The 72,089-nt window shown below is 37.7% G+C and overlaps 2 protein-coding genes across 5 annotated transcripts in view; one reads left to right on the top strand and one right to left on the bottom strand.

Moving 5' to 3' along the window:
- Positions 1-1,153: 1,153 nt before the first annotated feature.
- On the bottom strand, positions 1,154-60,649 carry LOC121321716 (gamma-adducin-like). 4 transcript variants are annotated; one of them, XM_041260794.1, is made up of 15 exons: positions 60,596-60,649; positions 41,983-42,031; positions 19,886-20,113; positions 15,708-15,846; positions 13,894-14,045; positions 13,204-13,284; positions 10,567-10,716; positions 10,157-10,300; positions 9,886-9,984; positions 8,215-8,388; positions 7,125-7,385; positions 6,045-6,164; positions 5,641-5,727; positions 4,904-5,027; positions 1,154-3,818 (listed from the first exon to the last, which is right to left on the bottom strand). In XM_041260794.1, the coding sequence occupies exons 3-15, from the start codon at positions 20,078-20,080 to the stop codon at positions 3,535-3,537; spliced, it is 2,010 nt and encodes a 669-aa protein (XP_041116728.1). In that variant the 5' UTR covers positions 20,081-20,113; positions 41,983-42,031; positions 60,596-60,649; the 3' UTR covers positions 1,154-3,534. The 4 variants fall into 4 exon arrangements, with proteins under 4 accessions (XP_041116728.1, XP_041116730.1, XP_041116727.1 ...); XM_041260796.1 differs by lacking the exons at positions 41,983-42,031; positions 60,596-60,649 and adding exons at positions 4,274-4,372; positions 35,149-35,384; XM_041260793.1 differs by lacking the exons at positions 41,983-42,031; positions 60,596-60,649 and adding an exon at positions 35,149-35,383.
- A 7,752-nt stretch (positions 60,650-68,401) lies between these two features.
- Positions 68,402-72,089, top strand: part of cusr (Copper-only SOD repeat protein) — a 19,690-nt gene continuing 16,002 nt past the window's right edge. Inside the window, exons 1-2 of the mRNA XM_041260557.1 lie at positions 68,402-68,497; positions 70,397-72,089. The exon at positions 70,397-72,089 is cut by the window's right edge and continues 396 nt beyond it. Coding sequence (XP_041116491.1) covers positions 68,458-68,497; positions 70,397-72,089 — 1,733 coding nt within the window. The 5' untranslated portion in view covers positions 68,402-68,457. The remainder of the gene's footprint in view (positions 68,498-70,396) is intronic.

Below are 72,089 nucleotides of genomic sequence, written 5' to 3' on the forward strand. Positions count from 1 at the left end.
TTTATACAAATACAGGACAGGTTGAAAAACAAAGAACTCAACTAATTGTGCTTTGTATTTCAATGAAGGCTACTGAAAAGCTCTTTTTTCATCCACGTCCCATGTCTTACCCGAGGTAAGTAGCATGTATGTGTCCTGATGTGCCTCTTGCTTATTTTATTTAGTCTAGTGGTGATACTTGCTTGTGGCTTCCCTGTCTCTCTCATTCTGGCTTTTGCAAGGTTCTGCAATGCGTCAAGCGTGTTCTGCTGATTGAGTGCATCCTGAGAGTTACAGTGTTAAGGCACAATGGCATTCCTTCAGTGATGTCACTGCCTCTGCATACACACAGCCCAACAAATTATTTAATCCAATACAATAAATGCAATGATATCAGAATAGAAACAAATGCACCCTACCTCTTCATTATCTTGCTGTAATTTTTTCCCCTACATGGTACACCTGAAAAATCAGTTTGGTTAGGGCCTATTGCAACTAAGATACCATCTGATTTTTAGGTAATTGATTCAGCTGTTACATGAATGTCTAAACAAATGATTATATTCAATTCTGCATTTGCCTAGACCAGGGATGCAAAGCAGTGTCCATCCTAGACCAAGTGTTTCTCCCAACCATACCCCACACTTCAGCAACACTTAAACCACGTAATGATAACCAATAGATTCTGGAGTGGAATAACTCTTTATGATCAGTGCTATGCAACCCTGACCTAGGCTGTGTAGCGTGGGTAGTCTTGTTCCAATTCCAGATACGAGATAGTGTGCAATTAAAAATAATAATACAAACATGGGTTTGTGTCCCATGAAACCTGGATTTTGTTGGGTAGAATATAATCTGGATTGCATATTTTCTACTATTCTGGTGTAACAATATTAACTTGGATCGTGAGATCCTGCATGTGGACCAACACGTCCCACCCCTAACCCTTGTATGCATTTCATCTCCCTGGTCATGCCACTCAATATTTGATGAGTGGGGGAGTTCTCAAATATAATGTTCACACACACACACACACACACTAAAAATGTGCCTGGCATACTACAATCTAAGCATGAAAAAGCAATTGAATAATACATTCATGAAAGTACCATTAGTTGAGTTCTCCTTTAATACAAGACCACGTCCCCAACTTCACAGATTAACATGGCAGTCATTCCTTAAAATACTGTTTATTTGTGAATGTACACTGATTCGCAATACATCTAAAAGCAAATCAATTCGATAAGCATTTATATAGTTTCCATAGGTCACACTTTGACTCGGCTCATACTCAAGCAGCCAAAGCTAAGTTTAAAACAAATGAATGAGACATTAGTAAAACAAGATGAAAAAAAAGGGGGGGAAGGGGTAAGCAATGAAGCCATTCAAAATAATAATGCACAGCTTTAAAAACGGTTATTAACGCATAGTGCTCAGAAAACGATTTCAAAAATATGTTTCAATACAAACAAGGGAAAAAAAAAAGTGGTTTAACACATAAAAACAATAGCAAACAAACTGTTGAGATTAAACATGTTGTCATCATAGGGCTTTTTTTTCCAGTATTAGTTAATGCAGGGTTCTGTCTTGTAAAGCAATCTCTCACCTCCTCCAGCTTTCATCTATCCAAACCTGGCCTCCCTCTTTGCAACATGCTACATACAAAGCTTGAACATGCCCACTCCCAGTCTGCCACAGCAACTCATTCACATTGCTAGCTGGGATATTAGTACACACTTGCTCATGGCTTACAACAGCCAAGCCAAAATATGTCTGCTCAATGTAAAAAAATTCCAGATACATGTATTTTTTTCAGTTTCACTTTGGAGAAACAACAAGCTGCTTTAAAATGAAAACTCTCGACTGTCTAATGTGGTTAAAAAAAAAAAAACAAAAAAAAAAAAACCAAGCAGTTAAACAAACACAGCTAATTGTACACCTACACTTGTAAGTGAATATATAGAGGGGGGAAAAACGGTCGGATGAAAATATTCCTTTCTAATAATAAGCAATGATGAATTCACCAGTTTGGCAGTCTTGTGTCCTTTAATAGTGACGTCAGTGTGAGAAACTGCAATTGATACATGCTTTGTGGTTGTTGTGTTTGATTACAGCTCTAAGCGCCTGCTGTTCAGATACTATATAAAACCCAGGATGTCTTTCCACTGGAACTGGTCACATACGCAGCTGCAATTATTTCTCTCTCCTTTTTTTTTTTTTTTTTTTTTTTTATATTTATTGATACAAACCACAGCCTGACAGCACTGACTTTCAAAAACTGGTCTATCCCTCTCATCAACCAACCATAACTTTTCCCTTTTTTTTCTCATTCCTTCATTTTGAGTACATTATGGAACACCAGCGTTTAAGGATTTGTTAAATACCACAAAAACGTGCAGTAAACAGTAAAAAATTTTTTTAAAAATCTATAAACACAAAATCCAGTTTTTCTATAAGTCCTCTATATATGTTTTTAGTAATCTGAGCTACAATGCCTGTATCATAACTATACCATTTCACAAAGCAGACACACTAGATCAGTTCTATAACTTTAGATTCTTGCAATACATGCTTGCCATTTGTTTAACGCAACAGTATAGAAATAGATAGAAAACCAATTTAAAAGAGTGATGTTAATCAGGTTTAAGTGTAATAAAAAGTCCTGATTCAGCGAGATTAATCTTCTATTTTCTTTTCTAAATGCAATTTAAAATCTAAAAATAAAAATGATTAAACCTTGAGATTATGATTCACTAAAACGTGATTTTTCTTTTCTTTTGGCAAGAAACAAAAAGTCAACTAATAGAACGAACGACTGCTTTAATATTCCAAATAAAACACAACACAGGTCTTTCAATGCTATTGTTTTTTGAGTCAGTGCAGAATTAATAGTTTGTCTTGAAATTAGAGTATGGCTGTGCAGTTACAGGGCCATCTGTACAGACTCCATTAATCATGAACTGGTTTCTAAAACCCGAGAACGTACAATAGACTGTTAGCTTCCAGTGTGGCAGTCACTTAGATTCTGTATGGTGCACATTCCTAACAAAATGAACAATGGTTCCAGAACCTAGTTGGTTGAAAACACTGAAAGTGACTGTTCACCTGAACAGAAGCAAAAAAAGCGTTACTCTATATATAACAAAAGGGTGGGTAGCATGCAGAAATGCAGCACTTCATGCCTGCCCCTTTTATTTTTTTTATTTTACCCACCAAACTGTAACAATTCAGATAGAAAAAAATGAATTCCTCTGCCCTTTCACCTGGCTATCAAGAGGGAAGACTGAAGAACTACCTGCAAGCCTGGTAGCCAGGATTTATTTTAGCTTCTGGCTCACGTTACAAATCCAGCTTGAACTTTGATGTGAAACCACCGCCTGACCCATCTCCCACCCCCCATAGATGAGAGAGATACATAAATCTGTTAACTTGAGGTGACTGATATATTTTTCATTTGTTTGTTTTCAAATGTGCAGGGTCATTTATTTATTTTTTTTTTAAACATAAAATAAAACATTTTCATTAAAAAAAAAACCAAAGAAATAATTCTCCCCCCTAAGCTTCAGCCTTCTCCTTCTTCTTGTTCTTCTTGAGGAAGGAAGGCGTGCGGAATTTCTTCTTCTTCTTGGAGGGTGATTTGGAGGGAGAGCTCTCGGGAGACAGGGTCTCCTCGATCTTCTCTGCTGGTTTGATGGTGATTTCCACACTCCCCACAGTGCTGGTGGTCAGCTGGCTCACTCGCTTTGTCAGGTCCTCCTCCACGTCATGAAGGTTGTCTTTCCCATTCACAATCACAGCTGGGGTGTCCTGCGGAGTCAGGTTGGAGTCTATGTGGTTTTCTAAGGAAACAAGGAGCCACACAGAGTTAGTGAGACCATTTTCAATTCACAATCATACAACTACTTCCATGTGTTTTTATTCTTTTAAAACAGATCAACAACCCCCCAAAAAATGTAACTCCACCCCCCACGACAGAAATACAATGTTCTAATTACCGTATGTTTATGCTGAAGGTGTTTTATGTCTATACGTATATTTTCAGTTCTATTAGTTTACAAACTATTTTCTCAGTAATAGTCACTATCCTTTATCACTGGTAAATATTTCTTATTTACACAATATTGTCCACTACAGGATATTGAATAGCCACACTGTCACATTTTAACTGTGCTTGGCAGCCTTTGAAATCCTTCAGGGCACAGACACATATTTATAAACCTCATCCAAAAAAAAAAAAAAAAAAAAAAGAAGAAGAAGAAACCTCTGAGATCTCTAAACATGTGAAAGGGTATACCTGCTTCGAGTGGAGCTGGAGTTATTAGAGGAGACTGAGTTTGTGACAGAGATTGTGAAAGTGTGGAACCGTCATCAGATGTGAAATCCTGTTCTGTATCTGCAAGGGGAGAGTTTTGTTTTCAAACATCTGTTAGAGAAGCCATGCAGATCAGCCAGCTGTTTAGTAGTCAGTCATATTATTAGTTCGTATCAGCAATAAAGCATATGCATGGGGATAAACACAGCAATCACAAGTAACTAGCTTTATTATTATTATTATTATTATTATTATTATTATTATTATTATTATTATTAATAATAAATGTTAGCAAGTGACTGTTCTGCTTTATTGTGTTAATAAAGGAGTAACAACAGTGACAGCCATCTTCTGTGGTTGCCACTGTGAAGCTGTGTTTAGTATCAATGTGGTGTGGATGCATCATGAAAGTCTGCATGTATCCCCTGAACTGGCTATTCGCCTTGACCTTGTAGACATGCCTTTGAAAGCAGTGTTTTTTACTGTGCTATTTGAAAATAATAAAATAAAGTTGAATGTGCTTGCAGTAGATCCATTTCATCAATGTGTTCCAATCAGAGAAACAAGGGAGCAGCAGCTCCCAATATCCTGTGGCAGTCACCGTGTTCTTACCCTGGTATCCCTGCTGTCGCAGCACCACTGTCTTCTTATACTCCTCCATCTCTCTCTCGCTCAGCTCTGTGAAAGGGTTTGGAGGGAGGGGGCCAGTCTGCTCCTCATCTGATACCACATACGGCTGGGGAGTGGAAAACAAACAAGCAGTGTTTAACAATGGCAAATATTCAGCATACATGGTATAGCACCACAGAGCTATTCTTCACCTCAAAAAAATGCACCTTGGATTTAAGAAATGTGGATAAAAGGCCAACAATCAGGTGCTTTACAGAGTTAATAAAGACAGGTGTGCATTTTAAAACTAGCTGAAATATGTGCCTAGGTTTTAACTGTATACTAATGCTGAAATCATTATGCATCAGTAGCAGCTGATATTTTACTCAGTTATCACCTATAGCCCTCAAGGCAGCTTCTGCTGCATATGCCTGGCCATGTATTACTTCACCTCTGGGTCCTATAAAGCATATATTACTACTATTCCCAGTGAGACTGTGAGACATCCAGTGGTAGAGAACTGCAATGCACATTTCGACAGATCGGTGGAGAAATATATCACTTTAGTTTTCCAAGAACACACTTAAACTTTTCAAAAGGAGTATATATTACTCTAAGACATTACAGTTCCCAATTCCAGTCTATATAACATGCACACACAGGATGCATACTGAATATTATAAATAAACAAAATAAATAAATAAACAAATGCATCTCAGGAGGGATTAAGAGATACTTACTGTCGAGGGCTTATCCACCACTATGCCAGCTAAGAGCTGAGATTGTGGTCCAGCTGTCATGAGGTCAAATCGGTTCTGCTCTCTTATCTGATTAAAAAAAACAAAAAAAAAAGGTTTTGTTATCAAAACTTTGTACATTTCCCTTATGTATAATACATACGGTGTAACACTCATCTACTTTAGTGGAGGCCATGTCAGCATAAACTGAAATACGTACAGAAAATGCAACTTCCATAAAATCACCACTTGCCGATCATCACAGTAAACGAATGCTGGTGTTTTTGGAAGCCTTCTTGAGCCTGAGTTAAGGCTGGACTGAGCAGAAATCAAAGCTCTTATGACATTAGTTACAAAATAAATAAAATAAAATAAATACTTCAGCTATACAATGGTCATGTTCTCACCTTGTTTCTCTTTGCCAGCACTTCGATGGGGTTTGTGTTTAATGGAACAAATTGATTGGGATCTTCGATTTTGATAGGAGTGCCACTGCTGGATTTAGTACATTCATTTGCCTTCATCCACTACGAAGTCAACAACATTAGAAACATGTAGTCTGGGTTCACAATGCATTTGTTATTGCAGTTCCAGGCAAGTTAGGATTCGGGATTGTTTTTTTATTTATTTATTTATTTTTTAAAGACCTTGAAATACAAAAAGACCCACTAATTTAGTAGCTAAAACACACAACTGTACAATCTAAACAGTCATATAAAGTTAGGAATTGGAATGCCTTTTATTTTTATATATTGTTTTACAATACAATCGGCTCCCATATTTTCTAGGGTACAAAAAATGTATTCATTTCTGTGTTTGCATTTCTATCCTCCAGGTGGCAGTCTCAGACAAAAGATTTATTTATGTCGCCTTTCAAGTTCACATTCAGAGACATTCATTTAAATAATTACACACACACGTTTGTTTATAGTGTTTATGAGGACTTGGCATTGACGCTCACTATATTTTTATTTACTATTCCTAACTCCGGTAAAACAAAACACTCGGGTGAAAGTCAACAACAAACAAAATACTTGGGCACTTGTAGTTTGTTTTAAAAAAACAGTAATGACTGTTTAATATCTGTTTAAACACTACAAGGACTTGGCCTGTTTCCCCATAAGGTAGGTTTTGCCAGACTTTCCTTCCTTCCTTCCTTCCTTCTTTGACCCAGCAAGCGCTATAAAAGTGAAGGGTCAGCGACCTTCACAACACCACTCCCCATAACTGCATCTCTCTTCTCTGAATGGATGGCTTAATAGAGAGCCCTGCTATCATTGGTTGTTTCAAATGTCCATTAAAAGAAAATGGTTGAAGTTATGAACTGGAGTGGTTCCACCTATCTCATTTGGTAATAAAAACTTGATAGCACTGTGAGCTTGTGTGTGTGAAGTACAGAACAGATGTATAATCATTTATTTTAGTGCTGGAGTTACAGTTGAGAGGAGAAGCAGCAGAGGAAGATATTGCAGCCAGGTTCCACTCACCGTTATCTTATTCCTGGGGCTGCTCTCCCGGTTGTGGGGCTCCTCCGCCACGTTCACCTTCATGTAGGTATTGGGAGAGTTGAGCCAGCGTGTTTTTTCACGCTGCTGTTTCTGCGCCAGGAAGTTGAGAGTGGAGCGTGGCACTGCGCTGTCCTCATCCAACATGAAGCCAGTGGAGGTGGCAGGGATCTCCACTTCGCTCTTGTGTCTGGGCTTCTCTCTAATGATGGGGTGTCTATAGGCATAGCCCGTCCTGTAGCCCTGGAAGATGCACAATAGGAAAGCGCCTTCACTTCAGTCATGTGGCTTGCTTGCAACTCTCTTGTGTGTAAGAAAATATTGAGGGCTCGGCAATGAATAGATCCATTAATATTTCATCAAGGCCTTCTTTTCATATTTGATTGAGAGGGTTTCCCAATTAAGCGGGATAAGACAAATCAATTATATTACACATGGTGGCTTGTCAGGAGATAATAACTGGAATACATATCATACACACAAATATCTGACAGAGTTATTTTCATCAGCTAACTGTAACACACACTGGGATCTCTTTAATTGATCTAACTAGTAGTTGCTCTTTGTCTACCAAGATTATGAAAATCAAACATCTAAGGTCATTAGAGTCTCTTTATTGTATTTCTGTCTGTAAAAAATATATTTAATGCCAGAAAGGTTCACACTTGACTGATTTAAACAATTGACTTCAGTTTAGATCAACTGGGACAGACCCCAAGAGCTCCCACTCTTTCAATTGTAAAATTACAATTCAACTAAACAATATTTAGAATAGTATGACAGATAGCAGTGTCTGCAGAACAATATAAAATCATCCACCAGACAGTCTCATAATAAAGCACTGTAGTCTGGAAGACAGGATGAGAGTTCCAAATACGTAGGATACTCTAGACAGGCGCTTACAGAAAACACAAGAAAAACAATGTGTTGGCTGAAAGATTTGGCAGAGTGCCGTATAGCAATTTGATAACCCTGATAAAGTTCTTGTATGATGTAAAATCATTCTTAAATCGTTTTTAAAAAGCCAAAATATATATTTTTTCGGCAAAGGTGCCCCCACCCCCCCACTCACCAGGTTATCCAGCATCCTCATGAGTGACTCAAACTCCAGTTCTCCCACTTTCCATTTCTGCTGGGTGCCCATGCTGACCCCCCCCACCGCCACTCCCTGTGTGACAGCCTTGTATTTCTCCAAGTCCAGGACAATTAGGTTTTCCACTCCCCCGGAACACGACAATGCATTTACCTTAGAAAAATACACCATGGTAATGTAGCTTTGTAATGTGACGTGTTGGGTTATTCACAATTGTTTCAGGGGTTGTTTTTTTTAATTATTATTTTGAATAGTAGTCCTGCCCAAACCCAAACCTCATGCCAACAAAACATTACAGAAGAAAACAGTTCAAATGCCAAAACAAGCTTTTAAACAAGTAACACAAACCATAGCCGTCAGCACAAGTATTTGATGAGTAACAGTTTTTTAAAATGAGAGAAAAATGTGTCTTCCGTTTTTGATGGGCTTCAACTAAAGGATTCTTGCTCCGACTAGGTATAATAATGCTGTTTGCAGAGGTTTGATACTTTCATAGATTAAACTTCAGTTGCAATTTAAGCCACTTGCTTACAAGATGTGTTCTTGCCAATAGGTGTAAGATAAAACCAACAGGGCTGGACAAGTCTAATCCAGGACATTAATATTTCATACTGTGTACACAGTGCCATTACAGCAACAACAAAAGAGATGAGCATGGTTCACAGTGCTGACCTGTTTAACGGAATAACAAGACTGTGAAGGGTATTAGAGTCATTTAAAAAAAACTTTCATGAGCTGACACAAGCCTAGACTTGTGGTTACAGATGTGCAACACTGTAGACAAGCCCAACTTCCTAAACATCAGAGTGATGAGAAAAGTACCCGATACAGAATCAGCTCTGACGAATAAATAAAACATGGGTACAAAATGTTTCGGCCCACACCGTCTAGGAATGTTACTCTACACCTTAAATGTTTTGCTTGAATAGGCTTGAACAGATTCATAGCAGATCTCTAGACCTGTACCGGGGAAAACACATTTCAAGTACAACCCTCAGCTTCCACATCTTAAGAATGGGGGAAAAAAACAGCTCATTGTTATTTGTGCGGTGTGTGACCGGACAAAATTATCAGTTTTAAAACTTGGTATTAAAACAGATTAGAACTGGCTCTACATCACAAAAGTCTACTGTCGTGTGGATAGGTTTAAAAACAATATAAAAATAAACATAACACAATACTGGCAAAGAAAAACATTAAAAAAAAAAAAACGACGAGTTTCTGCTTAGCATTTCCTTGGTCTGCTGGTTGACATTAACAGCTAGTTACCAAACAAAAAGGTGGTGCTGATTTCGTTCTGCACCCATCAGACGGTCTGCTCTTTTTATAATTGGTTTGACAAGGTGCAAACTGAATCCACAAGCCGCTAGCTATTGCCAGGGTGAAACAATGCAACCACAATAGAGTTTTAGATTTAATACGCCTGTAAGCAAATGAAACCACTTAATATGAAATATTACTGACTTAATATATTGGTTTAATGTAGTTTTCTCTAAGTTACTTCTGAGTATCATTGTAACCCTTAACCATATACCTCAAGGTCATATGTATATTAGACTGTTTTAATGGGTTTTTTTTTTTGTTTGCATGTTTTTTCCAGGATACACAATTTTAAAATGATGCATATTTGGTTGAAACAAGTAATCTTACCTGGATTTCACAGGCTAACTGGGCAGTGTAAATGTAATGAAAGGCCTCCTCTACTGTTTCACCGAGAGCGACCACACCATGGTTTCTCAGTACCAGCACCTAGGAACAGAAGGAAGGTATAGCTCAGAGAGACTGTGAAAACACACTACAAATCAATATTATGGTTTTCCGAAAATATCAAAAGCTCATCAATAATGTAGAACAGTTTATTTAAGTTAAAAAAACAAATCTATCCTTACAATACAATACAACACAATTCAATTACTGGTACCTTGCAAGATGGACCCAGAGCTTTTTGGAGCTCAACTTTCTCTTCCGGTATATCGAGGCACCCTTGGTAATTGAAGTAGGCAATATCACCAAGAATGAGTGCCTCTTGGGAGATGGGGAGGATGCCACACTTCATAGATGAAACCTACATAGAAGTGAAAGAGCTTAGCATTAGCCACATTATTTAACTGTACGAAAGGCTGTTCAATACATTCTCTAAGTAACTTCATATGATAATCCAGCAGCATTTCACCCGTTACTGCAGACATACAAACACAGAGAAAATGTGTTTCAGACCCAGTCTTAACATAGCTTGCATGCCAGCAAGCGATTGTTTAAATTCTTTCTTTTGCCCGATACTTCAGCTTTAATAAAAGAGCTGGATTAAAAGCAGTGGTTGGCAGTTCTTACAGCTGCAGCTGCAGGTGTGTGGAGATGTACGATACACCTGGAGTCCGGGCGCATCGCGTAGATAGCAGAGTGGGGGCTGAATCCAGCATGGTCAATGCTCAGGTTTGTACAACCCTGATCCACAACGTCCCCAATAATGTTCACCTTCACCTGGGGAGAGTAAAGGGAGAGTTGCTGCTTGTACGAGATGTTTTAGTATATAAGGTGTGCTTTCATTTCATATGTTTTGAATGTTAACTTATTCAGGTTTATAGTAATGTACTGTATAACAATACAGTATAGTAAAATGATAGAATCCATCCGTTTTGCCCACCACTCAACAGAACACACTCACATCAACAGGCATGACATCTAATTGACCTGTATTTGTAGTTCTCTTGTAACACTGTCTCAATTCCATTATCCAACAGCTACTTTTAGGCTATTCAGTGTTGGTTTACATCAGTTATCAGTACTATACCTTCTGTAGTTAGTATTCAACTTCAATCCATTTCTGATTAATCATCAACTGACACAGCTCTTCAAGGTTTGTTAGAAGATGTCCATTCATTGTTTTTGAGTCTACTTTTAGTTTTTTTAGTGCTTACTTGAACGTACCATTACATTAAAAGGCCTCTACACACCGGACACAACGCAACAAAAAAAAAAAAAGTCATTTTGATACGAGCTGTTCCCACTGCCTGCGATGCGATGAGCAACACTGAAGCGATACCAAAAAAAAAAAAAAGATTGCCATCTATTTTTGCAATTTTGTGAAACAGCTTCCCTTGCGCTCATTCAGTAAACTGGTGGAAGAAAATAAAATTCTTGCAGTATCAAAATACCTGGAGCTGTGTAATAAAGGACACAAAAAGACACGGCAATGAGGGAGAACATCTGGGAGTTCATTTCCAGGGAACTGGTGCTTGATTTGTTTACCTTTACTGAAATAACTATTCTGAAAAGCTATTATGTATTCTATATTTTTATTAGCTGTATAACAGGACTATCATATGTGTGACTTTTTCCAGCTGATGATACAAATCAGAGGAAAGTCATCGCTAGCGCCTATCACCACTAGTGTGAAAGGTAGTGTTGCAGTGAAAGTACCATTTTATCGTAGGGCCAATCACATCATGTCCGGTGTGGAGACCTTTAGCCAAATAATTATTCTCTACTCTAAAATACCCAAATAAACATTAATACCACCTATACAAAATCTCAAAAAAAGTTTTTCATTGAGACTACAAGGATGATCAACACAAATTATTTTTTATTTAACAACAGGATTCCCAAGAGGTTAAGAGACATACGCTGACACTAACTTATGGTGCACCAACATTATAAAAAAAAAAAAAAAAAAAAAAAAAAAAAAAAACACAAGGAAATCAAAACTTTGGAGATTAGCTTACAGTACCTATTAAGATTTATTTTAGGTACACACCTTCTTTTCAGTTTCCTCTCCACCTTTAAAGTCGTTTGTTTAGTATGTTCACAGCATTACAGGACTTTTAAAACATGCAAAAGGCTGATATGTTTTGATGGCGGATACTCTGTAAACACAGCTGGTATTGATTACTGATTAGTTCAATCCAAAATGCTCCCATGAAGTCATTTCCTCACACGGGGCTTGTAATGGCAGGTTACAACAAACACTGCTGGCAAGCTCCATGAGTTCTGAGTAAGAAGAAAAGTTAAACAGCAACCTAGCAGCTTTTTGGGAGGGCTCTGAATAAAAACCATGACAATTCCCCCTCCCATGCTTTTAACGTATAATTTTCCCATCTCTAAATCAATGTTATATCCAGTGCTGGAAACTCAAGGCTTCTACACAAATTGATCTAATGTGTTGCATGTTTGCTATACGGAAAAAAAAAACAACAAAATGAAACAGTTTACAACTGTTTTCCTCAACAGGAATGTGTCACTATACCTAAACAGTAGCATTTTCGTACTTAGTTTATGGCTAGTGAAACCAGAATTATTATTAGTTTTTTTTTTTTTTGCAAATCAACCACTTGCAGATTATAAAGCACTTTAATGATGTAGTATTAAATGTGGGTTTTTAAAGCACCTGTACAAAAGGTATGTTTTCTGGCAACTTAAAGGACATACTTTACAATCCACTTGCTTTGTTGGACATACAGTCAGCACAGAATACAACAGACTAAAACCCAAATCCATGTTCTGTTGTACATGTATAAGCACTCCTGGTATCAGAGCTGCAACCGTTCATGATAAGGTCTGCAGTGACACCTAGCACAATTCCTTCTTTATAACCTACAACAAAGACTGCTTTCAGCTACACAACTGAACACATGCTGCAGGTTGAATAGATAGATATGCATGTATGTGTTTCCATATAGGAGGCCAACAACAAAGCATGGCATTTTGACAAACGTCTTGTAGTATGGTTTGTTATAAATATATACATCTAAAACACACTCTGTAATTTTGAGGAAATACAAATACCCTGTGCCTATCAATCACAGATTCACTGTACACATTGTAAAACATCCTTGCATTCAGATGTGCTGGAAATGAAGTTTACCTGGCTTAAAGTCGTGTATCAGGAATGCAAGACATCATTTTGCACTGGAACAAAACTTAAATAGAATTCAAATAACTTTTATAATGACTTCGTCCTACTGTACCTACCAGGTTTGAAGCTGTGGCTTCAGCAAAGGACAGCCCTCTGGGGATAATGAGGACATGGTCTTGTTCTTTGCTGACCCTCACCTGGCACAAATGTGAAGAAAAAAACAGCAATGAAGCCATGCAGGATAATATATCACAGGGTTAATTTTATTTGAGAAAGAAATATCAAATGCATGGCTTAGTTGAAATGTATCTTATGGAATGGAAAATGCAGTTTTTTTTTTTCAACGAATGTCTATGAATTTTTTGCAGCAAACCACAGCTGCCTGTGCTTATGTGCAAGATGGGATTTGTGATAATAACTTTTCAAATACTTGTTACTGCAATGCTGCAGGGCAAATATTCATTTATGCTCACATGGAATTTCTTTTGCAGCAGCATCCAGTGTTTTTGATCTTATAATAATAATACCACCACCAATAATAAAAACTAAACCATGAGGCAATATGTAAAGAAGGAAAACACACTCTTCTATCTTGAAGAGTTATGGTTTTCATTCACCTTAGCGCTTGATTTCAAAGCGTGTAGGTGGTGGGTAAGAAAACGACTGCAGGTAGAATGGACTTCTATTCTACTCAGCTCACTCTGAAATTACAAGGTAATAATAGTTGTATTTGCCATACAGGTGATGAATCAGCCTGGTTTAGAGCAATTTCTACTGGATTTAGGATAATAAAGCGTGGCACATACTGTAATATAGGAGCTGGCTAGGTGAGCCCAGCCAAAGAGGTCCACCAGTCTGTACAAGCTGGCCAGTTTACACCGAGTCAGCTTCTCCCCTTTCACAAAGGCTGAGGACTCCATCCCATGCAGGTCGTTGATGGGCGTGACCATTCCAAGGCCTAAATGAGACACAATTAACACTTTCACTTTGTAAATTAACTTGGGAGGCAGCACATAATCAGCTTCAAACAATGCAGAGTTGAAGAACTGGAAGTGTTCGTGTTTATTTTAGCTTCTGTTCCTAAACGTTCATGCCTACTATAAACAGGTTTCTTTACAAACCCTGACTACCTTACCAGAGGTGACTTTGGACCTAGATTAGTGCTAATAAAGGTTTGTGAACCCAGATATAAATGCTTAATCAAACTGTGATCACAATGAATACATTCTGTAGGATATTCATTATTACTAGGAGGGTTCTCATTGAAGTGTTACTTTTCTTTTTATTAATATAAATGTTATGACGAGTGTTTTCTACTTACTGTAGTTACAGATGAAACATTATGTACTGCATAGTATTTTTTTTTTTGTTTTTTTTTAGCAATGTAATGAAATCATACAATTCCATACTAAGTTCCTATTAAAGTCTTAATATTTGCAAATATTAATGAAAATAGTAACCTTACAAACCAAAATAGTGTACTAGGAGTTTGGTTATCTGCAATATTTTAGCACAACCACAACAACCTTCAGTGTAAGACTTGCACATGAACTATATATTTGTGTAGATAAAGCATTGTTATTTTGACCTCTCATGTCTGTGAGCTGAACAGCCATGGAGGCAGCTCTATGTAAACGGCTGCCTGCTCTAGTGGATACAAAGTGCCACAGCTGCCTTTGACTGTTGGTGTGCCATTGCCATTTAAAAAGCAGCAGAGAGGTGTTGTCCCTCTGATTACACAGCATGTGTGTTCTCTTCACAAACTCAGAAACAGAGAACAGGTCCTAATGGCAACAGCTATGCAACCCCCCAAAACAACACAACTGAAGCTACTTAAACAACAGTAATTACTAGGTATGTGGTCCCAGCTTTACACACTACTTCTAGTTTTAATTTATATAAAAGACTACAACCTTCGAGTTGGGAAATAATCCAAGCATACAAGACTTCAACCACACCATCACAATGACTGTGAAACTGGTGGGTTTATTAATGATCAGCTAAAATGTGGTGCAGCCTGCATTTTCTGTTAGTAAAATTGTATGAAGTGACACATATGGCAATCACTTTGAATGACTGTTATGGTAAACAGACCAACTGTAAGTGGCAGAGAGAGAGAGAGCCTCTCCAGTACAGAATGCAGGGACAGTGCACTTCATCAGGCTGGCTGGACAGCTTGTTTTATCACAATCAGCAGTTTATGCAGGTCGCCCTGCAAGTGCCTCTGGTTCAGATGCCAAAGGGGCATGGAACCCGATTACAGTAGTGCATTACCAATGGAACAGAAATCACTTCATTGAAACACCATTAGCAAATGCGTACTTTACAAAATGCCACTTACAATCCATAAAAGCTGACATGAATGAAATCTACATAGTTCAGGAACAGGAAAGGGAAAGAGATTAATATTAGTTATGTTACTGAACGGGATGATTATTTTTCTAAATCATTTTTGGTTAGAGAGTAACTTTTAAATACATTTTATGGTGTTTTTCTTCACTGCACATAATTTGATGGTATTATATTGTTTTGCAATTTGTATGTTTCTTGCAGAAAACCAGTCTAAGTACATCTCAGTACTTTTTTTACAAGGGCCCTGGCAATACACTACAGTACTTACTGAGGGGAGAGGTGGAGAATCCTGCCATCGAGCTGGTCATTATTAGGTCTGCTATCTGCCGCAACGCCAGAAGCCCTGTGGGGTTGTTGCCCTTCTTCATCTGTTCTTGAATTAGGCCTTCTAGTTCATCTTTAAAGGACTAGATTGAAAAAAGAGAAACATCAATGTTTAACAATATAAGCGCCGCTATCGTTTATGGTAAATACATAAAAAACAAAAAAAACACATGGTTCTTTGAGCTGTATTAAGTAGATCTAAAATGAATCACTGTAAAGACATTAAACTTTCTAGTAACCGTGAAACAGTTGTTAAAAGTGTTTATATTCAAGGTAAACAATGACTCCAACCTCACTCCCTGCAGGTCACAGCAGTTCTCATTGCCTCGTTCTTCTGACCCGTGTGCAGTTGTTAATGCGTTGGTTGGGAGTGCGGGGGTAGTGCTACTGGAGGGTTATACTGGTTTGTATTTCAAAAGCTAAGTTAAGTTGACACTGTAAATGCCTTATTGTAAATGCATTGCTGTAAACCATGTCTAAAATATAAAACAATGAAATGGTAAAATGAATAAACAAACAAACAAACAAACAAACATTGCAAAAAACAGGAAAACCTGCAACAGAGTCATGCTTAGTAACTGGCTGTAGTCCATCACCACTGTTCATTCATTTGTGGCTATTGTGAATCCCGCTTCAGCTGTTGCCTTTATAACTGATCAAATGACCTGTAAAATACACCCCTCTACATTACAAGAACAGGTGTTTATGCATCCACAGTATGTACTGTACTTCCTGAAGTTATGCAATTAATGTTGCTTGGCAACTCACACACACACACACACTCCCTGGACATAACAGAAAAAAGAATTGCTTTGAGAAGTATTTAATTCAAGTCCACCTACAAGACTACATTACTTTTGCCTTTTTATTCCTGTTAAACTATGACAGGTTGGAAAAACACAACCAGTCAGCATGAAACAAATTACCAGGAAAGTTTTGACATTTAAAAACCCTCTAGACAATCCAATTTCCTAGAAATATAACAATAAAAGCATGCTTAAACTGTGTATAGCTATGAAACCTTAGGGAGGTTTCCAGGGGAGAGTCTTGCTACAGAGGTCCATTAGGATATAGAACTGCTGTAATTACAACAGCGCCAGAGGTTTCCAATACCTCTCATTTCAGAAACTTTTTCGCAATAAACCGATTGCTTTACAGCTTCCTCCCAAACCCATTTTTGTCAATACAAAAAGCAATTAAACAGTCAATATCACTCCTCCAGGTTTAACCACTTCGGGCACTTTGCAAGCTGAAACTATGTTGCCTGGTTTCACCACATATTCTAAATGACAGTCTTTAGAATTCCCATCCACTTAGTATTCTCTTCTCTGACTCATCAGGACAGCAGCATGCACTAGATCTCGATCTGTCAAACTCCAACTCCATTTAGGAGAATACCTGCATTTCTGTGTTGGACATCCTTTTCAGGCTTATCACTTTATACCCAGAAGGTGCTGTAAATCCTATATCTATTCAAATGTGTTTTTCCTCTTAATGGTATTGGTTTATATAGCCAACATTCCCTCACATTTAGTAGTTGCCATGGTAATGCACGGTTTAAAGCTCAAGTCTGATGCACAAGGTCTGAGGTAAATGAACATTTTTTTTGTTGTATTTTGTGGTTTAAAATTGAATTTACTTATTTTGGATTTGGGTTCCAGATTTGACAGAACTTCATTTAAATTATATTGTCTCCTAAACATGAATGCAAATAATATTTCAATTAAAAAGCAGTTTTAGACATTCCCAGATTTACTCTATGCAAAGTTAGAAAAAAAGGAATTAGAGTAAAAGCAAAGGTATAACTGGTTTAAGTTATTTGTAAAAACTGGAGCATTTGTGAAATGCCCTTGTACTCCCAAACAAAGAACAGATTTACAACTAAGGATTACTCAGGTGGAGCTAATTAAGTTTAGTAAAACACCTGTCAAATTTCCAGGGATTACTTTTATACTGTACAAAAAAAAAAAAAAAAAAACTAACAAGGATTACAGTACATTTAGAGTTCTTTAAGCAATCATTCTGTCATGTGCAAGCCTGTTTGATAAGCAAAGCCATACAATTTAAACAATCTACTAGTAAAATGACGTCAGCAAGGTATTTCTCAAACAGTCCAAAGGCCATAACTATTGTACAGTATATCGGCAAAATTAGTGCAATTATGACATTACAGATCTGTTAAAATAGCTCTGACCTGCAATCTGTCTTTCATGCATTATTCAATTTGAAAATAACTTTCATTCAACAAGTAAATTGAACATCTATTCATAGAAATAGTATTAATGTGTGTGCACGGGATGGGTGCATATTGGAATATACTGCTACTTTCCCTTAAAATCACTGGAAACATTAAGCGGCAGATGTGGGGACATTTCCTAACTGCAAAGCCCAACTCTTACTTGGCCATCAAAACGCAAGCTTCACTCTACACAAGACAACATGAAGAATATTTTATTGAGAATGTTACCTGCTATCCTTATGCTTTCTTATGCAATGATGTTGACTATCAGACCTGGTCCTGGTGAACCAGACATAGTCCAGTAAGTGGTGACATTAAGGCAATTCACAGATCCCTCTGGGCCAATACTGATGGGAAACACAGCTCTTTACACTGATATGAGTGACTGATCGTAGGCAAACTGCTCACACAAACAGAACTTTTAAAACTGCAAAACCGTAAATAGTTATGATGTAGACAGCTACCTGAAGACATTGGTACATCTTCTACAACACTGATTTTTATGTCTATTTCTACAACCGTACCGTTATTTATACTGTGTACTGTTTTTCATGTAAACTGTTAATCTGAAACAGTTACACTGGAAAAATAATATAACTATGTTGATGCAATATGTAAAAATGCAGATGTCATGGTTGAAAACGCAGACTTTGAGACTGTGCATTTGTAAAAAGCATACATTTTTAAAAGGTTAGCGCGACCTCTGCATCTCATTGAAAGGTCACAATTTTTTTTCACTTTTCTTTGTCTTACTTTAGAAAATAATTGTCAAACATTGAAAGACATTGTAGCTCAGTTGATATGGTATTTGTAATTCTAGCACAACGCTCTTAACTTGCTCTGTTACTTTGAAGACTCCTGCACAGATCCAATCCAATCAGTAAACACTCACAGGGGATGGGGCAAAAACAATGCACTGGCTTGACTAATCGATAGTTGTCAAACGATATGATGCATCAATACATTGATGTATCGCCTCAGCCTTACTTATTCTTTCAGCTGGCGAAACCGAACTATTTCTGCCTCTTCACTACTGCTGCTGATTTACCGTATGTCTATCACGTAGAAACAGGATGCTGACAATGTCACTAATACACATCATAGTTTAGCCTTGCTGTAATTATACAGCACAAAAAGTAGATTTCCAAAGTGAAGAAAGTATCTGATGTCTGATTTATCAGTAAGGTTAAACAAAGTAATACAATTTAAAATCATGCAACAGGTTCCTAAGATAGTCTATTTCAATCACAAGCCAGAACTGATGTTTTATAGCTCCTCCTAGGTCAACATGGTTATTGTTCCAACCCAAGCTTGTACTGCTTACAGTACCTACAACATAACCACTTACAATTACAAAGCAAACCTAAATCATCATGGGTGGCCAAACAAGTTAAAACTATGTGAAACCTTTAATTACCTTAAGACCATGGATAGGTGTTTTTTGCAAACATTATATTAAAAAGGTACAAAAAAATAAAGGCCATTATCCAGTGAAAAATGCATATCACCTGCAGCAGTCTGAACATTGTACTATGCTCCACAGTCCAAACCATAATAAAAGTGATAAACTGCATAACGAATGGCACACCAAAAGTTTTTCAGCTACCACCCAGAACAGAGAGTAAATTTATAAACATGGTTTACCTTCAGACTGTAAAATCTGCATGAACATTAACAGTCCATCACAGAGTTTAGTTCAGGATAACTTTGATGCTGCCAGGACTTTACTCACAAGGCAGACTTTTAACTACTTCCACTACACAGCAGCCTGAGAACAAAGTCACAATGCAAACTGCCCCCCCCCCCCCCCCCCGTCTCCCTTTTTTATTCTTTTCTTTTGTTAGTGTCAAATTCCACAGCAAACCAGACAAAGCACAACGTACCGGACTCTGCAGTATCTGAGTGACTCTCTTCTTCTGATCCATCATGTTCAAGTCTTGCCTCAGGTCCGGAGACATGTTCCTTGCACGGAGGTACTCTGGGTCATTTTCGTCGATCCGGTCGAAGTATCTGTCTTTGTGCCCCATGCTGGGTGGGGGAGGGGTAGTCACCACTCCCTGAATATCATCTGCACTCATGTTTCACTGCTGTGCTCTGATGTGTAGCTTCACCTGAAACACAATGGGACAGGGACAGTGAGTGACTGACGGCCATGCAGCGAGTGATTCTGACAGCACACATGTATACATCTTTTAAATGCATACTCTATTAAAGGGATGACAGAGATTGGCCATTATATTAAAAAGAAATTTAATATATTATGATTTTCAATGCATGCATGTTATAGTACACTTTCATCCACCAAATAAAAAATAAATCCGAAATTATTTCCCACATTAAAAAAAACACAATTCAGCCATTTGTATTTTCTCTCAAGTCCAAACAATATGCAATATACATTGTGTTAAACAACACAAAATACCCAAATAAAGCAAGCTTGTTCAAAGATAAAGAAAATTTTAAAAGAGAGGCTGCAGAACACACAGTAATGATTAAAGGTACAGTTCAAGTGTACAGTTTCTCTCACAGATATATAATACCATTTCAAAACTTTTATGCAGAACAAGAAATTAACAGGCATTAACAGTATCAAAGTTGAAACCTGATGAACAGAAACCCTGCCCTGTTCTCATCACATCCCTAATCCAATTGGAGCCATGCTGAGGAGAAGAACGAGGACACAGGGACGCTGCCTTCCTCACGCTGCAGCAGGGAATCACAGCCTGGTGTTACGGAGATTGCATCTGGTTTCACATGGTCACACTGAGACTACAGAGATGCTCTGCAAGATGTCATTATCCAGGTTCCACTGCTCTTCAGGGTAAAATAAACTCTGTCAGATTAGAGGTTGGCAGTTAAACCCCATGGTCTGCCAGATGGTGCCTCACATGACCAGTCCCTCAAAAGGCTACAAAGCTTAATCTAGAATTGTTTACTTTAATTTGTGTCAACCCTGTCAGCCTCTCATGCTTATGATGATGTTGGAAGTAAGTAGTGTGACTCAGTGGTTTGAGCAGGTGTCTGGAAGGAAGTAGAGCCAGGCTTTACAAACCAGCTTCTCAACTGACTGGCAAACTGCTTGATTCACTGTGCCTTTAACAAGACTCCTTATTGTAAACCACAGACTAATAATAATCTTTTCAATAATCAACTACCAGCAAGAAGACCCAATCTAACACTAGATACCCCTCATGGGAAGGTTAACACACTTTACACATTTCAGGAGGCCATACTCGATTTATTGCACACGACAGTATGTTATAACTATTTTTATTTGGGTCCAGCTGGAGTTATGAATATCAAAAACAAACATTAGGGCATGTAGTAAAAGCAGGGTTAGGCTCCTCTAGGTTTAATAAGTAGTGCGATATATATATATATATATATATATATATATATATATATATATATATATATATATATATATATATATATATATACGTATTTACAGTGGCTTGCAAAAGTATTCAGACCCCTGACCAATTCTCTCATATTACTGAATTACAAATGGTACATTGAAATTTCGTTCTGTTCGATATTTTATTTTAAAACACTGAAACTCAAAATCAATTACTGTATGTATGTGTGTATATATATATATATATATATATATATATATATATATATATATATATATATATATATATATATATATATATATACACACACACACACACACATACACACACACACACACACACACACACAACGATACAAGTTTTAGTCAAGTACTGTGTGACACACATTTAAACAACGAGCAAACACTCACATATTCAGCAAGAAAATGACACACATTTAAACAACGAGCAAACACTCACATATTCAGCAAGAGATTCTAATCTACACTCTTTATAACAATGCAAGAAGAATCAGATTTAATCCTGTCAGATCAACCACCACACATAACATTTATGTAAACTACTTTGGCAAGATTATTAGATTCAGCTTTAAATTCCACACAATTAAAGTTACCTTTGAATGATCTCATCTTGTTTCAGGAAGCAGCTCAAAAGAACAAACTCTAAACATACTATTTTCCAGCCCTGTTGATCCAAACCCTTTCCAGTAAACAGAACGGCAGCCCCCTTCTACGACCCTGTCCTATTTTAAAAGCGAGCGTGCCTGCGCATTGAGTTCCAGCCTTGAGAGTGACGACTCCACTGTTGTGCTATACACCCTGGACTTGAGATTTCAACAGCTGTGTGTGTGAGAAGCATAAATGCATTTTACAGAATTACTTCGTGGAAAGCCTCAAGATTATTATACTACTACTATTATTACAAATATGTAATTAAATATATTGCTGTATTAACAAATTCTAATGATTGTTCCTGTCATGAAGGTAAAGATGCATTTACTAAGCATTACAGAGCTGTTTCTGTTGTATAGTGGCAGGTTAGTCACTTACTGTAATTTAAAATACAATAATGTATTTTATATTCAGTCTACTGTCTTTATACAATTCCATGTGTTTCATGTTTGCTCAGTCCCGTATAACCTGCTTGAACCTCATAAGAAATCACTGTCTGTTCTACCGCTGCACAGTGAGATGCTGCAGATTAAGGACTCAAGGTTACACCAATACTGTATGCAAATTTCCTTTACTTGCCTCAAGCACAGCAATCTCACCTCTTTTGCTTCAGTGATTGCCTCCACTTCCTGTTTGATCACACAGTACTACAAAGTAAACAAGCTTACCATCATGACTTTGTACAATTGCTTTTAATGCTGACACCTACATGCTACTGACAAGACAGCAAAGCAGTAAGAATCCTGCACTGCTTCCATTATAAACAATAGCCTTTCCTCTTTCCCAGCCAAGGTACATAAAAGTGAAATAGACAACTTGAGTACAAAACTCAATAACTTTGCAAGCATAATTAAAGCATCCTATAAAATCAGGTTTTATGTTTAGTTTCACATACAGTGCTCGACATACTGTAGCATTGAGAGTGCTGGATTAGCAAAATCAACCCAGGCAGTGCATTTACTAGACAGACATGCAAGCTATCACAGAGAACATGTTTACTGCATATTGTTTTCAATCAACTTCTGACCTTGGATTATTTTTACTCATTAATTAGAAGTACTTGAGTTACATCGTAGGACAATAGGTAAATTATATCAATATTTAAATCAGAAATACCCTAATCTGCATCACTTTCATTGAACCTTAATGAATTTATCCACAGCAGCTGAATTTAATTAGCGAAGAGAAAGTTAGCAGAGGGCTGAGCATCCACTTAGATAAATGGAAGGCTGGTCTGTAATCTTCAGACATAAAGGTGAAGGTGATGAATACATTTTAGAATGCAACCATTTGACCTCATTATTTTGATTTCTAGTAATCACATTAATAAAAGTTAGTTGCGTGACTTTTTCCATTTTTTTTTATTATTAAGCAAAAGGAAAGGCCAACCTGCTTTTCTTCTTTTATTCATTCTGGAACTGGTTTTCACAGCCAGTGCGAGTCTATAGCAGACCTTTTTACAGAGGACTCCCACTCTGACACGACAGGCAATTTCCTCTGATGGCTTTCCTTTTTACTGTACATTTTTAACCAACTTCATACAGTAGAATACACACACACACACACATATATATATATATATATATATATATATATATATATTTTTTTTTTTTTTTTTAAGATTTTTTTTTTTATAAACATTTACTCAAGTTCAAACTTTGCACAGTATTTGCACTGGGGAAAAAAAAAAAAAAAACTAGCAATGTTACAAAAACACCACTGGTGGTCTTTGTCTAAGCCTTTGTTTACCCTTCAAGAAAGCAATATTGGTTTTAGAGACTGGAGTTACTCAGCTGTGTCCCGACTAAGAAAGATTATCTTTATAAACAAGATCACAGGAAAAAAAAACAGAACAACTTTGGTTAAGTAACCCTAATACCCACAATGAGTTACTGTGAATCATATGAGACCCGTAGAAACACACACATGCACGTTGGTTTATAACTGATGCAACTCAACATGAAGAAATCTTTATTTTATATAGCGCCTTTCATACTGTACCACGAACAAGTTCAGGAAATGAGAAAAAAGTAATTATGAATTTGATGGTTTATGTACAATTTAAACTCAAAACATCTGGTGACTATTAGAACCACACAAATGTAAAACGGTATCTTCGAAACACTGTTGAATATGGATACCATGCATCGTCAATACTTGAGCCTCCAAAGAAATGCACTTACTGTAGAGCCTCTCTCAGTTCAGACAGAGCAGCAAAATAATAGCTGCTTGAATTATTAGCTACTGAAGTTTCGTAATTCTCATCTCCTGCCTGACGAAACACTGTATGGAGTCCAAAGTTCAACCTTGGAACCAAATTATGACAATCATAACCCTTTTAAGATAGAGCTGAGGAAAGGTTTTAAAAATTAAGGAGATTGATTTTTCCCATTTTCTCACCAATCATTATTTAAAATGTCTAAAATAAATTACCAACAATTCATTAAGATTGGGTCATTTTATATGAATTCTGGAACAAAAAAAAAATATATATTTGTGGTCTGACAAAATATCAAAATCAAAAACACTGAACTTTGTTTTGTGGACTTTGTGGATATGATCGCTTGTTTTGATCACTTCAACTTCCTCTGCTGTTACATGCGCGAGCGAGGAAGTTTTTCTAAACGGAATGAAGTTTAAAAAAGATTTGGAAACTTTCCTTACACTCTGGGCGCTGACATCTTCAGAAGTGCTGTAATTGACATAAAACATATGCAAATTAGCAAAACGGTAATGATTTTTGTCATGCACACGTGACCTTTCCTTAGCCCTATATTAAACTGCGAATGCTAACCGACGCATTTCCAGATCACATTTACATGCAGCAGCAGTACAAACGACGGACACAACTTAAAAACTACCAATCCTTTCATGCACCTTCACATTTTCTGAGGTAACGGACTTGAGGTGCGATTATCTTTACAACAACCTATTCAAGGGATGCCTGAAACACAGTGTTTAACAGAGCTCTATCTAGAACATGTGGTAATGTGTGGTCTCATTACAGTCAGTGGGGTTTCAGTGGCTTTTCTGGAGGGAGCAAAGTTATGGCTGTTGTTTCCAACTGTAATGCACAAAGGACCAAAATCAGCAATCTTAACCATGTCCTGATTAAGTGTCCTGGATAGACCCTGGACCATTCTAGGCCACTCAAGACATTAGAAAAGAATTACAAGACAGTTGATTTAATTGAATTAATCCATGTCAGCTCCACCTAGTTCTCCGATTGACTGATCTAAGCAAACTGGATTCCCCCACTGAGATGCAATGCACAGCTGTACACTTCTGCAGATATTGGAACAACATATTGGAACCTAACTGGATGAATATAAAACATGCTTTTTCATTAGTAGTCATCTCTACCATAGACAACAGGGTGTACTGCTGCTTCTGCAGTAGCAAGCACACGTGAAGGGGTGAAGTCTGCACATACTGTAAAGTAGCAATGCACATGACAACAAATCAAAGCATTCCTTGTGCATATCAAACTATGCTCTCCATCTAGGAAAGCTGTGTCCACACTACCTCTGCTGTGATTTACAAAGTTTAACCCTTGGGTATTCCAGATGCGAGCCAGGAGAATCGTCGCAAGAAGCACAATCAAAGCAATCATGAGAACTGATTTGAAACGTTGATACTGTTAGATTAACTGTTCAACACTGTACATACATATGCATTATTACTGTGTTGTAACTGTTGTTTGCCTGCGTGTGTGCATAATAATAATAACAACAACAACCACCACCACTGGAAGAAAGTATTGTACTGAGGCAGTTACCAAATTATTAGAAAAAAAGAAGGGTACACTAAGACAGACAGAAAGAGTATGACCATTCAAAAATGAAGTTCACATAATTTATACTTTCCTGATTCTTACATTTTTTTAGGTTATCAAAAATATGTTATTACAAGGTTTTAAAAAATAATTACTGATAAACTACTGTACAGAGCCTGTCAATACAGCCAAGAAATACTCAAAGAGCCGCAATGAAAATGCACGCTTTCCAATCTTTCACAGAAAAAAAAAGAATTATTTTGACAAGCCACTAATCTTACTGCATTTACTGTTTTTAATGAGCAGCCTAGATTCTAGCAGGCCCCTCAACAGTAAATAACACATGTAGGCCTAAACAACACTTTACACTTTAGCTAGGACTATTCTGCACACAATGGGAGTCTGAGACACAGAGATGGGTTGTTTTTATTGTAAACAGGACTTTTAGGACACAAGCCAAACTCTTGTTCCCTTGACCTTTGCAACTCTGTTTGATGCATTTGGGCGGTCATACTGTATTTATTACCAATTGTGACTTTTGAAAATGTTAGTTGTTCATTGCTTTTTTTCCCACTTCTTTCTTTTAGCACATAACTCAAATTAAACAGTTGTTCAGCAGCCAAAAAAAAAAAAAAAGGTTTAAAATCTTTAAGACGTGGTCCATTCATACAGCGCACAGTACCGTAACCTTAAAAGGACAACCTAGAATGGATACGAAATATCAGAGTGACTGTATTCTTCTGTTTGATAAGAATCACTTAATATTGTTTGTAAAGCACTGCTGTGGCCTCAAAAGAGCTCACAAAAACATGTCTAATCACTAAAGTACATCAGATACACCAGAGTGTAACTATTAACACGTATGCCTGCAACACTCTCCGGTAGATGAAGAACACATTAGTAAAGATACATTGTCCAATATTTCTAACCCATATCAAGCTCCCTGTCCCTTCCCAGTCCTGTTAGTCCAGTTAATGCCTCTGAAATAACCACAAAATGCACTAGACGTCCATAGTCCATAACACTGTGTAACAAATTTATTTATTATTTTTTTTGTTCCCGGGTAGTAAGTGTTATTTCCTAATTGCTTATGCCTCAAAAGTATAGAAAATGGCTATTACTCCCCATAAACTTTGCTTTTGTGACCAGGACAGTGATATTTCAAAATATCACTATTTCCAATGGGAAAACGGGCAAATGTGTGTCTTTTCGTTCTCATAAAGTCAGAAAAAAACAACATATGAATCCAAATTAACATGTATTTATACTAAAGTAATACAAAAATGACTACAAAAGATTTAGAAGTGAGTAGTTTACGATTATACTGTATTTACCACTGAAATATATCATAGCCATGAACGTATTGATGCAGAGTTTGTACAGTTCTTGGTTCATTTCAATCTCAACATACTGCTGTGGCTGACAGTTATAAGAATGTACTGGTATTGTGTTTGCACTGTGGACCCTGAGAAAGACACACTCATTTACTTAACAATTCCAGGAAACTGTAAGGAGTCAAAAAGACTGGCTCAATTTGGGACATATGTTTGATTTCATGAAATGCAGAACTTGTTCACTCCAAACATTGACCCCTTTAGCTATAACATCTGCTCCACAGTCAAGTTTATGAGGTTCCCTTGGAAACACAGCGTAACCATTCAGATGCTATAGAGCAATTCCTTAGAGGTACATCATTATATATATTAAAAAAAAAAAAAAAAACACAACATTAACAGAAGTTGCCACAATTTTATCAAGGTATATTAGTTGCAAACATTGCTAAACAGCAAGCTCAGCTTTCTAAGCTGTGTGTGTAAGATGTCTAATACATAAAGCCCATTACACCCAGCCAATATTAAATTCTAGGTTGTTTTTATTGCCGTTGTGCTCTACATTCCAATTCCAAGTTGGTCCATTAAAAAATGTATTCTTAATATTGCTACAGGTCAAGTACACCAGCAACTTTTAATGCAAAAAAACATACCTCCAGCACACCCAACAGTTGTCTTTCCTAACCATGAACTTGACCTAGTCACTGCAGCAATGTGCCCCATATAAAACACTGTTTACTATTACAATGAGTGCTTTGGGATATATCCGACTGGCTTCCCAATGGCCATGTTCAGCTTCATAAGTTTTTAATAAAAACCTGATGAATAACCTCATTTCCTTTATGTAGCGGTTAAAAAGCTACTCATTTAAACCAACCAAAACAGATGCTACAAATATAAAATGGTGCACAGGGTACAGTATACCTAAAAACTGAAAATCTTTACATACGATAACATTTAATTAAAATACATAATTCTCATAACACAGAAGTGTCCAGTACCAGGTTTTCAATCTCAGTGTTAATAATTTGAAACAGAAATGGGGTCCTAATAAAAACACTGCTGCTTGGAGTGAAGAGAGAATCATATGATCAATCTTGAATAGAGAACCATAGGAATCTAATTATTGGCCTTTGTGCTCCCACAGGGTTACTCCGAAATCTTCTGCGCTACAGCTCACATCATTGTGCTCCAGCAACCCGGAGAGGCCAGGCAGGGATTCCCTGGCTGGGCCCTCGCCTCCTGGGTTAAGTGGATTGGTAACATTTGTTGCAGAGGTTAGGCAGGGGAAAAAAGTGATTGGCTTGCCCATTCATCTGCGGTCTTTCTGATTAGTTAGTAGCTTGCAGTAATGAGGTAGCATTCAAACTGGGCATATCAAAATTAGGAAATACATAAAATGGTCCTATTCGTAATAATCTGTAAACAGACTACAGAGACAGACAAACAGACAATACTTTCATATCTATATAATCTGGAAACAAACTAACATGACCAAGGCGTTATAGCAGTGCAGATGCTGTATGAAGCATGCATTTTAGATAGTGTTTGAGATATGAGGTTTTCAAAATGTAAAAAAAGATATAGGGTAGACATTTAAATATTAAAAAGTTAATAAAAAATCTGTATGTTTTCATCAGACAAATTATGTTTCACACAATTCCTACTGAAATAAAAATGCAAAACGAGTAATGAATTCTTTGTGTTTATTAAATTCAGCTTTCAATAATCTCTATTTGAAACAACTCCAGTAAATGTTGTACAATTGTGATTGGCAGCCAACAAAAAACTGCTGGGTATCAAACACTGAAGACACTGCCTGTCACGTATTCTGCTCCCATGGGCATGAGAGCTCACCCTCCCCCTCCCCATCACCAGTGCATGAGAGCAGACCTTCCTCATCACCAGTGCATGAGAGCTCACCTTCCCCTTCCCCATCACCAGTGCATGAGAGCTCACCTTCCCCTTCCCCATCACCAGTGCATGAGAGCTCACCTTCCCATCACCAGTGCATGAGAGCTCACCTTCCCCTTCCCCAGTGCATGAGAGCTCACCTTCCCCTTCCCCAGTGCATGAGCGCTCACCTTCCCCATCACCAGTGCATGAGAGCTCACCTTCCCCATCACCAGTGCATGAGAGCTCACCTTCCCCATCACCAGTGCATGAGAGCTCACCTTCCCCTTCCCCAGTGCATGAGAGCTCACCTTCCCCATAACCAGTGCATGAGAGCTCACCTTCCCCTTCACCAGTGCATGAGAGCTCACCTTCCCCTTCCCCAGTGCATGAGAGCTCACCTTCCCCTTCCCCAGTGCATGAGAGCTCACCTTCCCCTTCCCCAGTGCATGAGAGCTCACCTTCCCCATAACCAGTGCATGAGAGCTCACCTTCCCCACCACCAGTGCATGAGAGCGCACCTTCCTCTTCCCCACCCCTAGTGCATGGGATCCAAGCGAAGCAGCTTCATATTCTCAAGTGCTGTCAACACACTTCTTCACATCAAAGAACAAAAGTACACATTGGCTCAGTTATGATGCTCAATGCTTAAACTGTTTAAATGGCTATTGTTCACTCGTGCCTGCCTCTGTGACATAATAAATTGAAAAGCTACATTTCCGGACAGGAAGTGAATTCCCACTGTGGGTCTCGGGCAACTAGCCAGGATCTTCCTCAACAGGGAGAGGACGCACGCACGCACGCACGCACGCACGCACGCACGCACGCACGCACGCACGCACGCACGCACGCACGCACGCACGCACGCACGCACGCACGCACGCACGCACACACACACGCACGCACGCACGCACGCACGCACGCACACACACACACACACACACACACACACACACACACACACACACAAATAAATTACAATTAATCTTGCTTTTAGTGAGCGCTCAGTTTTAACTAAAACAAACGGTTTAAAAAAAAAACAAAACATGGTGTACCACTCAGAGAAACACTTTTGAATTGTGATCCTAAATGGTAAAGGTTTTCGTGCAGTTGCTTGCAGAATCATTTTGTTAGTGAATACCTAACCGTGCAGCTTCAATGAAGCGCTAACTCCTTATTCTTGTTACTGTAAATTCCTGGTCTTGCAACTCTGCTTACTTCATCAGGATAGAAGGTTAAAGTTCTTCCCTCAGGCTGTTTCCTCAGCCCCCAGTCAAACTTTTGCTTTAGTCAAATCTGTAAATTTCCATATTCACTGAGGTTGCATGTGGATTAAGGGGCTAAACTTGTGACCTATGTAGTAAACTATGCAGTGCTACAGAGCATCATAAGCCATAGCAAAGTTAAGAAATTGAGCAAAAGGAAACACACCTCCATATTTCTTTTGTGCATATTTATAATAATAATAATAATAATAATAATAATAATAATAATAATAATAATAATAATAAAGTACATTGTTCTATTCGACCATGAGAAAATCAGGGTCAATTTTAATGCATACAACTTTGTGGCTTCATGTATCATTAAGTTACTGAACAACTGGTTGATAAGAGTCACATGGAGGTTACTCACATTCATATAATGTAATACTGTAGCCGACAACAGATGCCATTTGTAAGTGTATTCTGGCATTTTTTTCAGTAGAGCAATCAGAAATGTCATGTTTCCAGGAGGGAATCAACTGACACAGGGTGCTTGTGCACAGGCACCCTGCACACTTTAGTGGTGCTTGGCTGAGTTATCAGGGGGTTTAATTGTGATTGATCAGTGTTGGACCTTGCAGGGGAGAGAAATACAACTGAGTGAACAATGACAAATAAAAATAGCACATGTTTCAGAACACAGAAACACTAAATGCACTGGTGAAGCTCCAGCAATGAGAAGAAAGCTATTTTAATCTGCTGTTCCTCCCCTACTTCATTGTCCAGCATAGAGTACTGGCTTAACAAAGCGTCTTTATAATCGTTTACAAAAGCCCCTTTAATGTCTTTAATTCTCTCCTTTTTTATTGAATGAGCCCACTTTTACACCAAGAACATGTCAAATGTCTCATGCAATAGCACTGCAAGGGCAAACGAAATTAAAACAGCATTCAATTACTTTGCACAAGGCCACATTTCATGACTAGAATGGAAATCTGAAAAAAAAAAAAAAACACAAATATTTCTGTTACTGCAACTACACACGCATGCGTCAGAAATAGTCAGGTTCTGTTATTCTTTTTTTATAGCCTATTTCTAGATATTAACATAACAATACTGCTTTACTCTTACTAATCTGTTACAGTACCTCGGTGCAGGCTCAAGTTACAATAGGGGTGTTCAAGCTTGTTCATTTACAGGTAAACATTTAGAAACTATGATTGCATAGCTGTTCAGCTGATAGGAGAATGACTTCAACGACAGGGGCATTTTTCTCCATGATGCAACTTTTGAAGATGTTTTGTAGACCTAGGATTTTGAACACTGTTGCATGCTGATCCTATTCAGAACTTTATCTTAAACTACTCGCAATAGTGGTGAAGCTTCATTTGTTGCGACTGACCATAAATATTTGCTAACTGGAAACAATCCATGGTTCCTGCCAGAGCCTTAATTGAACTTAATTACAGTGAAGGACAGCGCCACATTCCAAAGCACCGCCCACTCTTGATAAACAAACACGAGTCCATATGTTTCAGAAAAATTTTAATTGCTACCATAATGTTGGATTACCTGCCAAAGCCCACTTGAACTCAAACAAAGTGATGCATTTTTAGATAAAGATACATCTCAAATCAATGCATTCAGCTGCTGTTGCTACTATAGTTAGCGTTTCTGGCCTGCAATTAAAAAAACAATAAAAAAAAAAAAAAAGGAACCAATGCAGAACTACACACATTTGCTTCTTGCAATGCTGTACATTTGTGGGGAGTTGCTCCAGTCTTTCCCATTTAGTTAAAGCAACAACAAAAATGATCTGCAGCTCTCACAATCTTGATGTGCATCGTACCCAATATAGATCTGTAATACCGTTTAGAGAAATCCATGTTATTCTGTACCAGCTTCAACACAGAATTTGAGCTCTTAATAAAAGGACCACAAATAAACCAGAAAATCAGACTTCTAAAACCACTGGAAATTATTTTAATGGTCACTAAAATAAGGTTTACAGATTGAACGGCTTTAGCAATGCATTTTTGGAAGCAAAACTGACAAAGTAACTTGTATCCTGTTTGAATGTTGCAAAAAACACTGAACTACACACTAGACTACGAGAACATCATTTGTTATTTTTCTCCAAGCCTGGATCATACCCTCCACAGCTGCAAAGGAAATGACAATGCTCGGAAAACAGAACCAATGTGGCTCTGCAATCAATAATTCCATCCACCGCTTCCCAGCTGTGCAGTCACAGAGGACTCTAGGCGTTCCCCTTTTGGGAGGTGGGGGGCGGGGGGGATGTTTTTGAAAATTGATATACAGTAATGCACACCAAGAACGAAACTATTCTAATGCAACAAGAATTCACATTGGATCACTGCAAGTTAAATGAGTTCCAGATCTAAACTGTCTGGCATTAATAGCTGTTATTCTGATAACTATAATTAATGTAGCTTGGGAAATACTCCCCCTGCATCACTCTGTTTTGTGTATCAGTCCAATAGATGCTGGTTTCTAGAATACACAGAAGACTGCGGCAGCTCAAATCTTTTATTTATGTATTTAAGTATATTAACGTGCCCTTCCACAGTAATTTCTTACCACAGTACACTCAGGGGATGAAGCTTTAAACAGTGCCATGAGCTAGAGGGGCCACTAGTAAGTATTTCCTTCAGTCCTTGAAAGTCCACTCAAACAGACCGATTCATTCTGATTTAAAAAGTAACCAATGTCATTTGTCACTACATTAAAATAATTTAGATGGTCTAAAACAATTGGCAGTGACACAAAGATGCTGTGTGACCCCTGCTTCAGAGCTTACAAACCAAGATGTTAATTTTTACAACAAATCCCAACTTTTTTTTACACTGGACTTTTGTGTTAATTCTAAGGGAGTATACCTATATATATATATATATATGACACACACACACACACACACACTCAAAATAATAATATTGAAGCTCACATTATTTTGTATCTAACCAAATAACAGCAGAGTTCAACTTTCTGAAGGCTAATATAAAATTACAAAAGGCACTCTAAACAAACCAATATCTTTATAAACATAGGAATCATTTATATTAAAAACAAAGTTCAGACATTTCAAAATTTGCAAACACGCACCCAGAAGTGCGCTCATCGAACTGGAAGCAGAATGCCTATTGTTGTCGTCCAGGAACCGACCCAGCTGTGTATCACTAAAGTAATATCCTTCATCCTGTATCCTTTCTCCTAGCTTCCCCTCATGTTTTTTTTTTTTTTTTTTTTTTTTTTATTACTGAGCTTTAGTAAACTACAGAGCTTTGTGACCGGATGTTAAAATGTTAAAGCGCACAGATGTTTGTGAACAGCAATTCGAAGCTTGAACCAACACAGAACACTTTAAGCATCCAGCTGTTCATTTTTTCCTTACGTTTATACAGCTCTAAGAGCTTATTCAGAAGTTTCTTTGGGGAAATTGTTAATACAAAATAAACTTTATGAAGAAATTGCTTTTTTATCCAGTACATACTGTAGGTGAGTGACCTATCTGTAAACATTCATATTAACTGGATTCTCAGTACAGAATACTGCACTCCTTGCAGTGAGCTTCAGCATTATGCAAGACTTTCTACACAATACAAGCAAACCTAATGCTCTCCAGGTGTGACAGTCCTGATTTGGCAGAGAATGAATTTCAGCGATTACCACGGTTTTCACTTGAAAAACTTTACCCATGCATTAGCATGCTCCCCTGCTTTGTATATCAATCCCTTTCTGCGCCTTAAAACACATTTAAACCACCGCATTACAGCTTTTGCAGTACATATGATTATATACTGTACAAGCTTCGGCCAGGGTTTTAATAAACACCTACAAGTCTCCCCCCAACAACAACAAAAAAATCCTTTATTTAGGTCAGCTTGTATCTATTGTATAAAAGATTAGAAAGGAGAGCCACATATTGTTTACTTTCTCCATACAAATGCTGTTTTTGTGTGACTAACATCAATTACCCCTTAAGGTGTCTTTGTTTACCCTAGTTGTTATTCAAATCTTAGTTGTGTTATTTTTATGCAAATTTCACAGCATCTCTTCTAAAAGGTAAGTCAAAACCAAAATTTCTGTACATTCCTTTTGACTAAACATGGATTCTGAGACTTGAACCCAGACAATTCTCTCAATGCAAACATGGCATTTGCTCTACCAGAGAGATTCAAGCAGAGTTTAATGTCACCAGTGAAAACAAGAGTATTGTTTGCAGGGAAATTAAGTGAATGCAGCTGTAACTGACTTCAGCAGCTGGAACTGGTGCTGCAAAGTGACTTCACCGCAGGAATCTCTGCCAAAATAATTACTGAGACACATTATCAAAGCCAGTTTGCATTAAAACGAACCTAATGCAGATTAGAAGGGAAACAGACCCCTCCAAAGCCCTCCTAGGTCTTGACCTGATCAAAACCCCTAACAATTTATAACAAAGTGGCATGGTTTCCTTAAAACTAACTGAAAATGAAGGGTTACATCATCCAGCTTGCACCTCCAACTCTACACAGCTAGAATGAATAAATAGGATACATAAAGAATATTGGAATAGAAAATCACTTAACTGTAAATACAGCACCTATATTAGCTAAAAGTTCAAGTTTAAGGTCACAGTCCTATTTTGGAAAACTTTGATCCCAAATGGTTTCTGAGATGTTACAGCAGATGTCGACACAAATGGCTATTGGTCAGTTTGATCCATTCCTGGTTTTACTATAACATAAAAAACAGCAATACAACAAATACATAAATAAATAAATAAATAACTTTGCATTCAATTAACCATTTTACATTTTAAAGAATAGTTTAATAAATGGCTCCAGCTGTGTATTACACTTTGGGTTTACGCATAATACCTTGCACTTAAAGTCCACGCTGAACTAACCTGTAACCGATTCTGTGCTCCTCTTGACGAATGCAAATTTCTTCTGCACTGTGTCAAACAAATCCTTCCAGCCTCTTGCAGCACCAGCCCCTTTCCCTTCTGCCCTTCCTTACATTCTGACAGAAAACAGGGTTTCCCAGCTCCGAAGAGAGATTAGAAGCATTGCACTGCTTCTCCTCCTACTCTATCCTAACATTCGCTGCTTTATCTCACAGCGCAGGAATCCAAGCAGGGAAAAGGATCCTGGAGCTTATCTGCAGGGCAGGGAGACCTGCCTCCAGGAGGAGGAGCCAGGATACGTCCATTAAAATTCTCCATGCATATGCAGGCATGGCAAATGCAGCATGACTCCTTGTGTTACAGGCTTTTGTTCAGTTTCATGACAGTTTACCATCTTTTGGCCAATTTTGGGGGGATGGGAACTTAACATCGTCTCAATTGAGTCAAAATCCAATCATGACTATTAAGAAACCAAAAAAATATAGTCTATACACGCCACAAAGCACGGTGAGGTTATTTGCAGTTTTGTAAGCCATCCAACTAATATGATTTAACAATACTGAAAAGTAATTCCATTCCAGTCTCCTGGCCAAAAAGTTAAGAAAATAGTTTCTGTGATGACGTCTTTCTGGCTCACAAAGCACCTTAATAAAGTAAGACAGCAGCATTGCATTCGCATTAGATCACTGGCATGATTGCATTACATGTGCAGAACACCATACCTGTTTGTGAAGTTTCTCCTGAACAAACCCAGCCTACTCATTACACGGTCAGACATGTTTTGTCGAAACTGAGGAAATGTCTGACAAAGCAACCTTTCAGGAGACATGAAGGTCATTGAGAAATCTTCCTACACTCAACATTGCAGAGGTTATGAATACCAGAGCTTTTAATGAGAACGACATTGTTACGATTCAAATTTTCCAGTCACAACATGGTCATTTCTCTTATGCATGGTTTTAAAACACTATGAAAAACACAGAGGGCACAGAGGCAGAACATGCAACACTACTACTGGATTTAAAAGAAAAGCAAACAAAGAAACAGCAAAACAAACAAAAAAAACACGGCACCAATTATTTTGTAGCATGCAGCTATTCTGCAGCCACAGAAGCAGAGGTAATTTGGGACATAAGTCCCCAGGGCCAGTAAAATCAAAGCTCTGATCAATACCACTTCGAAAAGAGGAACTTCAAGGGGAAATAAAACGCTTTATGCAAATCTGATGTAACACAAAACACCAATATAAACTATAATATATATATATATATATATATATATATATATATATATATATATATATATATATATATATATATTATATATATATATATATATATATAGCGAGAGGGAGGGGAGAGCTATATATATATATATATATATATATATATATATATATATATATATATATATATATATATATATATATATATTTTTAAAACACAAGTACCAAAGGATGCAGCTGATTTAAAGTGATTTAATAATGTGTGAATGGGATTATCTGTATTGATCATTTGACTGTTTTCTCCTTCCTCTGTAAATGATTCTCCAGGCACTGCTTCATGTTGAGAAGCTGTCAGAAAGCAAAGTTTCTCCTGATAAAATCAAGTGTGGGTTTTTGTACAGTTCACCACAAGTCCTGGAATAAGTTCCAGAAAATCCTTTTAAAACAGCAACTACAAAATGGGGGGAAAAAAAAAAAAAAGTACTGCACATTTTGCAGAGAGATATGCAAATCTACATGTGAATAATTGAGAGCTGGCAGCTAAGTAATCTTTGAAATGCAGTTACGCTCAAAAGAAATAATTTAATCAGTACAGTTCTATACTGCAGCATTAAACTGGATCACTGCTCAGATTTCAATTCCATTTTATTAATGCAGCCAAAAGGTCCCTGGCCTGAATCAGTGGTACTCAATTCTGGCCCTCGAGATCCATTCTGGTCTAGGTCTTTACCCCAAGCAGGTTTTAAATTAGTGCTAAGAGTGCTGTACTAGCCCCCCACCACCCCACCCCACCTCACCTTTGTCTAATCTACGGTAGTTCCCTCCATTTCTTTTTTCCAGCACTGGTAGTAACGAGTACTGTGATACGCATCTGTTTCTAGCTCAAATTACAAAAATCATACTCTGAGCAAGGGTGTTACTCCAAATAGTGCACAGCAAAACTGAACATTTAAAAAGCAGCGGTTTCAAAACGTTCTATCAAATACCACTAATCTGCTCGAAATAACTTAACATTTCCCACAAGGCTCTCTATATACATGACAGGCTAACATTAGCACATGTTTGTGTAAATGCAAACTTGATGGTGTGACTGGGTTCTCAAGTATAAGAAGGAAAGCTCAATAGGAACTGACATGCCATACAGAGGCTCCTCTTTGGCAGAGAGCATAAACAGCAGCCTTTGCATAGTTGCGACTACAGTAAGTTAAATAACTTTTTCAACCTCTCGTAAGAGACATTTATGTCAATACACACTATATTAGTAACTATGGAAACATCTTGAACACACAATGTGATGCTTTATTTACTTACTATAAAACGAGAACAATAATTGGATTAAGCCACCATACGAACAGTATCACACTTTTCCAAAGCAGTTTTGATAAATGTATTTAACATCTCAATGATCAGCTGGAAGTCTTTAAATCAGATCATGGGACACAGGAAGCAGAAGAACCATCAAAACATTATGCAGAAGCCTCTTGGCTCTTCAGTCAAGTAATTATTTGTATAATTATTATGGATTCATTTTTGACATTTCAAGAGTACTCAGGATACCTCCCATGATGCGTATGTTTGAACTGAAATCCTCGTAAAGCTGCAGGTCTCAACTGATCCTGCAGCACTATCATGTTATAGGTCAGCACTAAGTTTGCTTTTGACACGAGGTCTCCTTTTGCTGGAAGCTAGTGCAAACTTGCTTGTCTACAGACAAATAAGCTCATGTGACAGACTGGCGTGCATTAGGCATGAAAAGCATTTATATTTAATATGCCTATGCTACTATACTTTCAGTGCCTCATATGAAAGGTCACACTTTCACACTACAGTCGAATCACCAGTCAGGAATGCAAAATATGACACAAAGACAGCTATTTGCATGTTTTAAACCATGTCAAATAATTCTAAATTACTTCATTATTTAGTTCCAGTTTGAATTTAGCCCCTATGTAAAATAGACTTAGAATCTGGCAGTGCCTTGAAGGCCATCCCTAATGCATTACAGACACTGATGGCCAACCAGGTAATAACAGTCTAAGTATTTATTGCAGATGGTTAAAACCTAACAATAAAAGAATGAAATTACATTTCCAGACAGTGCTGAATAACACAAACAGCAGAACTCTGTTGAAGTGCAGAAGTATGATGTTTCATTGCAGTATCTGTTGCATGAATAATGTGGCAAAAGCAATATAATGAGACTCATCTTGTCCATATGTCAAAGTCAGTTTTATTACATGCAAATAGCATTCCCACTGAATTCTTCACGCCAGGCAAGATCTAGTAAACTTCAGACAGTTCTATCTGAATTCAGAATCCTAAAAGCAAATCATGGCATACCCCATCTGCTTAAGAAGATGAAACACAGCATAAGCAGTTTGTTTTCTGCTTCACAGAAATACTGTATGCGACTGGCAGAGTTAAACAGAGGTCACAGGGAACTGATTACAAGCAGCCAATTCTAATACTTAACTGGGTAGTTGAAGACTTGGAAAAGTATAAGCTAGTTATTAAAAATATATCAGCTACAGATATTTATTTTAATTATTTACATCTATTTTTGCTTTTACCATTTTATCTCACAATCTAGTTCCAATGCACACTTTTCCAAAAGTAGCTAATGGCACCACATGAACATTACCCCTATATATTTATTACTGTGGAGATGCTTCAGGATAAAGCTGGAATGACATTCTTCAAGTCATCCTTGTGCTTTGTTAGATCCTGTTCCCTATTCAGCAATGAAACGGTGATTAGAGTTGAATGGAAGACTGTCCTGGCCTGACATCAATATGGAGTCAGCTGCAACACTGCACACTGGGGTCAAATATGAACATCCCACACTGGTGCACACTGTAATCATGCAAGATCAGAGACGGAAACAAGTCACACACACCCACCCCCATTGTATAGCAGTGCGATCCATTCCTGGTTTTATTGTGAGGTTAATAAGACACACCCAAGCTTGTTCCCTACTCACTGGGGCTAAGCAAGCTAGTAGTAAAGCCTGGAATTGGTGAAACTGTTATGCAGTAAGAGCCTTATTTCCATCCCTGAACACATATAGAAACATTAAAGTATCCACAGCCTTTACAATACACAATGTCAGTCATATGGTACATTGACATGCAAAAATACGAGTTGTAAAAAAACTCAGGTGCCCTACATACATTGTATACTGGCAGAGAAAGGTCCTGGAGATGAATTAACCCAATGATTTACAAGAACAGTTACAAATAACTGGGCCTTTTAACCATTAAAGGCACAGTGCATTGCAGTTTGACCTAGTCAAATTACCATTCCAGTCCCGGCAAGTCTACAGCCTGTACTTTGTCCTCAGGATTAAGATACTTACTAAGAAGTCTCACCAAGATTTCACACAGCACTACAACAGTGTCTGTTGTAGTTTTCAAAAGGAAACAAAGGCTTTTAAATCCAAGTTACTGCTTCTTATATTATTAGTATTTGCAGTAGTGCAGATCTCTTTAGTTAGTTGCAGTATTATTATTATTATTATTATTATTATTATTATTATTATATTATTATTATTATTATTATTATTATTATTATTATTACTATTATTACACAACATAATGGATTTTAAAAGTTTATATTTCTTCCAGGATCTTAATCACTTCCTGTGCTTTATTAGAATAGATCAGAAAAAAGCCAGAAGAGAACTAAAGATCTTCAGATCAACAGCACACTGCTTGAATAAAAAAACCAAGATCTTCAGCTCAACAGAAGACTGCTTGAATCAAAGAACCAAGATCTTCAGCTCAACAGAAGACTGCTTGAATCAAAGAAGCAAGATTTTCAGCTCAATAGCACACTGCTTGAATCAAAGAATTAAGATCTTGAGCTCAACAGAACACTGCTTGGAATCAAAGGGATACAGTCTGGGTTAGCACTACTTTAACAAACTCTTATTTCATGACATTGTCTTATAAAATAAAGGAAGTGAAGCAGAAGATTCAGACCCAATACTTTCATCATCCTGATAGCCTGTGAATATGTGGGTCCCTTGTGGGGGGAAACAGGGGTTCAAAGAAACAAGGCTGCGAACTTGAGCCTATTGCATCCATCATAGTGGGGTGTTTGCTTGGAATGCAAGCTTCATACAAAAGTATTTCAGGGAGAGCCAAGCATTCAGCAGCACCACGTCCTAATCATTTCTGTAACTTAATTCTCAGAAAAACAGTTCTTTATCCAAATAACAGATGTTGTAAAATTCTCCCTTTACCTCGCATAAAGCATTTCTATGAGATGAAACACACAAGCACTGTCTAAAAAGTGCAAAAGCAGATAGTTTAAAAAAAAAAATCTGGACTAGTCTACTGGCCAAAATGCAAAATGCCTGGTGTTCTCAGCTATAAGCTATTGGTATCAAATGATGGGATGCTAAAAAGATGGCCTGGTGATTTACAGGGCTGTGGGTTAGGCTTGAACCACTAGACTAAAATATTGCTACAGTCCTCAAGACTAATAGATTTCTGAAACCTACCAAACACTTAATACAACAAATCTCTGTTTTCCAATGGTAATTGTTTTGTTTGGATTGGATTTGTATACCAGACCTTAACAAAAAGCAGATCTCACCTACCATCTGATAAACAAGCATTCCTTTTAGTGTTTATTACCTTCTGGAGTAGACAGTGCACAGCACATACAGTAGTCAAAACATGCTGGCACACTTTACCTTTCTATTATATACAGACTACACAATCTATCCTTTTGGTGTCTTATACTGGAGCTCACACTAAGAAGTAAAGATAGTTAGTGAAAGATCCAGGCTCCTTGCATCGTTTGTTTTTGCAAGATAACAGCCCAATACAGCCCTGCAATTAGAACACAAATCTGTCAGCTGTGGGCGTTGAGGGTGTAATAGTGCTGCCTGCACATGTGCCACAGGATACTTTCTCTGATAACACAACAGTAACAATAGAGATACATAAACTGCTAAAAACATAAACTGAAAAAATGCTTATTTCTACATGCCGTATTTAGTGAGATCTATCCTAAATTTAGAAGGTTTCCAAGACCTGGGCTAATATTGATTTACAACAAAAGGAGTGATCAACGGGGGAACAAAATGTCATGTTTCTATGGATTGTTGGTTGGCAATCTGAGTTTGTCACAATGCCTAATAGGAAACAATCTGTTATCACACAAAGGTGTTGGTTAAGGAAAATACAGTAATAATCACATCATGCATGCAGCTGGCAACAGTATTCGATTAGACATCTAACACAACACTACCACAGCAATTCAGCTGACCACAACAGTCATTATTTTTTTTCTAACCACTAGTCTACTTTACTTTCTATGTCAATTTGTACTTCCGGGAAAAAATCTAACCCAACTACAGTATATAACGGAAATGTTTCATTTGGAAGTGCATTCCCTGCCCCTCACGATTCCTAAACGTACTGCTGTCACAAACACATTTTGTATTGATAAAACAGGTCATGTTTTTTGCCTTTATGCCTGAATTACTTGCATAAATACAGGCTCTCGAAAATTGCTTGTGTGATGATGTGCCTCTTCTAATCCACTGAACTATGACGGCTTGAGGACAGAACAAAACTCGCTGGAACCAGTAATCTTACCTTGTGGAAAGTTTTCTCTCCTCCTGACCTCCAGTAGTTACTGTTTCACCTAATATACAAAACAGAAAAACAGCAACATACTGTATCAGTACACAGTATAGCTAGACATTTACAGCAACTACAAGGTAAACGGATATGGACAATGTTACATACAAATACCAAGGACACTTTTTCATTATGCAATGTTTTCATCTACCCAAGAACAAATGTGTTCTTAGAACATGACAGTTTACAAACGAGAGGAAACCACTTGGCCCATCTTGCTCATTTGGTTGTTAGTAGTTTATTGATCCCAGAATCTCACCAAGCAGCTTCCTGAAGGATCCCAGGGTGTCAGCTTCAACAACATTACTGGGGAGTTGGTTCCAGACTCCCATAATTCTCTGTGTAAAAAAGTGCCTCCTATTTTCTGTTCTGAATGCCCCTTTATCTAATCTCCATTTGTGACCCCTGGTCCTTGTTTCTTTTTTTCAGGTCAAAAAAGTCCCTTGGGTTTACACTGTCAATACCTTTTAGAGTTTTGAATGCTTAAATCCGATCGCCGCGTAGTCTTCTTTGTTCAAGACTGAAAAGATTCAATTATTTTAGCCCTTCTGCATATGACATGCCTTTTAAACCCGGAATAACTCTGGCCACTCTTCTCTGCATTCTTTCTAGAGGTGACCAGAACTGAACACAATATTCTAGATGAGGTCTCACTAATGCATTGTAAATTTTTAATATTACTTTTCTTGATTTAAATTCAACACTTTTCACTATATATCCAAGCATCTTGTTGGCCTTTATAGCTTCCCCACATTGTCCAGATGAAGACATTTCTGAGTCAACATAAACTCCTAGATCTTTTTCATTGACTCATTCAATTTTACTATCTCCCATACGGTATTTATAATGCACATTTTTATTGCCTGCGTGCAGGACCTTACAGTTTTCTATATTATGTCATTTGCCATGTGTTTGCTTACTATTCCAGAATCTAAGTCATTAATGTAAATTAGGAAGAGCAGAGGACTAATAAATCTTTTATGCAGGACTTCGTCAAAAGCTTTCTGGAAATATAAATAAACCACGTAAGGAATAATGCAAGGTCAAATGTTGCATTCGAGAAGGGCAGACAGGGTTTGAATTAGAGTGGGGTTCCTTGCCCTGGAACAACACAAAAGAATATGCAACAAAACATACAAAATGCAAGCCTCAGGGTCACAATCTACTTTGTGGGTCTGTAAACTACAGTGATCAGGAAGCAATCTGCAAACCTTATCAATTATTTGACTAGGAGAGTACAGTATAATAAAGAAAATACATTATGTCATAATTAACAGTATGTGAGCTCACAAACTCTCAAAAGATAATTAAAATATTCCTCTTCTTCAATACAGTAGTAATAATAAAGTGTTATAAAAAATTTTGACACTTACCAAAACTTTGAATAGGTAATGCTGTGCTGTAGCTCTTATGAGATAAATGCTATAATTATAATTTGAAACCGGGCCAGTTTGTTAGCGGACAGTTATATAACTGAAATCATTAGTCTGATTTTGTCAGGTCTGTTCCAGTTACTGACTATGTTCTGTCATTTACTGGTTTGTCTGAAACATTATTTTGCACTCCACAGCGAGTCTCTGTTTGAATGCACTGGTCAGCGACCACCTTGTTGGACCGGTTTTGTTCTAAATAGCATGTGATGTGATGTTTTGATTACCATCTAGGCAACATTTTGTTAAGGGTAAAAAGCCCTGATCTCACAACCCACTGACTATGATAATGCAATGCTTTGGCACAGACTATGGATTCAACTTTAAGGTTATTTGGAATGTCTTTATAAATAGAACTGGCACATTTGTTTTTTTTAAATGCTTACTATGAAAACAATATTACTGATTTATGTTGAGAATACTTGATGGCAGTAATCAGGATACAATACCATTATATTGTATTCGAAATATACCAAAGCATTCCTGAATACCCAAATGTACCAGAAGCCATATTCCAACAGAAAATGCAGAATCAGCGTCTGCACGGATGTCGCATTTCAATTTCTAAATTCACCTTTTACACACAACGATACTGCCAGTTCAGTGTCGACACTTTGGCGGCTTACCCCCATTTACACAGAAGGTGATGGTTCAATGGCAGAATAAAGTGTGGCTGCATTTTACCGGCATTTCCCATTTACACAAAGTGATACCACATCAGTGCTGCCACAGACAGGGCACATTCTTCAGTGTAAACATGCCTATAGATTTATTCCCACAGCTTTCCACGTGTTATTCTGGCAGTACAGATGTCACAGGGAACTGGATTCTTTTGGGGCAGTAACTGACAATATGCAACTAAATTTATTTCAGACGAACCTGTTAATTGTGCAATGTTTAAAGCCACAACCCATTTGTATATGACTGCCCTGCATGGATTGTAAAGTTTTGCCATCATTGCATGTGTTTTCCTTTAATAAAACAATTCAAGCTGTATCTGGACATACATACACATATTCACACAATTCTGCATCATCTCTGGCATTTGAAAACTGAACAGAAACATTAAGCAGTAGAGCAGAGTTACTACTAACAAAAGAACCTCATTCTAAGTTTGCCTAGTAGCAGCACTTTTTGAATGATTCTGTCTGTGGTGCACTATACACTAAAAGCCTCTTAATCTTGTTTCTGTTGACTCTGCTCTTTAGAAAAAATGTCTAGGCTCTTAGCACTACCCACAATCTATAGCCATCATACAGTGCTCCAACAGTCTGCCACACAGTGCTATTCAGGAAACCAGATCTGGTGTCACAAAGCCACCTCTAAACTACAGTCCATTTAAAATGGATAAGATTCCCAGCTCATTTTAACGTTATAATCTCAAACCACTTCAATTCCTGCTGCAGCAGTGGGCTCTGTGCTGTGCATTTTTAAACTCCCACAAGTCTCCACATTTTATTAAGGTCAAGTCTTATAATGTCTCTGGATCTTAGTGTTTGAGATGAAATTGACAGGGGTTGTAATACTGCAGCTGGCTGATTTGTAAGCAGCTGTCAATCCAGACTACTATAGCAGTTGTTAAAAGCAATTAACAAAATAGCCAAGAAGCATTAATGGAAGGGCAGTGGTTCTAGTTTGAGAATCCCTGAAGTGAAGCATGATTAAAGATCATGCTGTTGTCCAGTGTTCTTCAGTGCAGCTCTGCACAATGCTGCAGAGCCAAGCCCACCCTCAGATTCACCAACCTCAAGGCAAACAACTCAAACAGAGCATGACCTTCTGGAGCAGAGACTGCCAACTTACTGGAAATGTCAATTAGTGCATATTCTGTTGCCATCCTTGTGATTTACGTTTTGGTAACAGGTTGAATACCAATAAATTACAACATTATAAACTGAAATGGCAAATTCACACATTTGCCTAAGCTGGCCGTAAAAAAAGAAAAAAAAAGGCTTTAACTGGCATTGACAGCAATGTCACCTTGTTTCTTCACGAAGCCTGTAGTGTAGTGGGGGTAAAGGCACTGATTTGAACCACAGCCAGTTGTTTATAAAGTTTATAAAGCAAAAACAAAACCAAAGCATCTGGCATTAAACTGAGCTGTACAGTATATATTTAAACTATCGTACCCATCTAGTCTTAAATTGGAAACCATAACAAATCCCACTGCTGATGGATCTGAACCCTATTCAAGTCCTCCCATGCATTCCAATTCAGAGTCCCCCAAAAGGTATTTGTTACAAACTTATTACATCATGCAGTGCTTTACAGTAATAAAACGACCGCCTCATATACTTTTATAATTAAAAACATGTACAGACTGAAACAGTGTACAGAATGAAACAGTGCATGACATGACAATACGGGACAAATTCACTAAACAACATTTATCACTGAAGACAGACCATTTTAGGAGTTTAGTACAGAGACTGCATTTCCAGGTATACAGGAACAGCTGTCAAAAAAAAAAAAAAAGTCAAAGACTTGCACAACATACTGTACTGGAAAATTAAGAAGCTGGTTTTCTTTGCGTTTATTTCTTTTTTGCATTTCAGAATTGGTTATTTTATATGTATTTGTATGCAGGCCTAGGTCCATCTCTAGCAATGAGCGTGTTTGACACTTTGATTCACACTGGGGTTTACTACACAAAGCTCTACAGTGAAGTGGGCCAGGCTTGATGGATCGAACTGCCTGCATTCCAGAATGCTTAAGATACAGAAGGGGAAAACTAAGCACTGTGAATAATGTGAAACTTAAGGAGCCAAGCATATTGTAGCAATATTGACATTTTATTGCATTAACAATGAAATGGTACAGCATATGCAAAAACAGGGGCTATAAAACTTAGATTACCCCATAATCCAATATGGAAAAATTGGGTGGTAGCCTAGCAGCATCAAGAGACAATAGCAGCAATGGGACTCTGAGAAACGAGAACCTAGAATCTAAACAAAAAAATCAGTTTCAGCATCTAGCATATACTCAACTGTTTTCATTTGTAACAGGAAGTTCAGCTCCTTTCCAAGACCATCTGGATCCAGTTTACTATGATGCAAGGAAGTTGAGCACACTCACACGCGAAGGTCGTACGAACAGGCACCCTATCCTGTTTGCACAGTCATTTCCACCTCTCTTCCTTCTTCATGACCTGTTCCTTTCCTGTCAGGTATGCTTTCAAAGAATCATACCTGACACTGGTGGAAACTCCTGCTCTACCCACAAACAGACATGATGTGTTTACACTTACAACTCTGACATGAGCTGTGCTCTGGACCTGTATGTGTACACACAGCCCCTGAACTTAAGGGCTTGACCTCAGACATCATGTCTCCATGGTGACTTCACTACAAACAGGATGGAAAGATAACAGACATGCATTGCACTTAAAACAACCATGGGTTTGTTTATATTGACTTCTGGCACCCGGAATGGAACCTTCTTTTTCCAGTTTTTTGGATGTCATCATACCGTTATTGTAGTAGAGTTTTCTAGATTTTGGAGATGCGCATTCCAGGCATGGAACAGCTGAAGGGGGTAGGCTACTGCCAGCTTGGCATCATCTTTCTGTGACAGAAATACACTTCCTTATCTCCTGTAATCCTCCTGTAAATTTTGGGAAATGCTGACTGCACAACTGCACAACAGAACAAATAACCCAAGGGCCAATAAAACAAACAAAAAAAACACACACCAAGGAAAGAGCACAGAGCTACAGTGTATCAATGCCATGACTGCCAAAAGTAAATTCTCAGGAATTTCACAACAGACCTGAGTAATCTCAAAAGAATTTAATCTGTTTATACATATACTAAGAAATACAAACTGGTTGTAAATCCACGTCAAAATAAAATAGACAGTCAGACCCCTTGCTTCCAGTAATGATAGTGTTACTATCATAGCCTGCTACATGTACATGTTTACAATGAAAAGAGGCACAATACAATATGAATGTATTTTTATATAGCGCCCTTCATGCCATTGCATCCTAGAGCACTGGACAAAGTTAAAAACAAAACAAAATATTTCCTGGGTACACTCCAGTTACAACCCATTATTTAAAAGCAAATACATTTTCAATTTACATGTAAAAGAATCCAATGTTTCAATCTGCCTAAATATATCCTAAAATTAGAAATTATTTCTGTTAAAATTGTTTAAAAAAAAACAAACAAAAAAAAAAAAAATCTACTTCTTATTTATTTTGTATTTACTAAACAGTTGAACAATGTTTCCATTTACTTTAATTGACAACATGCCATTTGCCATTAGAAGAACATGGCAGTGGCTCACAAGACCATATTTAATAATGTCTTACTTTGCCCTTCCAGGGCAAAATTATAATTACTTCAATTACACTTGAGCAATCTATGGTGTGGCTGCAAACATGACAGATGGCGTGCCTAATGCTCGCTGCATCCTGTCCTTTAAAATTTACACTGGACTTTCATGTGCCCTTTGTGCATTACACACTGGATATTGGTGCATTGGCACATCAACACAAAACTAACACTGACATGAAATGTTCCCATTCATATACTTAAAGCAATAAGAAATCGCAAACTCATACAGTGTTTTCTGAGATATGCTGCTCACTTTTTGATGTACAGGGACGACACAAAGACTCCCACTCACATAACCATCTGTCGGCAAATTACTGATCTGTTCCAGGCAGACTCTGAGAAAAACACAGTAAATAACCTGTTTTTTAAAATGAAAAAGCTACAGTAAACTGTAGCTATAGAGGATGAATCAAGTGTACTTGGAGACAACGACTCCCTCTAATTTACAAACCTCACGTTCACCTCAGATTAAACACACTCTTCTCATACACTTGATGTGCTCTGTTCAGCAGTTACAGCTTCATTAACTCAGTTCGTATGAATTGTGAACCTTCAGAAATGTATTTATCTTTTTTGAACATACAGTACATTACAGACCGGTACCAATGCATTTCTTCACCGAGACTCAGTGGGGACAAGATGTTTCTTTGAGTTATCCTGGATAAATACGAGTAAAAAGATAGACTTGCAACTATTAAGGCCCAGATACAGAATAAAAAACATCATAATAATAATAATAATAATAATAATGTGCTAGTGTTAAGTCATTCAAGAAACAACGTGCACCTACGCTTTCCTGTTTGATTGGACTTTGTGAAAGAAATCAAGGATCTGTGATTAAACACTAGCAGTGTCCCATGTCTGGAGAGTTATTTAAAGATCCCATTTCACATGGCATAGTAAACATGATACTGTACTCCCTTATCCAGTTTACAACCAGTAGCCAGATTTATGTAAGTCACTCAACACAAGATAAAAAGTTAAATTTAGACCATATCTCCATCCAGACTGAGGTTGTATTTTTATTTATTCATTAAATGATCAGGTCATCAAAGGATGTAGTTTCTATTTAACAAGCATCATGCATCCAGCTTTATCTAGATACTAGCATGGTCTGTTTATTAATGCAACATTAACATATTTGGTGCATAAAAAACATATTGCTTATGATAGAGGAGACCGACTGTGGACAGTATAACAGGAGGGTGATAATTTAAATCCCCCAGAAAATGAACCAGTTCAACTCAATCCAGACCTGAAAGCTCAAGACCCTGCCCTCTAACTGTGCCGAATTGTGATGCGGACACACACACACACACACACCACACACACACACACACACACACACAACACACACACACACACACACACACACACACACACACACACACACACACACACACACACACACACACACACACACACACTTTTTAGTTACAGTAGCCAAGTGCTAGAATATGACCCTTTCCTCTTTATCAGCATCTTTTGACAAGGTGCTTTGGACAGTAACAAAAATGGAACACTCAACTGACAATCTATTTTAAGAATCTACCCAAGCACACAACTTCAGGCAGCCCTACTTATCGCTCTGTAGCTGGGCTCTGAAATCTCTCTTCTGTTGTGTGTCCCTTATTTCAATGGGGAGTTTCTTTTTCAGAAAAACCATAGAAGAAATAAACAAATTTATTGGCTGCCATCTTAAAGTCCAGTTACACTAAACCTTTAAAAGACTGCGGCCATTCAAACGATAACAAAATGCACTTTAAGGCATGAAAGGGTCTATACATACATTCTATTGAACATGGTTCAGGTTTTATTGCAATGTAAAAGGCTGAAAAATGATACAGGAAATTTATACAACATCCTTCCAGCATTACAGCAAATGAGAAAATGTACAAAATTCACTCCACAAATTAATCTTTCCATTCAAGTTCTACAAACACTCCAACTGGAAATGTTTTGGCAACCCCCTTGGCTAAATTATGGACTGATGTCAAGACAACACTGTGCTATTTCTGTAACCCACCTCTCAGGGACAATGAAATTCAGCACAATTAAAAGCTACAGATTACAGTGTGTGCAGGCACTACAAATACTGCAATTGTTTGTTTTGTTTCATCATTCACTCTCTTTCTAAAATGATAATGCCATTTGTTTTGTTTTATTTTTACTCTGCAAATGCAGACATCTTCCGTCCCTTTCTCAAACCGATTCATCTCTTCATTAGCGTTCAGCTTACAGGCACAGGGCAAATGACAAACAATGACCCAAACAGTAGGTTCCTGCTCACAAAAAGATGTTAATCTCCATCATTTTAGATTTTAAATAGCCTAAAACGATCCTCTGTTCCTCATTCAAGGGGTCTACAATATTGGAAGCAGGTTTTTGACACCATTGTGGTGGCATTAACACAATTCCTGACCCTAATTGCTCCACCCTAAGGCAGGTTGTCCCCCACCCTTCTATACAACCAGAGGTCACAGACTGTCATAGATTGAAATGGTAGAATTACAGATACTGAAAGCAACCTGTGCAGTTCTGTTACATCGGATATGGCTCCATGTGAAAGGTACTGCACATTCGGAGAGAAAAGAACATCAAAAGCCACCCTATATCATATACTGTACTTCTGTAGTGCTACAATCTTACTTGCTCATTGAGACCTAGCCTAATGTATGTATTTTATGGTGTAGCTATACAGCAGCATATTTATAACCAGATTAAATAACCTCATAAATGTATGTACCTTGGTAAACACACAAAAATTCAGTTACACAAACTGTTTTGGTTGTTAATACAATAATTATTTAAATACCTGCCAACTACAAATTAATAATAATAAAAATAAAAAAAAAAGTAGGCTTTTCCCTTTTAAATATACCTGGGCTGAGAAGAAACCCGGAGTAGTTTTCCCACAGCAATATCTTACCTTTTGCTCATAACAGAAGTCGTAAAATCTATCTTATCATCTATAAACTTAAATAACTGATGTTCTTGCTACAGCTTGGCGAGCTATAGCCATTCAAAATTAAATGTTAACCAAACATGAGACTGGAGGAACCAATATATTCCACAGGGTTAATTAACTATTTGAAGGATAATGTATCTGACCACTGTGGACTCACAATTAAGTTACAGCAGGCTGTGACTGAAGCAAAGAAATAAAAAGGCTCGCCAGGCTCTAATTCAAAGTGACATGCAAGACTGTATTTCATTCTCATATAAAAACAGCACTCAGTTCTTCAATAAAGCAAACCAGTTGAATGCACTTCCAGAAGCATAATGAATGGAATGCAATATTTAATCCTAAATAGCCTTGGAAAGACTTCACACATACTATCCAGATCAGTGTAGAGCGCCAGAGTTGTTTCTGACGCATCAAAACCCCTAACAACTATTGAATAGTGTCCCATACTGACCTTGTATATAACAGTGCTTTGCATCTGGGCAGTTTCTCAAGTGACTTTTTAAAATTAGGTGCCCTGTAAAATAGCCAAAGTTTACCTAAGGCAATCTACAGTAACTGAATTGACAATCTATAAAAATGTCAAGAAGTTCACAGATAAGAAGACAGCTACAGTATGCAGAAAGCGGTCAAGGTTTAGGTCACACATCAGGAAAAACGTGTCGGGAGGTCATGTAACCTATTGCACAAGACATGACCTCCACAGTGAACCACCTGCTTTGGGCACATTTAACTGGATCCCTGCACATCGGAACTAGATTCTGAAACAGTTCTTGAATCACTCAATAAATTAATATATGTGTAGAGTAGGAGCACACTTTGATAGGCTGCATTAAGATTAAATGAACAGGAGTTTCATGTTTAAAAAGTCATTTTCCGCTTACCTGTAAACCCCTAATCAATGACAGACAGGATGGCAACTGTGAGTTTTACTGATCGTTCCATCAATGTCAGATTAGATTTATCTTTGTCCAAATACCTTACTGCAACACACACACCACACTTTCTGTCTCACACTGACATGGCTCACAGACATAAAGCAATGGGGAGACAAAATAAAAAATTAACATATGAAACATGCCTTAATTTGTCATGCTCCAAGCACTGCTCACTACTCCCCGTTCACCTAGCCCTTACTTTGTTAGGAAATAAAACACTTGAGGAAAATGTAAAAAAACATATAAAACAGAAAATGTTGCAAAATGCACTTTCCTGTATACAAATAGTATTTACAAACAAACACCTATTTGGATAATGGAGCAAGAGTAAACCTCATAGGGATTATGAGCAGAAAGCCAATGAGATCTGATGTTTTACAGCCTGTCAAAAATCCCCAAATTATTTCCATTCAATAGTTCTACAAATCCGGTGCGTCGACCTCACAGTAATCAATGAAATGGTTAGCACTTTGGGTGTCCACACTCATGAACAAAAGCTCAGAGATGATGTCAGAACTTCTTCATCTCTTTATTTTCTAGTCTTTATTTATTGATTCTGTAGGTTACAGATATAAACGAACATGTTTCAAGCGCAAGTGTCTGTCCTCCACGCACTGTAGTAGTCAGGATTTCTGAGCTACTTCTAAATGCCAGCTTTTACTGTACAGACTATTGGGTATATTCCATTATGTACTATATTCTTTAGAAACGTACAGTTCACCTGATGCCAACAAAGGGATTACTAATTGAGGTTTAATTCTCCCTGTGGGAAAGGGAATACCAAACCTGACCACTGGCTATGGGGCCCTTGTATTCATTCATGATTATATACATATATATATATATATATATATATATATATATATATATATATATATATATATATATATATATATATATATATATATATAATATATATATAGATATATAGATATATAGATATACACACACACACACACATATATATATATATATATATATATATATATATATATATATATATATATTATATATATATATATATATATATATATATATATATATATATATATATTACATATATATATCCTGGTTACTGTAACAGTAAAACTTAATTTGTGGAGTGATGTACATAGGATTACTCTCACATGACGCTGCTCGACTTTCATATTTTTTACTGTTATTGTAACATCAGCAATAAGATAAACTGGTTTTCGAAACACCTTCGTTTGCGGACTGAGCTACAGTGTCAGTGGAAGACTGATTCGCACAACAGTGCTGGACATGTTTGTTTTCTGAACAGTTGGAATATAATTCATGTTTTCCTGCTGATTTTAATGCCAGCAATGGGCCAAGTGATGTTTGTAAACATTATGACAGGTCTGAAGTGTCTTCAGGTGCTTTACTTACAGGTCACAAGTCTGATTAAAAATCTTGGCTTTAATAATAATAATAAAAATGAATTGTGTGGTAGTATTTATTAATTTACTTATTTTAACTATGAACATCATATGTATGGTCAAATGCCATGTTTAATTATTAAGTGGGGGGACACAGAACTGGCCATTTTTGAAAATGTACACTGATCACACTGACACCCACTATACTGATTTATATATATATATATATATATATATATATATATATATATATATATATATATATATATATATATATATATATATATATATATATATATATATATATATATATATATATATTATATATATATATATATATATATATATATATATATATATACACACATACATTATTGCAGAATAACATATTGTAAATATGCCACCAGGTCAGCATATACAGTATGCAGAAAGACCCGTCTTTGAGTTTGAGTAAAACTAAAAGTAATTTATTTCTTTGTTTGGAAGACAAGTGGCTTTATCAAAGAAACAGTTGAGGGAACTGAAAAAGGAAAAAAAGTTATAAAGATTAATATTCTGTTCCCCGGGTGTAGAGCAGAGTTATTCTGTAGCTGTCCACACGACAGAGGATTCTGCAATTGAATGAATCAGGCATGTCCTACATCTTGAAACCCATTCCCTGAAACTTGGCACTTCCTGCATTCCCATGGCTGTGTTTGACCCAGTAACCATAGTAAAACACTTCAATATCTATGCAAACAGCTTTGCTGCCCTTGAGAATTCATCTCCACAGGAAAAGTGCTATATCTCACTGCCAAATTGCAGCTCTCAAATGTCCACTCTCTTGAGCACTGGACCCCCTACTGTACCTCCCAACAAGAATAAAACAGATCTTCCTTTAAGGCAATTCAATGTAATAGTTATGCTTACTTGCACAAGATTACTGTAGCTTGCCTAAAATGTAAAAATGTAATAACATTTGAAAAGTAGAGAGTTTCTTGGAAACTTGTTAAGTTCCCCAATTCATTAAACTTAAGTACAGGTGAGTATTCTAACCTTGCTTTGTTGTTTATGAGCACATTTCAATAAAATTATCCTGTTCAGCAAGCAATGTACAACTAGGATTAAATGTTTGTAGTACTGTATTGTGACCTTAAACGTTTTAACTTTCAACACAGCAAAAATATTTTGTAAACGAAAACAACACACCAAGCTGAAACGCGGGCGAAAATCAGATTCCAATCGACATGAGATGTTGCAACTTTGGTTAAAATAAAAATAATAATACTGTAGTGCATAGTACAAATCTGCCAACAGCATGACAAAATGAAATGATATATATATATATATATATATATATATATATATATATATATATATATATATATATATATATATATATATTATATATATATATATAAATAGCAACAAAAAGGGATATATTTCAGCATATTAAAAAATAAAAACCCAATACGAGATGACTTATCTTGAAAGTTCAGCCGAGCAGTAAAATCTTTACTTGTCATTCTACGTCAGTATTGAGCAAATCTATCACAAATACAGAAATGATCTAACAATTAGGGACATCACTGTATAATGCCAGGGACGATTCATTCACCACTTCAAGAGCGTGTCACATTTTTTTCTTTATCCATTCTCAACAACGTATGCAGCAACTTTCAGAACTGTAACATCAGTCTGACCTGAACATGCCAGTCACTGCAAGGATTCCTATTGCATAGCAGTTTCACCCTTCCTTGGTCCTTTAACCACATTTTGAACAGAAACAAAATAATGACTTAGGCTTCCAAGTAATCCTTAGGAGAAAGATTTTGAACTTTTCTTTGGAAACGCAAAATGCATACGCCCACACAAGCGCCTTGCTTCAGTGAAAGACACACTTGGATAAAATATGCAAGACACCAAATGCTTAAGTTCTGGAGCAGCAAATCTGAGCCACGTTTTAGCTAACAATCCCTGAGACTCATGACGTAATTATGAGGAGGTCATTGCGTCCCCTACGGCAGGTTTAAATAATGTGTTGAATTTTTTTGACAGACATGATATTTTATACTTTGTTTTGTTTTTTTTTAAATGTAAAAAAAGACAGCGAGAGATCATGTTGCACACTGTAGCTAGAGTGAGGTAGAGCACTGGAATGCTCATTACAGGTACATACTCGTTAAAGAAATAGTAATTCTTTAAAACACTACATTCAGTGTAGCAGCACTTGATTCAATTCATTTGTAAAATAAATGGCAACAAGAATACATTTAAGGAGCGGTTATTTGTCTGGGTGGGAACTTGGCTCACAATCAGCAGAATGTTTTACTCTCCACCCCATTTCTTCCTGGCATTACAAATATAAAAGTAAAATCAATAACCCAGGTCTTACTCTTTGGACTGCAATTGCAACTCACTCGAATATGGTGCTACTGCTTATGTTTCAATGAACAGTCTTAGGGATACTGAAAGTTCACTGTGGATGCAGATATGGTAACTCCAACAACAAAACAAAATGCAAAAACATGTAAACAAGTTTGTTCTGGGCTTGACTTTACAACTGGTAAAGGACACATCTGTGGTATTAAGTATTAGCACTAAACAACAGGAACATACTGGAAACAACCATCAAGTTATAAATGCATTCACAGGAGGGCGAGCTGACCATGAAGCAATTAAGACAAACAAACAAAAAAAAAGGATTAATAACGATTTCAAAAGTTCTGCAGGAAAAACAACACACTTTCAGGTGCACATACAGTACTGTGAGATGAGCTTCTTTGTGAAGCTGTTGCTTTGTGAACCTGAAAGCTTGTACTCATTCTTCTTTTTCGCATGTTAAAAGGTCATAGAAAACAGAGATTTTGTTCAGCTGCAAGTTTAAATTGATATAAATGCAAGTAAGATTGCTAAGCTTTATGTCTAGTGGCAGCACCCAATCTGTATTAACAGGCAGACGTGCCTGGTTCTGCTCAAAGCAATGAGAAACATCTGGAGAGATACGGATTCAGTTACATCAACATATGACATCATTTGAATTCACTCCCAAATACCCTCATCACTTCATTCATCTAACCATAACAGAGGTCATGTCTGCCATGTGACTTACAATCACTTTTTCCTTAGGGTGGGAGTCTTGGAAATTAAAAAAAAAAAGAGAGCAACTTGCAGGGTGAACAGGGAAGGTTAGTTAATAATGAATCAGCCTGTTACTTCTCCAGCCCAATTCCATAACCTAGACAACTAGAGCAGGGCACAGTGGTACAGCTACTGGAACAATGCCATGAAAATATTCAGATTGTAATAATTTTCCCAGTCCTTGTAACCCTTACCCCTTTATCAGGACAGCACTGTAATCACCACATAGGCCTCTTAAGGGAAACTAAGCATGGAAACCTCTTACTCAACGATAAGGTCCCTTTGAAAACATGGGTAACACCATGGTCTTGGAATTCTTTCACGCCTTGATCTTGCGGGGTCTGCTGAAGCAGATACAAACCCATCACAATCCCATGCTTAGATTCATCGGTACAATTACAGCTTTTTCAAATACCGTACACGAGCCAATGAAATACATATCTCGGAAAAATTTCAGTCACACCTTCTGTCATGGGACAGGGTTTTTTTTTTTTTTGTTTTGTTTTGTTTTTCAATGTACAAAAGTGGACAGGAAAGCTCTGGCATGTGCTCATCGGTAAGGGGAGATTTTATTGTAGCGGCTCTCTCTCGTCACAAACAGGATGGTTACCTGCCCCTGGGATTGGGGAGGGGGACAAGCCTGAGGTTTTCCATGCTGCATGATAGGAAATTTGAGTGATTTCTGCCAATACGGTAACATGGAAACGTTCTACTGACAAACATGCCTGTAATGATAATCTGTGCTCTAATGGACAATAATTAAAAAAAAAAAAAACATGCGAAAATACAGCTATAGTACATAAATGATTTGATTAAATATATAAACACACACACACCTCTGCCTGCTTTCACTGTTTAATGGGCTATGTACATAAATCATTATAAGCCTCAAGCAAAATGTACAGCAATACATTTTTAAAAGCTTACAGTATAACATGATATCAGAGCCACACATTTCATCTCACATTTTCATCACATACACACTATTCATTAAAATTGTGAGGTCGCTGCCTTTTAATGTACATCATGCCTGTGTCTCACCCCATTAATCAAACAAACAGAAGCACTGCTGGATGGGTCTGAGTGCGGAGTCGTAGGTGTGGTGGCTCATGGTAGGAAGTACAGTACACACAGAGCTGTTAACTTATACTTTTCATTGTAAACTTCTACAACTGTTAATGCTGCATGATATTACAGCACGCCTAACCAGTGTAACCAATCAGCGCAGGCATATTCTTTCTGACAATCACAATATATGATTAGTTGTACAGTACTAGCCTAGAATAAACAGGCATGTCAGGAATTGCATGAGTACCCCATAAATCAGTGGAAATACTGATTTTTTTTTTTTTCCAAGGAAGTCCAAATGCAGTACCGAATGGGGAGCACATGGGCACTAAATATATAAATTTCTGAGTTAAGAACAGTACACATAAATATTGTTTATGATTTTGATTGTTGCTGAAATATAGTACTGCAAACCTGCATGGTTGTAAAATGTACCTAACCAGAGCAATTATTAATAGCAGCTTGGGGTCTAATATACAACTGCAATCTTGATAAAAATAGACAATTCACTATGGAATTTTAGAAGGCAATGTGCCCAGCCAGAATAGTTTTTGCTGGACACCTGTCCATGTAGATCTAGGCTAAGAGCACCAACACACATTTTGCTTTGGCTGCCAATCACCCATGCTTAGAGTGTAAAAGCAATACTGTAGCGTTTGTGTAGTATATTCCTACTGTTTCTACCCAGTGTGCGGCCCAGGACCAATGGGATGCGTTTAGAATAAAGGGGTGGAGCTACATCATAAAAGCGCCCTCAAATGCGTGCTGTGTTCTGAAAGCTGGTTGCTGTTCCAGGAACCAGACCTAAGCAGTGGTCTCTGAGTAATTAAAGCAATTGAACCTGAATCAAGCGTGTTGTCGCCTTCCTTTCTATATTGCCTGCGAAACGCTGCAATACTCCCCCCCCCCCCCCCCCCCCCCCCCCCCCCCCCCCCAAGTATGTCTACCAAAAGGACAGGGAGAGAATGTATCCATCTTCTTAGCTGCAGTAGAGTATAGCCTATTGTTTGAGCAAGCAGATATTTGCAATAGTTCGCATCACCATTACTATGCTCCAGGCTACTTTGATATAACAGTTGTCATACAGACATTTAGGTGGACTATTATAGCAGCTGCATATTCACAAACAATTGTTTTCCATAAGACACCAAAGTTTACAAGAAGTCATATTTGCAGCTGGGTCTGCATTTGCCTTTAAACAAAAACAAACAAACAAAAAAAAAAATTACTTGCTGAGACATATTCAACATTTTTGGCCAGGCCGCTGAAAAACATTTTCCAGATTATTGCAAAACATCTAATTATTCTGGGAAAAAAAATCTGACCTCAGAATTCCACAAACAAAAATATTAATGTTAAGAACGGACTATTCAATAATTGTGCACGTCCAGATTAATTATAATAATAAAGAGTAACCCCAATACACAAATATGTTAGCAATAATATCAATGTTAATAATACTGCACTCCCTGTTTAAACAAGTCACTGAACTCGGGCCATCCTTACACGCCGATGGTGAGGTTGTGTGTGAGAACATGGAGTCTGTGTTTTTCTTTATGCTTTTAGAAGTACCTCACGTAATCGATCGAGTGCTCGTCAAGCACAGCTATGCTCTTTTCTGCAAAACCAGCAGAGATGGAGTTTTGCTTTTTCTGCACTGCCAAATACAGTGGCGACGATCTGCAGTACCCTGACAGTAGATCGAAACATTTGGGCGAGCTTCCGACCAGAACGACTCGAGTGGTTTCCAAATGACTCGATTAAAAATGTACGCATGTCTAAGGCCTCGTATATGCGTCTGTCATTTACTGAGACATTTCCTGGAGTGCCAAAACACACAGATGAGACGTCGCGGAATCGGTGAAAAAAACCAGTTGCGGCAGCACTATGGCGTTTGTGGATACGAATTGTCCCATATTGTTTTATTTAATTTATTGTTCCATATTGTTTTATTTGCAAAACCATTTTTTTCTTAAAACAAAATATTATACAACTGTAATTTAATTAAATAAAAAAGTATATTACATGTATACACTATTTAACAGTTATGAATTTGCTATTTATCAATATTACAAAATCAACTTTGCTCATCAGGCACGTATATTTTAGCCATGTTTATCACACGGAAATGTCTGATAAACATATGATTTCTGATGCTATGACAACTGTATGCAGCTGTGCAACTGTTTTTTTTTTTTTTTTTTTAATTATGTATTGCATAACATTATTGTACATATAGTAGAATAACGTTTTAACTTCCATCTTAGTGCACTAAAGAACACAGTAGTTTGTTATCAGCGGTTGCTGATCATTACATTAATACTATATTTAACTTTGTGTTCAAAGTTGTGTAAGAATTAACAGCAAAATTGTATTCATTTTTAATTAAAATACTGAAACTCGGTATATTTACTATAAAGCCTCCACTGCACATCAGCGCTCTGAAGTACGGTATTCACGCACTCGCGACTTTTTCGGATGACGGATGAACGGATCCAGTGGGCAAATGCCCTTTATTATATACCCCACAATTGTTGCACAGCAAATCTGTCATCCAGTGTGTGATGTTAAACCTTTTAATTCCTGCTGCTGTTCACCAGCGGACCTCTGCGAGCTGTCCCGTCTCCGCAGCACTCACTATCCGCCCTGGTGAAGCGACTGAGTACTGCAAGGACAATATAACGCGCGGTTTCGGGATGCATCTTACGCGCTTGGTGGTCAGTTTGTAACGAATATATATATATATATATATATATATATATATATATATATATATATATATATATATATATATATATACATATACATACACACACACACAACACTGCACCTCAATAACAGAATCACATCACAAATTATGTTTTTATTTACAAATGATCGTTTTGCCCTACACGTAGCAACATCGGTTCTGCCGTAACTGATGTACTCCCACACACGGCAGTTATTGCAGTTCACCGTATTTCTTGTCACTGTGTCACACGTGTTAATCAATACAAGCCTAAGTATACACAAATACATATAAACTACACAAATACATACGTGTACTTTCCATCTGAAACTCAAGCGGCAGACGCGTCTCTTATGTGGTGTTACAATTTCAATCAATGAGATAAACAGATGTGTAACTTAAAAACATACACGTTACTTTAATTTAATTTGTAGTAATTACAGGTTTCAAGTTCTGTCCCGTTTGCTGCAGTAGTAAACTCGTCGTCTTGACTTTATTACAGGTCCTAAATAAAGTCAGTACTATCTGTTTTTAATAAAACTTACACGTAGTTACAACATGCAGGAACAATATTAAAACAAAAAGCAAAGGCTGTACCTGAAATATTCAGTTTATTGCCAAATCCCAGCTGCCCTCACTCTCCCACCAGCTTGCTTTGCAGCAGATCCTCCTGTTGCTAACGCCAGTAGGAGAACCACTATCTGGCAGGAAGTGTTTTTTTTTTTCTTTCTCCCGCTACTCTAGTCCAGTTCTCTTTAATGTTTACTCCATACCGAGATCACTATCTGGCAGCCCCGCCTCCCTGTACAGCCGCAGACGGCAAAGGGCTTGTGTTATTATATTTGTGTTCAAAACCACTATTTTATAATGATTACTACCCATTAGATATATCTTATTATTTAACAATTCAGTGGCCGTTTTCAGAAAATATTTAGCTGACATTACATTCGAAAAAAAAACTAAATGTGCATGAATTAATTTTGATGCCAATGAGACTACAGTATTACAACTACAAATTATATACATTGATTATATACATTAATGATTATGTGTGTTTAGGATTTGACGAAATAATTCTAACCAAAACGCGGCAGTGCACCTGCTGCAGTGTACATTATCCTCTCAGACAGTGGTTCCCTGAGAATTGAATTTTAGCAAAATATTTTTTTAACATCAAATGCTTAATTATGTCAACTTATAGTCAGTTTGGTTTACATATAGAAAAACGATTAACAAAACACCGCAGCTGCTTACCGTATCTGCCCTGTGGACTGCAAACAATCAAAATCCTTGATGCATAGAGCGTGGACTGGAGAAGGGGCGTCACCAGACTGCAGTTTAAAAATCGTTACTTCTCTGTTTGGGTTGAAGAAATTGCCTTCAGTTCAAGCCAACGATTTTCACCTGCACCAACTACGCAGTGCATTTCAAGTTTACATTGTACAAATAAAATATACACTGTATTATTTAAAAAAACTAATGTAATGAGAAAGTATTTATAATTACATTCATAAATAAATATCATATGTTTTTTATGCTACAGATTTCCTCTTCTCTTAATAATGGTACCTATCTGTGCTGCTGCAGGGTGTGGAAGTTTGCCTGCTGATATAATGCCCTTAGGGTTCCAATAAAACCAAATGCAATTACATAGTAACTAACACAGTCAACAAATAAACCGTATCAACTCTAATATTGCAGTAACTTGTTGTAATTACAATTAGAAATAAATATCAAGTACTCAAATGTAAACAACAAGAATATTTAAGCGAATGATACCATTCTCCTGACCTCTTGACCCGTGTGATCATGGTGCACTGTTCAAATAGCCATTATTTTCCATCCATAACATTTCGCTATGCTGCTGGTAGCACACACACACCACCTGTTCCCATTTGTCTGCACTCATTTCCAGCACAGTGGCAAGAAAGAAAATCCTTTTCATTATTAATGCACTAAATTAATATAAAGTACTTCGTTTCTGCTGTGATTCCATTTAATAATTCAACCTAGCTAATGGTAATAGCTAATGGTAGTTAATGGCATGAATGGCACAGAAGGAGGCAAGCTCCTTCTATTTTACTAGTGTAAAGTATGCTTCATAATGGTAGCTGTGATTTGTGCTAGCTACAGTCTCAAGATAAAGTTACACAGGCATTTTACATTTGAAAAGCTAGCTTTAATGCAGCCCTGGGCAAAAAGTCCACTCTGTAAAAGGAATTGGTTTTCCACTTCAAGTCATCTGAAAAGCATCTTGTATAGAGCGCAAGTTTTAAGCCTTGAGGGCTCTGTGGTTGAGATTAATACTCCTCTTCCTTCATCTCTAGGGAGTTAAGGTTTTGGGAGTACCCCGTTCTCTCATTCAGGCAAACATATAAAGAAGAAAATGCTCCATCATTGTTTATGATAACTGTATGAATTCTCCAGTTTATTGTATTGCAGAGTGTGGATACCTGAACACTCCTGATTTCCTGGTCTTCTTCTGAATCTTATTTATTTTAAAATTCATTTAGGACAAAGGCTTTAGTTAGGACCTGTGGGTATCTGCACCAGACCAGTAAATACAACTGTACTGTAAGTTCAGTTCACTCAAACATGCTTTAGATGGTTGAAGAACATGTTGAAAATATCAGCTGTATACTATAAATGGTGATTATTAATAGAACAGGAACACTTGGTAACACTGCTAAGCTTGGAGTGCACAAAGAGGTGCAGTAAAAACAAATTCAAAAGAGGAGGAAGTTTGTTCACTAAAACACAACAAACAGTGTCAAGAAGGGGTTGGGGTTTCTGCTAAAAGAACACATTTCAAAAAGGCAGACAGTGACACCTAGCGTCAATATACAGCAAAGATGAAAATGCATAGTATACAGCAAATATAGCAATCTAAAGACACTGAAGCACATACCTTATAACCAAACTCAAAATAAAATATATACACAATAATAATGAAAAGAGAAGATGACCACCAACAATACTTTTGGGATAAGCCTGCTTGTCGGGTACTCACTGAGCATTTTATATCAAAGCTGCCGATAGGCCCCTCCATGGAGTGAAGTCATCGGTCCCTCCTCCCGAGGTAATAAATAGTCACTGCGGGGAGACTTCAGTCTCTTTTGCACTGAACCTGTGAATGCGAGTGACATGAGACCTCACAAGGTTGGCGATCAACTTCTCTTTCAGGGAACTGGCATTACATCCGTAATCTATCGTTCCATTTCAAAGCCGTTGCAAGGGAGAATGAGCGGACAGCATCTGAGGGACATTTTGTTACTGCCATCTAGTGTTGGTGGTGTGAGGTATGGAGTGCAGGGGCACCAAGGCCAACATCTTCGAGGCTTAAAAGCCTCAAAGATACTGAGGCGCCGAAGTGTGGAGTCCTTGAGACAACTAGGGTGTCGAAGTACCAAGGGCGCCGAAACACAGAGGCTCTGAGGCAATGAGGACCCGAAGGTACCACGGGCTTCGAGGCCTAGACACTGGGGCACCGAAGCATTGAGCATCAAGTACCGATGGCAAAGCACCAAGGTAGCGAGCTGTGTGTGACTGTGTCTGGGCTGCTTGCAGTCACACAACCAGGAACAGCTTGCAGCTTGCAACAGTGTGGCTCATAGCCTATAGACAGCTGCAGTGCAGTCACCCAACCAGTGCACGCTAAGCTTGCAGTAGAGTGGAACCCCTCAGACGGCATCTGGATTGCTTGCAGCACAAGGCTGGTGAAGCACGTGGGGTGGGACAGCCCACAGACCTGGAGAAGGGAGAAAAAGTGAGACAGAAGAAAAAACAGATATCGGCCCAAATGGAGGAAGCACAAGTTATTATTTTTTAATTCTTTTAAACTGCAAGGCAGTAGTACACACAGACACTCGACAGTAAACTGGAGTGTGAGTATTTTTCTTTTTCTTTACTGTAAGGAGTAATCAAGAAACAGGAGTAATCAACACCCTGTAGAGGCACTAGGCCACGCACAATGAATTGGCGTGCTGAGGTTGCCCAGAGCTCTCGAGTCAACAGCGACGCAGAGTGGGGCTGGACTTGCTGGAGGGTCGTGTTCTCCTTCTTTTTTTTTTTTTTTTTTTTTTTTTTTACAGCTGCAAAAGCAGAGGGAAAATACAGAAAAACACACACAGCAAGTTAGAAAAGCAGACTTCCAGCAATAAAAATACAAGGGAACTACAAAACTCAAAAGAGAGAGCTCTACCTACCTACCTGTTCGTGAAAAGCAAAAGAGACTGAAGTCTCCCTGCAGTGAATATTTATTACCTCGGGAGGAGGGACCGATGACGTCACTCCACGGAGGGGCCTATCAGCACCTTTGATATAAAATGCTCAGTGAGTACCAGACAAGCAGGCATAGCCCAAAAGTATTGTTGGCGGCCATCTTCGAATTGAAAAGGAACTTATATACTTCTTTGTGTACTGCCAACTATAGTGTTAGAATCAGGGAACTTTCTAGAAAACAGAGTTTGATTGAAGAGGTCAGTTAGGTATTTATCATAGGGAAGCAGGTTTGACAGTGAAAGAGCTATGTGTATGACTGGGCTTTCAGGATATATATATATATAAAAAAAGAGATGGATCAATTAATATTTTGTCAAAACAAAAACACTTTCAAAGAGTGCTTAGTTTAAAAGCCTTAAAAATAACCCTGCTAACATTATCCAAAGCAACAGTTTAGGCCTATCAGGATTGTTTTGTCATTTGCACCTCCCTATATTGTTACCCACAAGCTTTCCATGCAACAGCATGCTGAACCCAAAACACATAGACTGATTGCATGTAACACATGGTAAAATAAAAGAGCATGTACTTTCTCAATACCAGCAACTAGAGAGAGAGAGAGAGAACATGCTGAATCAAAGAGCACTCCCCCAACTGGGAGTTACTTGTATAACATCAGGAGTAGATAACCTTTCCTTTGGGTACACAGTAGACTGTTTCACAAACTGCAAAGTGAGGGAGACCAATTATGGTTGTTAGAATTTGAAGCAAATAACCAAAGTAGGGCACCATTAGAAGAGCGTGCAGTAACAGGTGCACAGCTAAGAGCAAGGAAGAAGATTATATCAGGAAAGAAAAGCCTTTTAGATCACCCATAGATTACAGAGAACTCGTTTAGGGCACAGTGCACCATTATGTTGAACCAAAAGTTGAACGGTTGACAGTGCAATGTAGTGTACCGCATTCAATTGCAGCGTCGGTTTTCTATAAAAAGAGATCACAAAAAATAAGTCACATGAAATAGTTCTAAAATTAATTCAGAACTGTTAAATTGGGTCTCAATCAAAAACTTCAAACTTGTGCACATGTTTACCTGTTTTGTAAAGGGACAATACAGCTTTCTTTATGGCCAATGAACCGACACAGGCAAGTCATCATTTTAGAAAAAAAAATAACCCTCACTACAATGAATGCCTCTGTCTTAAAAATGTAGATTTATTTTAGCTCTGCATTTGCTATTTTTAGTTGGTCCTGGAATTCGAGTATATTTAACAAGCTATTAAACTCAGAGAATAACCTAATAGAAGCTTACAGCATTATTTCGTGGTAAAGAAAGACAATAAGGAGTAGAAAAGCACAGTGAAAGCAAAGAGCATATAAATCCATCGTCCAATTTCTGTGCTCTTGTGCATATTTTAGCCTTTTAGTCTTGTTCTCCTTTCTTAGCAAAGGTATTCTTACTGCAACACATTCTTTAAGTCCTGATTTCAAGAATGACCTTCATACTGTTGATTTGATGGATAATGACACCTGTGCCTTCTGCCAGTTCTGTTGTCAATTCAGAGCTTGTCTTCTTTCTATTCCTTAAGGATATTATCTTCAAGTATTGCTCATACTTGTTAGACAGCTTTTTGGTTCTTCCAGTCCTGGGTTTGTCAATTACAGATGATGCTTCTGATATCACACCTTGAAAATCAAGCGATGCAAGCTATTTCACTTGATATTTTTTCCTTCTTTATGCAAGTCAAGGTTGTTATAATAGTAGAAAACACTAGTGGAGGCTTTGAGTAAACTGTTGATGCTCATAATGCATCGGAGTAGAAAAATGCAACATGTCTAAGACTTTGGCACAGCAGTGTCCTTAAACGACAAAAGCACTAAACTCAGTTAGCTAAAATAGGCTGCATTTCTTAAAAATTGATTATCAGACAAGATAAAGAAAAGGAAAACAAATTGTTAGACAGGGAAGAATACATATGGATCACGTACAGGACTTCCACTGGATATCTACTTTGAAATACTGCACCAAACCCCATGCCAACTTGCCATCTGTGCCATGTTTGCCTGGTGTTTTCGTATCAAAATCCTTTTTGGGCTGTGAGAAATACACATGAGTGACATAGAGGGGTTCCCCCTCTGTGAGAATCAACTTTGAAATAAGTGTCCCAAAGCAATTTAACCCCTGAAATACGCCAGCCACTAATTCAAATTGCGTTATTGGATAACATGCCAACTTGCTACTGTACCATGTTTGCAAGGTGTTTTTGTATCAAAATCCGTTTTGGGCCGGGATAAATACGCATGGAGGTCATAGAGGGGTTCCCCCACTGTGAGAATCAACTTTGAAATAAGTGGCCCAAAGTGATTTAACCCCCGAAATACCCTGGTTACTTATTGAATTTGTCTTACATTTGTGGGATGCAAATAAGAAGCTGGAATGCGAATAAGAAGCCAACTTTAGCATTGTCACATTCACTCACACTTTCCACAAACACAGTAAGAGTCTGTCTGTAAAAAAAAAAAAGAAAAAATGTTGGGATATAAAATGTTAACCCACATGTTGGCTATTTTGACAGCAGTGCTTTGTTTTGGGGTATGTAATCGTGTATCTGGAAACTGTATTGAATATCAATATAGAACAGGGAAAACGATCAGATTATATGTAAGCTTGGCGGTCCAGTGGTTTAAGAAAAGGGCTTGCTACCAGGGGGTCCCTGGTTCAAATTCCGACTCAGCGACTGACTCCCTGTGTGTGACCCTGACCAACTTAACCTCCTTCCTTGTGCTTCGTCCTTCACATGAGATGTAAAAATGAAGTCTCATGGTAAATGATCTGCTGCAGCAGCAGTTGTTGATGCATATTTCTCCACCCTTGTCTCTGTATGTTGCTAAATGACTAATTAAATAATATAAAGCAGCCATTTATTGTAATAAATAATTGCTGCTTTGAAAATATGCCTCTGTATGTTAATTACAGACAATATCCACTAGAGGCCACTGTGTGACAAAAATGTTCAGTATAGGCAATGAGTCTGAAAGAAGTGCTGTACCTCTGCTTCCATCTCTCATAGCAGACTTTCTAATCTCACACAAATTTTGAGAGATATTTGCATTAATACATGATTTAATTATGGCCTCACCCTAAGGAAGTCCTACAAACCATGAAATACTACTAGTGTATATCTGGTTCATACCATTGTGATACCATTGGTGCAGTATTTCAAAATATGAAAAGATACCACTGTAGTTCTATTGCATTGCTACTGAGGTTCATTTGGGAAGGGTAACGGTTATTCAAAGATAAACTAGTCCCTCCCATCATCAAATATATAGGTGGATCTGATTGGTTACCTTTTCACTGCTCTTTAGCAGTTCCTACACAGGGAATGAAGTTAGTTGTAGGAGAAAATGTGCCACCACTTTGGTTTGAGCTTATAATACATTATACACATTGAAAACTAAGGGAAGTGGCAACAGGAAAAAGTGAAGTTTAAATTCCTCCCCGTCAAAAGACGTGGGACCAGCCACAGGTGTATAAAAAGGGCGATCATGGGTGTTAATGTTAAAATTAAGGTGAAGGTGTGGTCCTGCCCTGTCCTGTCCTGTTTATGCGCGTGAGTTTGTTTTGGCCACTGTGCTTGGTTATTTTGCTCCAGTGTTTTGTTTATTGTTTTTTATAATAAATATGAGTATTAGAGCTTCACTGAAGCTGTCTTGCCTCTGAGTCTCTCTCCCTGCCTATTAATACCCTGGCTGTGATGCTACCCTGCCACACAGACGCTAAGCACTATTCAATCAAGCAGCAATCACAATTTAACATGGCCCTAACAGAAGATGCCTTGTATCATGCCTTCTATTTTAGGCTGATGTAGAGTATTTGTAAAAGACAGTAATACAGTATGTGGGTTCAGGAAACCATATAGGAAAATGGTTATTGATATTGATATATATAGAAGTGCTTTACATTAAGTTCTAATGTGAAACATGTATTCAGAAGGGTAGGGGTGGGGGAAGTCCAATGGCATCTATATTTTGAAGGTCTCGCTGTATACATTTTGTGGTAAAGCTTTCATTTCCCTCCCCTGTTCCTCTGAGAGGCGGTGGTGCTCAGCCAATGAGAACAGAGAAGTTGCTGAAGAGAAGAGCACAGAGTGGAATCCAGTTAAAGCACCTTCCACACCTGACGCCAACAGAGGTGACTGTGCATTGCTCAGGGAAAGCACTATAGGTCTGCCATCATGTGCCTTTGTTGGAGTCTGATGCTCTTTGCTTTGTGGGGTGAGTTGTATGTTAAGCTTTAAGATTATGCATGTATGTTAATGTGAAGTACTTGTATGATGTAGTCTTGGTGTTAGATACTATGACACTGTACTCACATTTGTATCAACAGAAAAGCTTCTGTAGTTAAAAGTGCATGCAGTGAAGTTTCCTAGTTACTTATTAAAAGTGTAACCATTTCTTGCCCCCATGCAATAGTAAATGAATAAAGCGCTCTGAAAGACATGTATTTCAAAATGATTCAATAGAAAATGTCAACATTTAATACACATTAATATATTCATTAATGCATAATACATAATATATTTTAAATGTGGTTTTCCTGAGTGTTAGGAGGCTTATCGTAGTCCTATGTCCAAACTGTGAATTATTTAATTTGCTTTTAAAGGTTTATGTACAGATAATGTAAAGTGACTATACCTCTGAGCTAACAGTGTATCAGTGCAACACATTCTTTGAAAGTAGGGATACAATAATAATCTTAATTTAAAATGTTAATGTTTTACATAAATTTACACAGACAGGCCGATGTTAGTTTTGTGTTTTTGTATTTACACATCAAATTATTTAGAAACAAAATATCACAAAGTATCACACATTAAACAATGTAGTTCTTTGGAAGAATAGAACACATGAAAGCGATTCCTTTTCCATCAGCATTTCCTTGGAAAATGATCATTGTAAACTGTAGTTCTATCAGATGTAAGGTGTGATACAAAAATAATGAAACCAGCACAATAACCACCTCGGTTGTCACAGAAATCAACAAAGATCTCAGGCCTGAATAACACTGGAACCTCCGGATTTAGAAACACCATATGAGCCACTTTGACCCGTACATTTTTAAACTGCTTTGTTATGAATGAAAAACGGATACAGCTGAAAAATTTTATTCATGAACATCATATCTAACATTTGCATTGCAGAAACACCATATTTAAATGGAATATTAAACATAAAAGGCTTTATTTTTAAAATGAGTGCATATACAGCACGACTACAAACAGTGAAAACATATAATAAAATATACATTTCAAAAGAAACAGGTATGCACATATGCCCGTGTACAGATGTAAACGGGTATATGTACACAAAAAACTATAAAACTGAAACCATTGTTTCTAAAATTACACAAAAAGAAAATATAACACTACTTTGAGTATGATGGCTCCATCGTACTCTATGGAGGAGCGTACGTGTCTGCCAGCTGACTGTACCTGCATCCAGGAGCTGTGCTTTAAACACAGGCACAGTTCCATTGAAAACTACTGGGTAAACACGAGTAGACTGGTACACACAAACCTGTAAAACCAAAATGTTTTTTTCTAAAAGTAATATTACCTGTCATTTCAGTTTGCTGTATGCATCTGAAGGTAGCTTGCTGTATTCCAATTAAAATGACTAATTTCAAGATTATATATTTTCTTCTGATATATCCCCAGTTGTATTTCTGGAACAAAATGAATGATTGCTGACTCCCAGGTACATTGAAAAATGTGTGCTAGGAAGAGGAGGCATGTCTTGTTTGCTGCATATACAAAAAATAGAATATCTTACGTTATATTGAAAAAAAAGAATGTATTGTAATGCATGGTTCACATTGACCCACGTGACGGTTCTAGGTAGAACTGTTTATAACTTTAGCATTTTTGCGATTATGGCTGTCAAACGGCGTCAGGATATTTAATTCATATATTTAGGAAAAGTCAAAAATGGACACACACATACTATTCACAATTGAAGATTAATTAACATTTTAAATGCAAAATTGGTCAAACTGACTCGCATGGCAGTTCTAGTGTTAAAAGCAGTGCTGGCTAACTTGTTGTTATATACAATAGCTTACATTTACACATTTCCTGTTGCTGTTTTTTGATAGTGCCATTTTCTCCTTTTTAGGAGCAGCTGTTTGTGAACATTTCAAAGCTGATATAAACATGGCAGGAGTGATGGGATGGGTGGAGTTTGATTCCAGCTCAAAAACAGCTACTGTGAACCTGACTGGGGCTTGCAAACCAGTGAACATCTCCCTGAATGAGTTCCCTGTAATGTATGGCCACTCCTCAGAGCCCTGTCTGGAGTCCAACATCGGGAAGAGGCTCTACCAGTTCAGCGCTCATCAATCCATTGATGAGATCGACGTATCAGACCTCTTTGAAGGAAGAACCGGCCTTGCTGATCTGTCTGTAGTGGTGGAACCATGCAGTGATAACGACAATAAAGCCTGTGCTGTTGTACGGAAAAAAAATAGCAACATCAGGACCTGGCAAGCCAAGTTCTTTTCATCTGTGGCTGGAGATTTGTACATCCGTCAGAATGAAGGAGAAGTAGCTGCAAGGATTCTCTCTGATCTGATGAACATCAGGAAGAGTGCCGGTGTATCAGAAGTCAGTCTGTTTGTAATACAGAATGAGTCCTCTAGTTGCAATTCTCTTGCTGGCTTGCTGGACAGCTTGAGCTTGACATCACTTGGAATGCTGAAAGTGGGTTCCCCTCAAAATGCAACCAAGTCCAGACTGGAAGCTTCCCAGCTCAACACAGACAAACGCTTTGCTTTGATCAGGTTTGATAGGGAGTTTGGATGCGCAGAAATCAGAGAGGTAGAAGTAAAAAATGTTGCGGCTCCCATCAACATGAAACATATGAGGGGATCCATTAGTTTTAGCCAAGCCTCTCCTTTTGATAGTACAAAGATTATGGTGTCCCTTTCAAACCTAAAGAGCTTGGTGGGACCCTATCACGTCCACCAATTTCCCATGCCACAAAGGAAGACTTCAGAAGAAAACCTTTGTCACAATGACCATGTGGGTGGGCACTGGAATCCTTTTGACGTGGACACAAGAAATCCTGATTACCCCAAAGTTCCAGGAGCAACTCATGACATGTACGAGACAGGCGATCTCAGTGGCAGGCATGGGTCCATGGCAGGTCAGGACAACTTCAATTCCACATTTACGGATTGGAACTTGCCTCTGTTCGGGAGGAACAGCATTGTCGGCCGTTCAGTGGTGATTCACCATCCAAATAGTTCAAGGCTCCTTTGTGGGACAGTTGGCTATCCAGGAAATGTGATGACGGCAGTGGCTGTCTTCAAAGGTCCTGTGGTTGGAAGGATCATGTTCAACCAGCTGAAGAGTAACCCGGATTCAGACTTAACCCTTTTCTTGGAGCTCTCTTATGGGAACTCACTGTCCCCTGCAACCAGTAACCACAACTGGCACGCCCATGAGTACCCTATCAGCTCGGAAATAGACCTTGACACAGATGTGTGTCAGAGTACAAAGGGGCATTATAATCCATTTAAAGTTGACACCAATGATAGCAATTATTACCCCAACTGCAACCCAGACAGCCCCTTTGCATGTGAAGTGGGAGATTTTTCCAGCAAGCACATGGCAATCAGCCTCACTTCTCTTGTAGGAACCGTACAAACCAAGTTCTTCTTCACTGACACCACTGCAGGGCTCTCTGGGATCACCTCTGTTCTTGGAAGATCATTGGTGATTCACGGGGCAAACAAGGCAAGCAGCAGATTGTCTTGCGCAAATATCACTGCTCTGCGCTCGGCTTCAGCACAAACAGGGCCCTGGTT

Source organism: Polyodon spathula, chromosome 10 (assembly GCF_017654505.1).
Source record: "Polyodon spathula isolate WHYD16114869_AA chromosome 10, ASM1765450v1, whole genome shotgun sequence".
Classification (NCBI taxonomy): Eukaryota; Metazoa; Chordata; class Actinopteri; order Acipenseriformes; family Polyodontidae; genus Polyodon; species Polyodon spathula.

Excerpts from the sequence above, each read along its gene's own strand:
- LOC121321716 (XM_041260796.1), bottom strand. The coding sequence starts at position 20,080 with ATGAGTGCAGATGATATTCAGGGAGTGGTGACTACCCCTCCCCCACCC. Across the intron at positions 15,847-19,885 it reads CTCAGATACTGCAGAGTCCG|TCCTTTAAAGATGAACTAGA; the intron begins GTACGTTGTGCT and ends TTTTCAATCTAG. Across the intron at positions 8,389-9,885 it reads AGTTAGCCTGTGAAATCCAG|GTAAATGCATTGTCGTGTTC; the intron begins GTAAGATTACTT and ends TATTTTTCTAAG.